The sequence below is a fragment of the Zingiber officinale genome, chromosome 7B (assembly GCF_018446385.1).
Source record: "Zingiber officinale cultivar Zhangliang chromosome 7B, Zo_v1.1, whole genome shotgun sequence".
NCBI classification, from domain to species: Eukaryota; Viridiplantae; Streptophyta; class Magnoliopsida; order Zingiberales; family Zingiberaceae; genus Zingiber; species Zingiber officinale.
In genome coordinates this window covers 57,237,427-57,309,515 of record NC_055999.1, presented here as the reverse complement: position 1 = coordinate 57,309,515, position 72,089 = coordinate 57,237,427, and the positions used below count along the sequence as shown (strand labels likewise).

The 72,089-nt window shown below is 37.5% G+C and overlaps 3 protein-coding genes, 1 long non-coding RNA gene and 1 pseudogene across 4 annotated transcripts; 1 reads left to right on the top strand and 4 right to left on the bottom strand.

The window, feature by feature from the left end:
• Nucleotides 1–19,367: 19,367 nt before the first annotated feature.
• Nucleotides 19,368–20,373, top strand: LOC122004358. Its single transcript, XM_042559260.1, has 2 exons — nucleotides 19,368–19,991; nucleotides 20,070–20,373. The coding sequence occupies exons 1-2, from the start codon at nucleotides 19,642–19,644 to the stop codon at nucleotides 20,371–20,373; spliced, it is 654 nt and encodes a 217-aa protein (XP_042415194.1). The 5' UTR covers nucleotides 19,368–19,641.
• A 16,004-nt stretch (nucleotides 20,374–36,377) lies between these two features.
• On the bottom strand, nucleotides 36,378–39,115 carry LOC122003761. The gene is made up of 3 exons (XR_006118087.1): nucleotides 38,514–39,115; nucleotides 38,361–38,426; nucleotides 36,378–36,399 (listed from the first exon to the last, which is right to left on the bottom strand). It is a non-coding gene; the product is annotated as an uncharacterized LOC122003761 (long non-coding RNA).
• Nucleotides 39,116–39,279: 164 nt separating this feature from the next.
• LOC122004357 (60S acidic ribosomal protein P2B-like) lies at nucleotides 39,280–39,911 on the bottom strand. The gene is made up of 2 exons (XM_042559259.1): nucleotides 39,628–39,911; nucleotides 39,280–39,560 (listed from the first exon to the last, which is right to left on the bottom strand). The coding sequence occupies exons 1-2, from the start codon at nucleotides 39,713–39,715 to the stop codon at nucleotides 39,280–39,282; spliced, it is 369 nt and encodes a 122-aa protein (XP_042415193.1). The 5' UTR covers nucleotides 39,716–39,911.
• Nucleotides 39,825–40,133, bottom strand: LOC122004356 (ethylene-responsive transcription factor 3-like). Its single transcript, XM_042559257.1, has one exon. The coding sequence runs from the start codon at nucleotides 40,131–40,133 to the stop codon at nucleotides 39,825–39,827; it is 309 nt and encodes a 102-aa protein (XP_042415191.1).
• A 21,544-nt stretch (nucleotides 40,134–61,677) lies between these two features.
• Nucleotides 61,678–72,089, bottom strand: part of LOC122004355 — a 23,507-nt pseudogene continuing 13,095 nt past the window's right edge.

The window sequence follows — 72,089 nt, the reverse complement described above, 5'->3', positions numbered from 1 at the left end:
TAAAATCAAAACTTAAACTTTAAATTAAAACTTAAACTTAAAACTATAACTTAAACTTAATCAAATATAAATTCTAAATATTTGATGCATTTGAAAATATTTCAAAAATCATTAAATTAAATTCTTTATCCATCGTTTTAAAAAAAAAAATTAACTCAAACCTTAAGTGTTTAATTTTGATAAACATGATATATATATACTATATTAATGTGAGGTTTAGGGGGAGGATTAATTGTTTTCATACTTAACTTTTTTTTAAAAATAGATTTCAAAAACTTAATTTTGAAAAGGACTTTCATAAACTTATTTCTAAAAACTAGTTTAATTTTACAAACTTATGTTTGAAAATTGATTTTAAAACTATTGGATCGAAAGCGCTAGAGGAGGAGGGGGGGTGAATAGCGCTCGTGACTATTTCGTTCGATTCGTAAAACTCGAGTGTTAAAGCAACGGAAATAAAAAGAACAACACATAGAGACACAGATTATTTACTTGGTTCGGAGCTTGTGGCGACTCCTACTCCAAGGCCCGTGATCGTTGATCGCTTTTGGTGGGCAACAACTATAATATCGTAAATGAGAGTACAACTTTGAAATACAATATTAAAGCTAGAATACAAATTATACCGACGATGAAAATCACTATCTTGAAGCTTCGAGTTGTCGGGGTCTTGCCGTAGCTCAGCCGGATCGTCTTGTTAGCAGCACACAGGAGAAAGAGCTCTAGAGAATTGATTGTTGAAGTGCTGCCTCAACAACCCCTTTTATACACTGCTGAAGGCACCTCCAAGCACGTCTGAGGCGCCTCCAGGCTGCCCGAGTCGCACGCGTGGATCAACACAGAACTGGTCGCACTTATCTGCTTTAAGGCGCCTCCAAGCCTCTTCAAGGCACCTCCAAGCCTCTTCAAGGCGCCTTCAAGCCTTGGTCCAAGGTGCCTCCAGCTTCATTTGAGGCGCCTACAGCACTGCTTCGCAGCCAACTCCCACTTTTGCACCCGAGGCGCCTCCAAGTTCCATGGAGGCACCTCGGACACTGTTCATCCAAGGCTTAGCTTGTTCCTTTCGTACCTGTAAGACACGTTAGTCCCAAAACAACAACATACCCTGCAAGACAAAGTTAGAACAAATATAAATATGATAAATCAAGTAATTTGTTAGAGTGTATACTAAAAGCCTAGCTTTTGTAAACATTTATTTTTGAAATAAAAGAATCACATTGGTCAATATCTACATTTATTTGTTAAATATAATTGCTCAATTAATTTATATAGTAGATAACATGGAGTGTGATGTCACACTCAGAAAATAATGTTGTCGGTTCTCTATAAATTATAAACAGTTGCTCACGACTAAGATAGAAAGGAACAAACTATCAGAATAGTCATAGTGTAATTAAGTATTAGTTTATCTTGACTAATAAATTACACTGATACACTTTAAGTGTATTGAGTAGGACCATTTAGGTAAATTCTTTTTGTACTGACTTAGTAAAAGAACTAAACCTTAGTTATTATGGAAGTATGTGCTCTTAATCCTAATATAATAACAAACATATATATTTAATATTTATTTCTTTGACTTATCAAAGAGTGAGGTTTAGCTCGATAAATCAATATACCCGATAAGTTGGGAAATGATATTACTTATAATGTGTGTTGTTGATTATAGAAGGAATCTGTGTCCTAGTTATCTAGGTTGAGAATATCCCCAAGAAGAGCTCATAAGGATTGCCATGTTAAACCCTGCAGGTGGACTTAGTCTGACATGACAATGAAGTTGAGTGGTACTACTCTTGGAGCTAGATATTAATTAAATGAGTTGTCAGTAACTTACTTAATTAGTGGACATTCGTAATCTTAAACACAGGGAGATTAACACACTCATAATAAGAAGGAGCCCATAATGTAATTTGGGATTGGTGCGGTAGTGCGGTAATAACTCTCTAGTGGAATGAGTTATTATCGATGAACTTAAGTTGTGTGTTCGGGGCGAGCACGGGATACTCAAGCTCATCGGAAGGCCAAAACTAATTTCTCCTCTAGGTCCCTGTCGTAGCCTCATTATAGCCTCAAGTCCATCCAAATGTAAGGCTCTTCTTGGTGTCCAAGAAGTGGGTCGGTCCAATGCTTGGTGACCAAGCAAGGGCCGGCCACATCCTCTTTATAGGGGTCGACCCTTTGCTTGGTGACCAAGCATGAAGGGACCAACCACAATATTCAAACAAGGAGGGTTGTTTTTGAATTTTTAAAATCTTCTCTTTGTAGAAAACTATAAGTTTTAAAAGAGAGATTTTAATTTTTAAAAACTTTCCTTATTTGAATTTGGCCACATGTTTTAATAGAGAGTTTTAAAAGTTTTAAAACTTTCCTTTTTTAACCATCCTCATGGTTTAAGAAAAAAAAAGGAAGATGAGTTTTAAAATTAAAATTTTCTATCATCATGTTAAAAAAGAAAATTTTATAAGAGAAGTTTTAAATTTTAAAATATGATTTTAATTTTTAGAACTTTCCTTTTTTTAACTCCTACTTTAGGAAAGAGAGCTTGTAAATTTTATAAGAGGTTTTCTTCTTGTAAAATTTTATAAAAAATATATTTCCTTATTCCCTTGATGAGGTGGCCGGCCACCTTGCTTGGTGCCCAAGCAAGGGGCCGGCCATAATTAAAAATATAAAATCATCACAAAAATTATTTTTGGTGATTGATTCAATCAAAAGGAAAGAAGAGGAAAAATTAAAAGGGAAAAGGAAAAACTCTTGGATGATTTTATTTTTTTGTAAAAAGTTTTTCCTTATTTGCCTTGGGAAAGTAATATAAAAGAAGGGGTGAGGGGGGCTTCATGAGACACAATTCTTATTCTCTTGCTTGGAGATCATCAAGTGGCCGGCCCTCCCTCTCTTCTCTCTTTTCCCTTTTGCTTTCTTCTCCTTGGTGGTGTTGGTGGCCGGATTTTAGAAGAAGAGGAGGAAGCTTTTGGGTGGTGTTCATCTTGGAGGATCGTCGCCCACACGACGTCCAAGGCGAGGCGAGGAATATGGCAGAAGATCTCCAGGTCATTAGCTTATAAAGAGAAGGTATAACTAGTAGTTTTCTTCCGCATCATACTAGTTATTTTCTTTTTAAGAATTCTAAATACAAGAGTCAATCAGATCTAGTTTATCGAATTTATTTTTTGAGTTTGTGTTTTCTTCTTTTTCAAATTTGTGATTCGATTGTTCTTTTTGGTTAACCTAGAGTTATTTAAGGAAATTAAATATTAGCTTTCCTTAAAAGGCTTTGCCTAGGCGGTGGTGGTTGCTCCCATATCCAAGAAGGCCATGTGCCTCGCCATGCAGTCCTGGAAGCTAATTTTGGAAATTAATATTTAATGAAATTAATAACTTAGGTAGATTTGAATCAATAGTGTTAAGTTCCGCTTGCGATTCAAATCTAAACCATTAAGAACAGATAAGTTAAATTTATAATTAATGATGTTAAGTTCCGTCTGCGATTCCTAATTTAACTTCTAAAGAACACAATAGGTTATTTAAGGAAAGGTTCGATACTTGTACAAAAATTTTTGTACAGTGGAACCGGTATGTTTTCCTAGGATTAACCAACAATTGGTATCAGAGCTAGGGTTTACCTCTGTGTGTTTAGAATTCAAATAGGTTATGCACATATCATACATAATTTAGGCAGGATAATAGTAGGATGTGCTAACTCTTTGGTTGCAGGCTCCAACTATTATGGCTTATTGATGTTGTGTGTGATTGGACCCATGGACATGTCAAGGGCATTATTTGTGTGCATGATTGTATGTATCAAATACAGCAGGAGCTGTATTATTTTTAGAATTTTATTTTTTGTTAGATCTAGAATACATGTACATTCCCTCGTGGAATATAGGATCAATATATGTAAAATTCTATTTTTATCGCGGATCGGATTCTTACGAGGCATGGTACTTTTGGAGCACCAGAGGCGCAGCGGAATAAGAAGCAAGATGGATGCGACGACTCGACCCGATGGTGGTGGCTAAAGATGGCAACAATTAGGATTGGAGCACATGGAGGACAGTAACAGAAAAAGGTCATAATAGTTGGAAAATAATTTCCATATTTATTGCTTTTATTTACTGTGATGTGTGTGTATACATTTGATGTATGCTAGGATAGTTTAAAATTCCTCATTTTAAATAACTAAGTGGGAGAGGGATTTATTTTAATAAATTCCACGATCTCCATTACTGGTTTGTAAGTGATGCAAATAAACTTGCGCGTTGGCTCTGAGTGCCTTCCTCCATATCGGATGAGTTTGTTTGCAGATCACTAGATCAAACTTCCATTTTGGATGACTATATGAAATTAATTAAGAGCGTGTGACCTTCCCCATCGGAAGGGGCACAATCTTATTAATGGACTTAGAGTCTCCGGAATAGTTTAGAGTCTCCGGTTCTTCCTATGAAGGCCCGTCCGGGTTACTTCATAGAATTTCTCGATCGACTTTTTCTCTGGAATAGTTTAGAGTCTCCGGTTCTTCCTATGAAGGCCCGTCCGGGTTACTTCATAGAATTTCCCGATCGACTTTGGTTTATACGAAAGTATAATATTTGGGCTAACCTCATGTTGGCTTGTAATTCCTTGAGGGGAGCTGAATAAGCCTTTAAGATTTCCCCTTATTTTACTGCTTGAAAAATAGAAAGGAGGTTTCTCCTGATGCTTATCAATTTGTATGAACCACATTTATTTCCTGTGTCAATATTTATCTTGCTTGGCTTTCTTCAAAAGAAACAAAGTACATAAACTGCAAGTATCTCAATTCGCCACTGTGAACATATTTAAAGTAGTAGGATCAAATCAGGCTCGATAGGGTTGCAAATGATTAGCGCTCCAAAGGCGTTCCAACATTCTTCCTTCGGCATCTTGGAGATAGTATGAGTCTGACGCGAGCTTTTCTGTTACTTTATAAGGCCCTCCCCATTGTGGTGCCAACTTACTGACATCTCCCACAGGCTTAACTCGTTTCCAAACCAAATCCCCTACTTGGAAGAATCTGGGGATGACTCTTTTGTTATAATTCTGTCTCATCCGTTGTCGATAAGATATAAGACGAGTAGCAGCTTTATCTCTTATTTCCTCGATCAGGTCCAGCTCCATAAGTCGTCGATCTCTATTATCCTCATCATACAATTATCTTCTGTCAGACTCTACTCCTACCTCAATGGGGATTACTGCTTCTCCTCCATAAACTAACTGGAAAGGAGTGATTCCTGTAGCTTCACGAGGTGTAGTACGATATGCCCAGAGAACACTGGGTAATTTGTCTACCCAGCTACCTCCGACATGATCTAGCTTAGTTTTCAGTCCTCTAATAATCTCCCTATTAGTTACTTCTGCTTGACCATTGCTCTGCGGGTAAGCTACAGAGGTGAAGGCCTGGGTAATCCCATAACTTTGATACCAGTCTAGGATTCTATCGCCTTGAAACTGCCTTCCATTATCAGAGACCAACTTATGAGGAATGCCGAACCTGCAGATTATATTTTTCCATAAGAATTTAATGACCGCGTCTTCTGTAATTCTAGCAAGTAGTTCTGCCTCCACCCATTTAGAGAAATAATCCACAGCCACCAACAAGAACCTCCTCTGTGCAGCAGCCATAGGAAATGGACCCACTATGTCCATACCCCACTGATCAAAGGGACACGAGACTATAGAGGTTCTCAATAACTAGGTAGGGTGATGTAATATATTCTGATGCTTTTGACAAGAAATACAAGTTCTTACCAGTTTGGCGGCATCTTCATGTAGAGTAGGCCAGAAATATCCCGCTAAGAGGATTTTACGAGCCAAAGATCTTCCTCATATATGACTACCACAAGAACCTTGATGCACCTCCTGTAAAACAAATTGTGTATCTTCTGTGCCCACACACTTGAGCAAGGGTCTGGAAAAAGCCCTTTTATATAATTGCTCCCCCACCATAGTATATTGAGCAGCTCGTTTCTTGAATACCCTGGCTTGTTCTGTATCTTTCGGAAGAAGACCTTGCTGTAAATATAATATGATTTGAGTTCGCCAATCACCCTGAATTTCTATATCGGTTTGTCTCTCAATACAGGAAATTAACAGAGTTTGTTCCACTGGTCGATCAAGACTCCATGACACTACAGCAGAGGCTAGTTTAGCTAATTCATCTGCCACCTGATTCTCAGATCGAGGAATTTTTTGTATGTTTACGTCTTGGAATTGAGACTTCAACTTATCGAATGCTGCAGCATATAACTTAAGTCTGTCATTATTGATTTCAAAATTACCTGATAATTGTTGAGCTGCTAGCTGAGAATCAGAATATATAAGGACTCGAGCTGCCCCTATATGCCGAGCAGCTTGTAAGCCAACTATTAAAGCTTCATATTCTGCCTCATTGTTGGTAGCTCTATAGTTCAACCTGATGGAAAGTTGGAGTCTATCTTCTTTCGGGGATATAAGGAGAATACCAATTCCACTGCCCTGTCTAGTTGCAGAGCCATCCACATGAACCTTCCAGGTATCTTCTTCTTCTGGGCCCTGAACCTCTATGATGAAATATGCTAGAGCTTGCGCCTTGATGGCTGAGCGGGGTTGATATTGAATGTCATATTCCCCAAGCTCGGTGGTCCATTTAATTAAGTGTCCCGACGCCTCGGGGTTGAGTAATACCCGTCCAAGAGTGCTATTGGTTAAGACAATAATCTCATGTGCTAAGAAATATGGGTGCAACCTCCGAGCAGTCAATATTAGAGCATAAGCTAATTTTTCTAGTGTAGTGTATCTACACTCATCTCCCTTTAATAAATGACTAGAAAAATATACAGGTTATTGCTCTTTTCCTTCCTGCTTGACTAATACAGAACCCACGGCATTTTCATTAGCCGACAAATACACCCACAGAGTTTCTCCTGCTATAGGTTTAGCCAATACAGGGAGGGTAGCCAAATAATCTTTCAATTCTTGGAAAGCCTTATCACATTCTTCATTCCATTGAAACTTATTAGCCTTTCTGAGTATTTTAAAGAAATGGAAACTACGATCGGCTGATCTAGAAATAAATCTAGACAAGGCTGTGATTCGGCCTGTCAATCTTTGAGCTTCCCTCATGTTGCGAGGTGGCTCCATGTTCTGTAGTGCCTTGACTTTGCTCGGGTTGGCTTCTATCCCCCTCTCGGACACCATATATCCCAAGAATTTTCCTCCTTTCGAGCCGAACAAGCATTTGTTTGGATTTAATTTGAGCCCATACTGTCTTAATGTCTTGCAAGTTTCTTCCACATCCCTACACAGATCAGCATCTTGAAGAGACTTAATTAAGATATCATCAACATATACTTCCATATTCCTACCAATCTGCTTCTGAAAGACCCTATTCATAAGCCTCTGATAGGTTGCTCCTGCATTTTTTAGTCCAAAGGGCATAACATTATAACAATAAGTGCCTTCAGGTGTTATAAAACTAACCTTTTCTTGATCTTCTTTGGCCAAGGGGACTTGATGATAACCTTGATACGCATCGAACATAGAGATATATTCGCATCCGGCAGTGGAGTCAACCAGCTGATCGATTCTGGGTAGTGGATAATAGTCCTTTGGGCAAGCTTTGTTGAGATCTCGAAAGTCAATGCACACTCGCCATTTATTCCCGGGTTTAGAGACTAATACCACATTGGCTAGCCAGCTTGGGAATTGAACTTCCCTGATGTATCCGGCCTCCATAAGCTTGGCTATTTCTTCCTTGATAATCTGATTCTGTTCCGCACTAAAACTCCTCTTTCTTTGCATGACTGGGCGGGCATCCGGGAAGACATGCAAGGAATGTTCCATGATAGCAGGAGAAATGCCCGAAACTTCTTTGGGAGTCCAGGCAAACACATCATTGTTCTTCTTCAAACATTGCACCAACTCAGCTTTAAGATCAGGATCAAGGTCGGCTGCAACATAGGTGGTAGCTTCTGGCCGCTCGGTCTGGATCTGAACTTCTTCCTTTTCTTCATAAACCAGGACGGGCTGCTTTTCCCGAATGGCATTAACTTCCATTCTTTGAATTTTCCGGGCGGTGTTAGCCTCAGTCCGAATGATTTCTACATAACATTTCCGGGCTCTCTTTTGATCGCCCCGTACTTCTCCGACCTGATCCTCCATAGGAAACTTAATCTTCTGATAGAAAGTAGAAACGACCGCCCTGAACTCATTCAGGGCAGGCCGACCCAATATCACATTATAAGAAGATGGAGCATCTACCACCATAAAATAAGATCTCCTGGTTCTCACCAGGGGTTCCTCCCCCAGAGAAATGGCCAACTTTATTTGCCCCAGAGGTTGCACTTCATTGCCTGTGAATCCATACAGAGGAGTTGCGATCGGTTGAAGTTCCATTGGATCAATTTGCAGCTGATCAAAAGCCTTTTTGAATATAATGTTGACAGAGATGCCCGTGTCTATGAAGGTACGAGCGATGGCGTAGTTAGCTATCACAGCTTTGATGATTAATGCGTCATCATGAGGTATCTCTACACCCTCTAGATCTTTGGGCCCGAAGCTTATTTCAGGACCGGCCGCTCTTTCCATGCTGCACCCTACTGCATGAATCTCCAATCTTCGGGCATGTGCTTTTCTGGCTCTGTTAGAATCCCCATCAGTGGGTCTGCCCGTAATCATGTTGATATTGCCCCTAGCAGCATTGTTTCTATTCTCTTCCTGACGGGTTATTGTGGTTTCAGAAGGTGCTTTCTCAGATACTTGGCTAGTACCCGCCGGGACCGGTATTGCTTCTTGACGAGTTCCATCCGGGCGATATTCCGGCTTGAGCGGACTCTGCTGCCTAGGGTACGGTTGCCGGTAATAGTTCTGTCTCTGATATTGCTCTTTATTGACTCGTCTATTTTTCAAAACGAAATAGTCATCAGTGTGATGACTGCTAGTTTTATGATAAGTGCACCATCTCCTTGGTGCCTCTGGCTGCATCTCTACACGCTGTACAGCTTGTGAACGATAATCTAGTTGTCGATGAGGTGGATGAGTTATTCTAGGCCCTCTTGGTGGGGGTACTGGGGTCGGAGCTTTCTCCTTAGCGTGAGTAGGAGAAGAGGGAACACCTTCTTTCCTACGAGCAGCTTGGGCTTCTTCTACGTTACTGAACTCAGTAGCCCGCTCAATCAAGGAATCAAAATTAACAGGAGGATTTCTTACCAAATCTTTAAAGAAATCATTATCATTTAGACCCTGAGAGAAAGCACTTACTAATATTTCAGTAGTAGCATTAGGTACATCTATAGCTACCTGATTGAACCTTTTAATATATGCCCGGATGGATTCTTTAGATGTTTGCTTAATTGAGAATAGGCTCCACGGGGTCTTATGATACCTTTTGTTGCTGGAGAAATGATGTAGAAAGACTTTCTTGAAATCTTTAAATTTTTGAATAGACTTTTCAGGTAACCTTTTGAACCAGCGTTGTGCTGCTCCTCCAAGAGTAGTGAGGAACATCCGACATTTCACCCCATCAGAGAATTGTTGCAACAAGGCTACATTCTCAAATTTCAACAAGTGATCTTCCGGATCTGTGGTTCCGGTATATTCTCCAATTTGAAGATTCTGATATCGCTTAGGAAGTGGGTCATCTAATACATTTTGTGAAAATGGGGAGATGACCTTTTCTGGTGAGCTATCACTAGTTATCATTTTGACTTTACGCTTCTCTCTGTCCGGTACCTCGCCAGAGGACTCTTGGAACACAGGCTTCTTACCCCCTGGATCTAAGGGAGTGCGAAGGAAGGCTCGGGGACGCCTGGTTGGAGAAACAATAGCTGGAGGAAAATATAAATGTTCTTCTTCTTCTATCTCCTTTCCTTTCCGAGGTTCAGTAGTTGATATCGCCGGATGATGAGCCGTCGGCAGAGTGGCCCCAGTATGAGCTTGCAGTTGTTGCTGCTGTTGCTGTAGGGCTTTCTGAACATGAGAATTAATGAGGAGATCCAAATCCTCGCGACTGATAGTAAGTAGGTTCGACTTCCCAGTTTCTTCCATCACGTAGTCTCAGATTCAGGTGAATTTCCCACAGACGGTGCCAAATTTGATCCTGTCTGAGAAGCTGACCGTGAAGGAGATCCGGAAGAAGGAAACCCACCGTACTGATGAAGAATAATGCCGGTAGAACCTCGACCCGAGAAACCCAGAGCGGATCGGAAGAAAACCAGAGTCACCGAAGGAAATCTGATAAGTAGGAAGAAATCCCCGTCTAGATAGAAGAAAGTCGAACTCTCAAGCTCCCGAGGCTCCCTGCGCACAAGAGACCAACCAACACTATCGTCAGTGACCTAAGCCGGGGTGGGAATCCCTGGCTAGGCCCTCCGACGCTCAAGTTAGTGATCTCTCTTGATGTCAAGGAGGGAAGAAGAAAGAAGATGAACAGTAGCCAGAAAATTAGGGTTGTGAAAGTACCCAATGATGTGAACTTACCTCGCCAACGGAGAGGATTCCCCCTTTTATACCACTTCATGTGACCTCCGTAGCCATGAAGTGGACCCCGGTTTGTTAGAGTTCGTTATGAGATGACGTCAGCTGTGCACTTGCGGAAGATAATTTTTAAGGAATCTTTTTTGTACCCCAGATGTACCTTCTTTGTCGTTTAGCGCCTGCAAGACAAGCTGAAAGCATATTTCCCGCCAAAATATATATTCTCTATCATGAATTATTCTATTCGATATATTCATGTATGATTCTTCTTCATGTGACTTCTATTTGTATCTTTGTTGTGTCAAAAAATAATATTTTATTCAACATGTTTCTAAGGTATTCATTGAAGGAACTGTGTGGGTTCTTTGCTCGAAAGAACCCTTTTGACCGATATTGGTCTATCTTTGCTCTGGAGTATATATCGGTCGTTGTTGGCTTACCTTCATACGACAGGCATGTATCGACCGATATTGGACTACCTTCGTTCGGCAGGCATGTATCGATCGATATTGGCCTACCTTTGTTCCGAAAGTATGTCTCGGTCGTTATTGGCCTACCTTCATACGGCAAGCATGTATCGACCGATATTGGCCTGCCTACGTTCGGCAGGCATGTATCGGCCGATATTGGTCTATCTTTGTTCTGGAGGTATGTCCCGACCAATATTGGCTTATCTTCATACGGCCAGCATGTATCGACCGATATTGGCCTGCCTACGTTCGGCAGGCATGTATCGGCCGATATTGGTCTATCTTTGTTCTGGAGATATGTCCCGACCAATATTGGCTTACCTTCATACAGCAGGCATGTATCGACCGATATTGGCCTACCTTTGTTTTGAAGGTATGTCCCGACCAATATTGGCTTACCTTCATACGGCAAGCATGTATCGACCGATATTGGCCTACCTTCGTTCGGCAGGCATGTATCGGCCGATATTGTTCTATCTTTGCTCTGGAGTATGTATCGGTCGTTATTGACTTACCTTCATACGGCAAGCATGTATCGACCGATATTGGTCTACCTTTGTTCTGAAAGTATGTTTCGGTCGTTATTGGCCTACCTCCTTTGACTCTTTCTTCCTTTTCTTTCCTCATCTGAAGACCCTTAAAACCTAACCCACATCAATGAACAAAAGAGAGTATACGTTGGCGAAACTTATGACAGAACTATAGGCAGCAGAAGGAATATTTCGTCAAAGTTCTCAGATTCACTATGCTGAAAATGATTTTACTTCTAAGCTGAAAGGCAAGAAGAAGAAGAAACAGGTCTTTTCAACAAAGAGAGTGAATAAACCTCAGGGACAAAAGGCTGGAAAGAAGAAGCCGAAGGGCAAGTGCTTCATCTGCAAGCAGACAGGGCATTGGAAGGCGGACTTTCCTCGTAGGAATCAGAACAATAAAGGTATATCTCATGCTCTAGTAGTTGAAACATATTTAGCGGTGTTATCTACCAGCACCTGGTGTGTAGATACGGGAGCCACTGATCATGTCTGCAATTCTTTGCAAGGGTTCCAGGAAACCCGACGACTATTTGATGGAGAGATAACTGTCTACATGGGCAATGCTACTAAGGTGGCGGCTGTTACAGTGGGAGATGTCTACTTATCATTTGATAGGAATAGAAAATTAGTTTTAAGAAATTGTCTTTATGTACCCAGTTTTAGAAAGAATTTAATTTCAGTTTCTAAACTGTATTTGGATGGATATTCAGTTTCCTTTAGTAACAATGTAGTTATAAAGAGAAATAAAGTGATTATCTGTTCTGGTGTATTGGTTGGCAATTTATATACTTTAAATCCAATTTCTCCCACAAAGCAAAATATGGAAATTAATAACACATCTTCTAACTCTAATAAGAGAAAAGAACCTTCGGAAATGAACCAAACGCATCTTTGACATCTAAGGCTTGGTCATATTAACTTAAGTAGGATTCAGAGGCTTGTAGCCGATGGACTCTTGGGTCCATTAGAGTTGAAAAACTTTCCAACATGTGAATCCTGCTTGGAAGGTAAAATGACCAAGAGACCTTTTAAGGTCAAGGGGTATAGAGCCAAAGAAGCGTTAGAATTGGTTCATTCTGATTTGTGTGGTCCTATGTCTATCCAGGCTAGAGGAGGTTTTGAATATTTTGTCTTTTTTATAGACGATTATTCAAGATATAAATACATTTACCTAATACGGTGCAAGTCTGAGTGCTTTGATAAGTTCAAAGAGTACAAGGTTGATGTGGAGAAACGTCTAGGTAAAAGTATCAAGATACTACGGTCTGATCATGGTGGCGAATATCTCTTAGGAGAGTTTAGGAATTACTTATCAGAGGCTAGGATTCAATCCCAATTGTCCGCACCTGGTACACCCCAACAGAATGGTGTGGCAGAACGAAGGAATAGGACTCTTATGGAGATGGTTAGATCGATGATGAGTTATTCAGAATTACCAAATTCGTTTTGGGGATACACTCTGGAAACAGTAGCACACATTCTGAACTTAGTACCTTCTAAATCAGTATCTTCTACTCCCACAGAATTATGGAATGGGAGAAAGCCCAGTCTAAGACATATTCGGATTTGGGGTAGTCCAGCACATGTGCTGAAACCAGATGCTGATAAGTTAGAATCTCATACAGAAGTTTATGTGTTTGTGGGTTATCCCAAAGAAACGAAAGGTGGTTTATTTTATAGTCCTAAAGACCAGAAGGTCATTGTTAGCACCAATACCCAGTTTTTAGAAGAAGACTATATAATGGATCACAAGCCCAGTAGCAAAATTGTTCTAGAAGAACTTAGAGAGGGCACATCTACTTTAGTACCAACAGTACAAGATGAAATACCACAAGAGACTGCAACACATGTCACACATGATACACAACCATAGACGGTGCCTCGTCGTAGTGGGAGGGTTGTAAGGTAGCCTGAGAGATTCATATTTTTGGGAGAGTCTTCGGACTTGATCCCGGGTAAACATGAACCTGATCCCCGGACATATGATGAAGCACTCCAAGATATAGATGCAATATCTTGGCAAAAGGCAATGAATTCTGAAATAGAGTCTATGTACTCTAATAAGGTCGGAGAGCTAGTAGAACCACCTGATGGTGTAAAAGCCAATTAATTTATTTTTTGAAATACTAAAAGCCTAGCTTTTGTAAATATTTATTTTTGAAATAAAAGAATCACATTGGTCAATATCTACATTTATTTGTTAAATGTAATTGCTCAATTAATTTATATAGTAGATAACATGGAGTGTGGTGTCACACTCAGAAGATAATGTTGTCGGTTCTCTATAAATTATAAACAGTTGCTCACGACTAAGATAGAAAGGAACAAACTATCAGAATAGTCGTAGTGTAATTAAGTATTAGTTTATCTTGACTAATAAATTACACTGATACACTTTAAGTGTATTGAGTAGTACCATTTAGGTAAGTTCTTTTTATACTGACTTAGTAAAAGAACTAAACCTTAGTTATTATGGAAGTGTGTGCTATTAATCCTAATATAATAACAAGCATATATATTTAATATTTATTTCTTTGACTTATCAAAGGGTGAGGTTTAGCTCGATAAATCAATATGCCCGATAAGTTGGGAAATGATATTACTTATAGTGTGTGTTGTTGATTATAGAAGGAATCTGTGTCCTAGTTATCTAGGTTGAGAATGTCCCCAAGAGGAGCTCATAAGGATTGCCATGTTAAACCCTGCAGGTGGGCTTAGTCCGACATGACAATGAAGTTGAGTGGTACTACTCTTGGAGCTAGATATTAATTAAATGAGTTGTCAGTAACTTACTTAATTAGTGGACATTCGTAATCTTAAACACAGGGAGACTAACCCACTCATAATAAGAAGGAGCCCATAAAGTAATTTGGGATTGGTGCGGTAGTGCGGTAATAATTCTCTAGTGGAATGAGTTATTATCGATGAACTTAAGTTGTGTGTTCGGGGCGAGCACGGGATACTCAAGCTCATCGGAAGGCCAAAACCAATTTCTCCTCTAGGTCCCTGTTGTAGCCTCATTATAGCCTCAAGTCCATCCAAATGTAAGGCTCTTCTTGGTGTCCAAGAAGTGGGCCGGTCCAATGCTTGGTGACCAAGCAAGGGCCGGCCACATCCTCTTTATAGGGGTCGGCCCTTTGCTTGGTGACCAAGCATGAAGGGGCCGGCCACAATATTCAAACAAGGAGGGTTGTTTTTAAATTTTTAAAATCTTCTCTTTGTAGAAAACTATAAGTTTTAAAAGAGAGATTTTAATTTTTTAAAACTTTCCTTATTTGAATTTGGCCACATGTTTTAATAGAGAGTTTTAAAAGTTTTAAAACTTTCTTTTTTTAACCATCCTCATGGTTTAAGAAAAAAAAGGAAGATGAGTTTTAAAATTAAAATTTTCTATCATCATGTTAAAAAAAAAAAATTTATAAGAGAAGTTTTAAATTTTAAAACATAGTTTTAATTTTTAGAACTTTCCTTTTTTAACTCCTACTTTAGGAAAGAGAGCTTGTAAATTTTATAAGAGGTTTTCTTCTTGTAAAATTTTATAAAAAAATATATTTCCTTATTCCCTTGATGAGGTGGCCGGCCACCTTGCTTGGTGCCCAAGCAAGGGGCCGTCCATAATTAGAAATATAAAATCATCACAAAAATTATTTTTGGTGATTGATTCAATGAAGAGGAAAGAAAAGGAAAAATTAAAAGGGAAAAGGAAAAACTCTTGGATGATTTTATTTTTTTGTAAAAAGTTTTTCCTTATTTGCCTTGGGCAAGTAATATAAAAGAAGGGGTGAGGGGGGCTTTATGAGACACAATTCTTATTCTCTTGCTTGGAGATCATCAAGTGGCCGGCCCTCCCTCTCTTCTCTCTTTTCCCTTTTTCTCTCTTCTCCTTGGTGGTGTTGGTGGCCGGATTTTAGAAGAAGAGGAGGAAGCTTTTGGGTGGTGTTCATCTTGGAGGATCATCGCCCACACGACGTCCAAGGCGAGGCGAGGAATACGGCAGAAGATCTCCAGGTCATTAGCTTACAAAGAGAAGATATAACTAGTAGTTTTCTTCCGCATCATACTAGTTATTTTCTTTGTAAGAATTCTAAATACAAGAGGCAATTAGATCTAGCTTATTGAATTTATTTTTTGAGTTTGTGTTTTCTTCTTTTTCAAATTTGTGATTCGATTGTTCTTTTTGGTTAACCTAGAGTTATTTAAGGAAATTAAATATTAGCTTTCCTTAAAAGGCTTTGCCTAGGCGGTGGTGGTTGCTCTCATATCCAAGAACGCCATGTGCCTCGCCATGCAGTCCTAGAAGCCAATTTTGGAAATTAATATTTAATGAAATTAATAACTTAGGTAGATTTGAATCAATAGTGTTAAGTTCCGCTTGCGATTCAAATCTAAACACTACAACAAAAATGTTAAACAACAACACCACAAAGACAACGGTTTTAGAAGAAACTGTTGTAAATTTGGTAAAAGACAACGGTTTTATCTAAAACCGTTGTCTTTGAGCTCCCACAAAATACAAAAGACAACAGTTTTATGAAAACTGTTGTCGTTGAGCAATGCTTTTTTAAATCAACAACACATTTTACAACGGTTATCTAAAACCGTTGTCTTTAAGCGCTTTTCTAAGGGCTACGACAATAGTTTATTAAAACTGTTGTCTTTGACTTTAATTTTTCGCTGTTTTTCCCTCTCTCCGAAAAAATTTTGGCGCCGTGTTTTCCCCCTTAGACTTCTTGAACCCTTATCCATTTTTATTTCCATCTCCCCATATGATCTCTTCACGCTCCTGCTGCTGAAACCCTAAGCATCTTCATTCAACCCCTCTATGGCGAACCCCTATCTACGAATTGTTAAGTAGAGAGGAGTTGGAGGAAGGTGATGAGTTTGTTCACTAAAACATGTGCCAGTGACGGGAACTTGCCTGACTTTGTTTGCTAGCTTAACGGCGTCTAGGGCATGGCCGACGCTCTTGGTGGAAGCGTCATCAGGTTCATGTCCCCCTTTGCCTCTTTCCTTTGCTTACTCGTTAGGGTTTCATCTTACTTGCTTCCTCATGAGGATGTTGTGGTCGAGATCTCCGAACATGAACTTGTCATCATTGTGGAGGAGTTTGGTTGCCTTCTGGCCAGGGTGTACTTGAAGCGTGAGGTACCCTAATCGATGAAAAACAAATTAAAATCTGCATCTTTTGGTGTAAACTTTGATGTTTACTGGGATTAAAATGGTGGCTTTGTTTCTCGGCAGTTGTTTCTTGCATACTAGTATGCAACAGAAGGACGACAAAGGTTCGACGTGATCTTGGGGCTCTTCGTCGATTGCCTCAACATCTTTTCCACTCTTGGACATTCCCCTGCCATCAAAATCAGTTACCCTGGTCTGGACATGCAACTACTTTTGAAGTAAGCTTCTTCTTTCTTTTGATTGTGTATCTGTAAAGCTAAATCCACTGCTGCAGAGGTTAGATTGTGAAGGTATGTGTAAATTCATCCAAGCAGTTTGTGTTCTGTCTCTATAAATTCATTGTTTGTTGAATTCTATTGGGTACTCTTGTGATCTCTACATTACTGTGCTAAAAAACGAGTGTTCTTTCTTTGGGTGCAATGTAGTTGGACTCCTCCTTGTTCTTTGCAGGTTGAAGTGTAGTTGTCTGATAAGTATAGTTGTTTGATAAGTTACATTCATTGAATCAACAAGTGAGAAAGAGGAGTTTAATGAAATCCTACATAACATAATAAAGTTGTTGTGTACACTTATTGCTCCATCCGCCATTAATATATGATAACATGGGTTCAAGAGACAAATCTTAGCTTCCTTTTTTTTATAAAAAAAATGTTAACTTCCTTAATTGTTATCATCCTGTTATTTGTTCCTATGACCTTTATTTTCTCTCAAGTGCCGCCTAGTCACCTACGCATGTTATATCGTTTGCATGGTTTTTAATGTTATTCATGTCTTTGATAAGTGATAATAGCTATTTTATATGTGCTAATCAGTCCCAGAGAGAGTGTGAGTACCTTATTGAATTAGCAAAGCCTCACATGCAGAAGTCAACAGTTGTAGATAGTGTGACAGGTTGGAGTAAAGATAGCAGGTTTATATTTCATTTTCCTATCTCTTTTATCACTTGGCTGCTAGTTAATCATCTTAAAGTGTAACAATGTCTTCCAGGGTGCGGACAAGTGCTGACATGTTTCTTAGAAGAGGACAAGACAAAATCATCCGAACAATTGAGAAGAGAATAGCATACTTTTCCTTCATACAGATGGGTGTGTATTTAGTATGTTATATGAACTGAAGAATCATGCCTATTGATTTATAGTATTTCAGGATGTGTTAGATTCTGATTTATACAAAATTATTTTTCTATGTTGCTATCTGTAAACACTGACATATATCAGACCATTGCTCCTCTTAATTTATCCATATTACGTGAATTATAACTAGACTTCAAAAATAACTAATTATCTTGACTATTTATTACAAATTGGTATCTTGGTTCACCTTGACTATGCTTTCATCTGTGTATTTACTAGTTACATAGTATATCTGAATTCACACTTTTTCCTGAACATACTCACAACTTTACTCTCTTAGCTTGATTTTATTTTATTTTTTAAATCTATTTCATCCAGCTTTACTCACAATTTGGTATCTGAATTGTTCATGCTAAATGAGCTATTTGATCTAGCTTCATAGAAAGTATTTGTTATGCAACTTTTTGTCAATCTTTAAAATGTGGATTCTTTCTAAAAGGGTGCTCATTTGAAGACATCAAAGTAATCATTATTAGTATATGAATTCGATATGGTGTTTGCTTTAATGTCTGCCGAGTAAATTCATTCGTGAAGAATTTAGGTTTCTAATGTATGAATGCTATTTGGTAGGAGAGGAAAATGATGCATTTGACATTTACATAGCATTCTATTGATAATAAATGGGAAAAAAAATCAACATGATTTTCTTTTCATTCTGTGGTTATCAAACATTGTTATTTCTAGTTGAGGGGATAATGACTTTGTTTTGGATGTTTTTATCTTCTAATATATGTTTATACTTTGTAGGTTCTATTGACAAAGTTTCCTAGCGTGCCACCAACGTTCCAAGTAACATCAAATGTTGTCAAGAATTTGACAAATACAAGTAAATTCACTCAACAATCTATATTTCTTTATCTATTTTTTTCATAATTAATTAAATGCATTAGTTGAACATAACAGTTAAAATAGACTTATATAGAACATGTTGGTCTTATTTGAAGTAGAAATTCTTATGCGCATGTTGATCCTTGTTACTAGTGTTGTCAAGCACTAACATTGCAAAAATGTGTGACAACTGACAATCAAGACTACATGGAATAGTATCATCCTCAAAGGTACACACACTTGCTGAATAAGGATATGGTCAGTAAAATTATAAAGTTGCAACCATTAGACATATCACTAAAAATTGGCAAGATATCAAAAATTTACATTTCCAACTTCATATAACATTAGTATTATGCATTGAAATTGATAATAAGAAAATATAAGTAGATTAACAGCTAGGGTTGTTTTTCTTTAAATTATTAATTTCCTTGTCCTGAGTCCAATTACTCTCAACTTCCCAAACTAAATCAAGTAAATGACAAGAAGTTCTATTATTTTCTTAATATTGTTTATTTGTCATATGTTAGTAAATTGAGGACTCACAATGTTCTTCATTAATTATTGTTAATGCAAACTAGTATGGTTAACCTAAAATTGGTGCAATAACAAAGAGTGCCTGCAACTCTTCCATCCTTCAACTTGACTGATGTTACCTGTTAATAACAAAGAGTATCTGCATCGAGTACTCTTCCATCCTTCAACTTGACTGATGTTACCTATTAATAACAAAGAGTATCATCTAATTCCTGAAAAAACAAAACGCACACTGCTAAAGAATAAAAACATACATCCCCATTGGTGTCAGAATTAAATCTGATGACTAGTGTGCCCTTGTCTATTTTGACTCCCTTGTTTGCATAATAAGCTTCATAGAAAGCAGCGATATCTGGAGTAAATAGCCTCGGCACTGCACGAAGGAAGAGAGATTAAGGATCCTGTGACACGGTAATTGACAAGTCTCTTATATTTGTTGCTTGGGTAGAATTAACCAAAGATAATTCTTTCGGACCGTGTACTTCTGCATATATGGTGTTAACTTTGATTTTGTTAAAGAGAGATAGGGAGAAGTTAAAGGATATAGGCAATGGACATACTGTATCAGGGTTCAGGATACACCATAGTGACATCAAAGTTGTTAATCTTCATAACGACACTAAGTTCAAGCCCAATGTATCCACCTCCAACAATGACAACCTTCCCGTTCTTCATTGCTTGGATGGCCGCCACAAGCTTGTCAGCATCATCAATTTCCCTCAGATACAATATATTGTTAGCATCAGCTCCAGGAGTACCAAAATCAGAGAGATTTATGACCTACAAATGCCATGTTACAAAATCAATAATAGAACATTGTCAACAATCACCCTATTCTTCAGGTAAGACATATAGATAGACTTTTATTTTTTAAATTTTCTTGTATACCTGTGCTATAGATGTTGTTTTCTTACATGTAGAACTACAATGAACGGAAAGAAAGGTAGCAGTATTCAGATCGACATTTGCTTGCCGCCAAACGCAACACCACAATCAGAAAGCATGAAGAAGTCTACCAAGGATCATAATGGCAAAGTCACGATACCAATGAGGAAATTGATGATGGAAGCGTGGGAGTTTGCCAAAGAGGACACAGACAGGGTGACCTTTTCCCTCAAGGTTGGCTTGGCTTGCCTCCTCGTCTCCCTTCTCATTCTCATCCAACCACCTTATCAAGTCTTCGGCACCAACTTCATATTGGAAAAGGTTGGTATGAAAAAATAAGCAAGTGAGAAAGTGGAGTCCAATGAAATCGTACAAGTTGAAGATTGTGATGGGACTTGGGTTGATAATAATTAAGTGCAACCCTACATGACATGAACCACCATTAAAAGTTTCTAGTCTTTTGGCTATTGTTCATTAGTTGTAAATAGAGTTTATTTGTTTATTTGTATTGGGATAAATTTTATTTGAACATGAGATATGTTTCTTCTTTTGTGATTGTAATTCTTGTATAACTAACATTTTGAATGATATTGATGTGGGGAATATTCTTTCTTGATTATATGATTCTTTATTATATATTTAAATTAAAATCTGATATATTGGTATTAAAAGATAATAATTTAAAAGACAACGGTTTAAAATTGTTATTGTTGTCTATCATCCTCAAAGACAACGGTTAAAAACCGTTGTCGTAGCCCCAAAAACAATTGTAACTGGCAGAAAATGCTCTAAATAACAACGGTTTTAAATCGTTGTCTTTTAATTAAAAGACAACGGTTTAAAACCGTTGCAAAACTGTTGTCTTTTCATTCAAAGACAACGGTTTAAAACCGTTGTCGTAGCCCCCCACTTTTAACAACACTGCCAATTACAACGGTTTTAAAGGCCTACGACAACGGTTTTTAACCGTTGTCTTTTAATATTTTTGTTGTAGTGAAACCATTAAGAACAGATAAGTTAAATTTGGAATTAATGATGTTAAGTTCCGTCTGCGATTCGTAATTTAACTTCTAAAGAACACAATAGGTTATTTAAGGAAAGGTTCGACACTTGTACAAAATTTTTTATACAATGGAACCGGTATGTTTTCCTAGGATTAACCAACATAATTGACAGCCATCGGATTGTCCGGATCTGACTTCAGATTTCCGACTGGAAACCCTAGGTCGACCCGACACCTACTGTTCCCTCTACGGGGAATGTGCCCTCACCTACTCCACTTAGGAGAGTTACCTAATGCCAGTCCGGTCCTCCAAACCGATTGGACTTTCTGCCTAGGGTTACCACCCCCTAGGACCTAGGGTTACCGCCACCTAGGGTTTTTCTCCACCTAGGGTTACCACCCCTAAGACCTAGGGTTACCGCACCCTAGGGTTTTCCTCCACCTAGGGTTACCACCCCCAGGACCTAAGGTTAGGATTTTTCCTTCCCCTAGGGTTACCACGCCCTAGGAGCTAAGGTTATCACCCCTTAGGATTTTCACCTGCCTAACCGCAGTTAGGACTTTCCTGAAACCTCATTCAAGCACGTTAGAAAACAAGTAATCTTAACTTTGAATCCCTTTGCTATTATCAAAACTTAGGTTCGATCGTCGGATGCTTCCCGCACCAACAAAAACTTATTCTTGAAAATGACTTTCAAAAGCTTAGTTTTGAAAATTGACTTGTCTTTGAAAATTGGATTTTACAAACTCAGTTTTGAAAATGGGAAATTGGATTTTGTTGACTTTGAAAATCAGAGTTTGTAAACTTATCTTTTATAATCTATAGATGATTTTTATACAAATATATTTTTGAAAATTTATATAAACATATTTTTGTAAACTTATTTTTGAAAATTAGCCTCTATACAACTTATGTTTGAAAATTGTTTTTAAATTTACCTTATGTTTGCAAGCTTATTTTGAAAGTTAATTTGATTTTCAACCTAAGTTAGCTATTTTTCAAAATTTAGTTATTTTGAAAAACTTAAAAGAAAAATTTTAAGCAAAAATTTTAAAATTTTCTACTTTAAACTCTCCCAAGTCAATATGATTTTAGTTGGAATTCTCTATTGCATTATTTTTTTTATTCGCTTATTTTTATCTATCTTGCATTTTTTTTTGATGAATGTCAAAGGGGGAGGGAGGGTTAAGTGGTTTAAGTTAGTTAGCAACGAAAAATTACCAAAAATAAAATAAGACTAACTTAACCTGGAGGTCTAGAGTACTTAGCCTGGAGGTCTAGAGTTCGAATCTTGGGGAAGACAAAAATCCACTGGCCAGGGGTGGGAAGTCCTAGTGAGTAATAGCACGACTGAGGGTCGTCGGTCGACGACATAAGAGGTGGCCAATTTGGGCCGCTAATTGGGCCGCCCAAGGGACCGCCAAGGGGTCGCCAAATATGCCGCCCAAGGGGCCGGGTCGTTACAATAAAAAGACGCCTTTTTATTGTAACAACCTTGCTCCTCGGCCCCTTGGGCGGCCCAACTAGCGACCCCTTATGTCGTTGACCGATGACCCTCGGCCGTGTCGTTACTCACTAGGTCTTTCCACCCCTAGCCAGTGGATTTTTGCATTCCCCAAGATTCGAACTCTAGACCTCCAGGCTTAAGTACTAGAATTTATGAATCCTGGTAGCCAAGTGAGCGGCACTCGCTCACTTGTCTACCAGGATTCATAAATTCTAGTACTTAAGCCTGGAGGTCTAGAGTTCGAATTCTGGGGAAGGCAAAAATCCAATGGCCAGGGGTGGAAAGACCTAGTGAGTAACGACACGGCCGAGGGTCGTCGATCAACGACATAAGGGGTCGCTAGTTGGGCCGTCAGTTGGGCCGCCCAAGGGATCACCAAGGGGCCGCTAAATGGGCCACCCAAGGGGCCGAGGGGTCGGGTCGTTACAGAGCATTTACTTTGGGCAATCACTATGAGTTCGAAAAATTACAATTTTGAATTACAATAGTAAAGTAATAAAGAAAATTATACCGACGATTTAGAATAGTAAACTTGAAGCTTTTGGTTGTCGAGGTTGAGCTACAGGTTTGTCGGATCAATCTTTGAGCAGCACACGGAAGAATGATTGTCAGATTTCGTTGTTGTCTTGCTGCTGGTCGAACTGGGCTTAAGTAACCCGTTGAGGGTGCCCTCAACCTCATTAAGGGCACCTCCAATCCCCGGGTCAGCCGTGCGTGGATAAACCCTGCTTTGTCGCTGCTTATCCTTTTGAGGGAGCCTCCAAGCTCATAGAGGGCGCCCTCCACCCAGCGTCCAGGGCGCCTCCAGCTAGATGGAGGGTGCTCTCTGCCCTGCTGCGCGGAGGTCTTTTGTAGTGCACTCGAGGCGCCTCCAAGCTCCATGGAGGGCGCCTCGGGTACTGTTCATCCGGGATAAATGTATCCAATTCGCTTCCTGCAAAATATGTTAGTCCTAGAAACTAACCATACCTTGCAAAACAAAGTTAGTACAATATAGACATGATAAATAAAGTATTTGACAGTCTCCAGACTATCCGATTTTGACTTCAAATTTTTATCCGGAAATCCTAGGTCGAACCGATGCCAACTGTTGCCTCACCGAGGAACGCATCCTCACCTACTCCACTTAGAGAGTTTATCTGTTACCAGTTGATCCTCCAGACCAACTGGACTTTTGCTCAGCGCCCGAAGCTTCCAGTCTTCATACTGAACGTCTGCTCCACACCCCGTCCAGTCTTCCACCCAGTTCGCGACACCAGTGTTGGATCAAGATGCGCTAGAGGGGGGTGAATAGCGCTCGTGGCTTTCACAATTTTGGTATTCGTAAGTAGTTCGAGTTAAAACAGCGAAAATGATAAGCGAAATAAGCACACACAAAGGACACCAAGGTTTTACTTGGTTCGGAGCCTAGGGCGACTCCTACTCCAAGACCCGCGATTGTAGATCGCTTTCGGTGGGCAATCACTATCAATCCGAAAAATCTTTTTACAATTATATAATACAAGTATTGAATAATCAACTTATACCGCCAGTACAAAAAGATGTAGAAGCGAGTTGTTGTCCGTCGGAGTGTCGAGACGCTTCGGAGCAGTGCACAGCTTTGGAAGATCACTTAAGTTCTGGTTCGAGAGTTGCTTTAAAGCTTCAGCTCGAAGCACCTTTTATAGCTTTTATGGATTTGATCTAGATCCTCGAAGTTCGAGATCAGCTTTGACCCGATGCGGATCGGTCGACCGATCCCCTGGTTCGGTCGACCGATCAAGCGATCTCCTCCTCATCCGATTCGCTCGCTCCGCTTTGATCTGGTCAAGTCTTATCCCGGGTTCGGTCGACTGATCCCGCCGTTCGGTCGACCGATCTGCTTCTCTGACCCGATCAACCTGGCTTGATCCAATCGTCGCTGATCCTTGGTTCGGTCGACCGATCCCAAGGTTCGGTCGACCAATCCCAAGGTTCGGTCGACCGATCTTCTGGTCTAGCCTGGTCCAATCTCTGGGATTCTGATCTGCTGGCTTGGGGGTTCGGTCGACCAATCCCAAGGTTCGGTCGACCGATCCCGGTCAGTTCTAGCTCTGTACAAAACTGTTAGTTTCCTGCAAAACAGAGTTAGAACAAAACAGAATATATAAGAAGCTCAAGTTTAACAGTCTTCGAACTGTCCGGTTCTGACTTCGGATTTCCGACCGGAAACCTTAGGTCGAATCGACGCCTACTGTTCCCTCTTCCGGGGAACGCGTCCTCACCTAATCCCCTCAGGAGAGATTACCTTTTGCCAATTCGGTCTTCCAGACCGACTGGACTTTTGTTCAGCGTCCGATGCTTTCAATCTTTATGCTGGGTGTCCGGTCCACGACCCGTCCAGACTTCAACCCGGTTTGCGACACCAGGATTTCAACCTAGGGTTACCTCCCCTTAGGATTTTGCCCGAAGCTTCGACCCACTAAGACTTTCCGCCTAGGGTTACCACCCCCTAGGACCTAGGGTTACCACCCCATAGGATTTTTCCTTTGCCTAACCGCAGCTAGGACTTTTGCCTAAGTGACCTTAGGACTTACCTGTAATCTCAATCAACATATCAGATAAAAAAACAACTTAACTTTGAATCCTTTGCTATTATCAAAACTCGGGTTCGATCGTCGGATGCTTCCCGCACCAACAATCTCCCCCTTTTTGATTATGGCAACTGAAATTCAAAGTTAAGCAAAAGAAGGATACCATAAAGAAATGTTACTTAGCATAAGCATAAATTCATAAATTTTGTAAAAAGCTCCCCCTTTAAAGGAAGCTTACAAAACTCCCCCTTAATGAAGGCTCCCCTTGAATTTCAAATCTTAAATTTTCTTTGACTTTCTTTGAATTTTTTATACTCTCCCCCTTTGCTATATATCAAAAAATAAACGAAAGAGTAAAGGATAAGTTCAGTATAAGACTTAGCTTGTTTTGAGAAATAATTTTTATCCATAACAACTTTAAAAGAATAGATGAAAAGTTTAGAAAATAAACTTTTAAATAGAGGGAAAAAACTTTGATAAACGCTTAGCCTTTTAGAACTGATTTTCTTGTAAAATTGCTAAAAAAATTATTAAGAAAAACTATTTTTGACTTTGAAGAGGAACTTAGCTAATTTTGAAATAGTTTTGAAAAATTGCTTAGTGAATTTTGATAGGTTTTTGAAGAGATACTTAGTAAATTTTGAAAAAGTTTTTGAAGAAAAACTTAGTTAAATTCGAAAAAGCCTTTTTGAAAAATTATTTAGTTAAATTTTGAAAGAGCCTTTTTGAAATAATTAGTTAAATTTAAAAGATAACTTTTCTTTAAAAAAATATTGATAAAGGCTTAGTTAAGATTATAAATAGTTTAAAACTTAAAAACTTATTTTTCTGGATAAGAATAATTGGATTTGCTTTAATTTTTCAAAGAGTTTAACTGTTAAATTAAAAACTTGGCTTGATTCCATTCACTCCCCCTTAATTAATGCCAAAATAAATCCCTAGGGTCTTGAGTCCAAGCATGTAAGATATAAAAACATAATAGGTATTTTATATTTTCCTAATCTTCCGTCTCACCCATTTTAGGTTATCAAGCATGTTCAACTTATGAGTGAGTGTAAGATGAAATTATCTTTATTTTAGATTGATATTTAACATACGTTTGAGTATGACTTTCAAATGATTTTTAAAGTGATTTTAAAAATAAAAGTGATTTTAAAATGATTTTTCAAAGAATTTTTAAAGTATTTTTCAAAAACTTTTAAAGTGATTTTTTCAAATAATTTTTAAAGTGATTTTTAAAAGGATTTTTCAAAATGATTTTACAAAGAATTTTTAAAATGATTTTTCAAATAATTTTTAAAGTGATTTTTTAAAATGATTTTCCAAAGAATTTTTAAAGTATTTTTAAAAAAAATTTAAAGTGATTTTTCAAATAATTTTTAAAGTGATTAAAAGGATTTTTCAAATAATTTTTAAATGATTTTACAAAGATTTTTTAAAATGATTTTTCAAATAATTTCTAAAGTGATTTTTTAAAATAATTTTTAACGTGATTTCTCAAATAATTTTTAACGTGATTTTTCAAATAATTTTTAAAGTATTTTTCAATAAATTTTTAAAGGATTTTTCAATAAATTTTTAAAGGATTTTTCAAAGAATTTTTAAAGTGATTTTTAAAGTATTTTTCAATAAATTTTTAAAGGTTTTTTCAAAGAATTTTTAAAGTAATTGATTTTTCAAATAATTTTTAAAGTGATTTTTAAAAGGATTTTTCAAATAATTTTTAAAGTGATTTTTAAAAGGATTTTTCAAATAATATTTAAAATGATTTTACAATAAATTTTTAAGTTTTGATTAATTCATTTGATTATAGAGTTAATTAAGTTTGATTTAAATTTATATTATTTTTAGACTAAGTTCAACCTAGATCCATCTCACCCGATTCTACGTTATCAATTAGGTAATCTTAAGTAATTTGTGTGAGATGATTATCTTTAAGTTATGTTATTTCTAAGGAATAATTTACATTTGAGTTAAACTTAGGTTTTCCAATTAGTCAATTAAATATGTATTTCAAAGATTGGTTCCCAGGTCGTGGCGAGGCACTAGGCCTTCTTGGGTATGAGATCATCCACCACTTCCTAGACAAAGTCGCTCAAAAAAATTATATATTTAATCATCTTTTGTAACTTATACCTGAGTCCTTAAAACTATCCTAATCTCAACATGCTTATTACTGATAAAATAAATAAACAATCATCAAGTAATCTTATCTATTTATTAAAATAGTTTTTCTATTGGCTCCCTCTGGATCATAACCTCGATATGGTCTATCAAGGTAGTAGATCTGATTCTTGGGGCCTAATATAGTCCAAATCCAACTTGATTAACCAAGTTTGACTTGGGGACCCATGCTTGAACTATGTTTCTATTTTTTCTATTTACTAAGGATAAATATGCTTTGTATTTTCTTTTGGTTTTAAACCGAAGTTCGGATTTGTTGAAAACAGCTCACTGTTCTCCAAGAATCAGATCAAGATTCTTGGAACCCAGGGTGAACCGTTCCAACGTGTCCTTGAGTTCTTTAATTTGAATTTTCAAATTAGAATTCTCTTCCTCAAGTTGTTGGACTTGAGTTGAGTTTCCAATTTGAACTGGCTCAGTTAAGGAACTCGAGTCAGTCACTTGCTTAAGGGTCGTTATCTCCTTTAGGAGTGACTTGGCCCGGACGTTGGATTTAGCTAACTTCTTTAATAGATAGGGAACTAAATTCTTTAATTCATCTAATTGAGTTTTGGCGAGTAGAGAACTTACAGTGGGGTTTGGTCCTTCGGAAACGGATGTAGATCCGTGGCTTCGCTCGGACTCGATTTCTGACTCGCTCTCGCTTCCAAACTCGAACTCGGAATCAGTTTCGACGATGTTTGCTTGCACTGGTAACGCGAGGAAGCTTGCCAGTTCTTCTTTGTTTGACTCGGATTTAGCTGACGACTCGGACCAAGTTGCCTTCAATGCTTTCTTTCTTTGTTGCTTCTTATTTGGACAATCTGGCTTGTAGTGCCCTTTCTGGTTACAGCCGTAGCAGGTGACTCCAGTCTTGTCTTTCGTGTTTGTTTGAGTTGTCTTTTTGTTTCTGCATATCTTTCGTACGAGCCTTAATAGCTCGATAACAATCTCGTCGTCGTCCTCTGAGTCCAATTCGTCTTTGGACTTGGGTTTGGTTTTGCACTGTTCTTTGGCTTCCTTGGTTCTGTTTGTACCTACAATCAAAGCTAAACCTTTCTCGGCCGGATGCGAGTTAATCTGTTCATGAAGCTTGAACTCAGCAAACAACTCATCTAATTTAATAGAAGAAAGATCCTTAGAAACCTTGTAGGCATCTACCATGGATGCCCACAAGGTATTCCTCGGAAAGGCGTTCAAGGAATACCTGATGATGTCCCGGTTATTTACCTTCTACCCGATCGCATGAAGCCCGTTGAGTAGATCTTGTATCCGGGTGTGGAGTTGTGTAGCCGTCTCACCATCCTGCAACTTAATGTTATATAATTTATTGAATATTAGGTCCCTTTTACTTACTTTAGTGTCGGATGTTCCTTCATGAAGTTTGATTAGCTTCTCCCACAACTCCTTGGCGCTGGTGAAGGGGCCGACGCGGTTCAGTTCCTCCTTCGATAGACCACACTGGAGGGTGTAAGTTGCTCTGACATTTGCTTCCACTTTCTTGATTAGTGTTGCGTCCTAGTCCTCGTATGGTAGTTGCTTGCCGGCACCGTCAGTTGGTAGTTGGAGCCCGATTTTGACGATCATCCAGACTTCAAAGCGAGTCTGGAGATACGCCTCCATCCGACCCTTCCAGTACCCGAAATCGTCTCCGGTGAAGAGCGGTGGTCGAGCGGTGCTATAACCTTCTTGAAGGGCCATTTTAAAACCTGCACACAAAGAGAAAAAAATCTGTTCCAAGACTTGGTCTTGGATTAGCAGTGCGTATAGAAATAAGAATAAATTGTATTCTCGAGTGGTGTTGCACCGATTTCGAGAAAAATTGATTCGAACGATAAAATTGATCGGAATATAGCAATTATACTAATTCCGATCGACTCCATAAAATTGAAAAAACCACGAAAAAATTGCTTGACTGGTAGTTACACCAAATCGAAGCGACCCCGCTCTGATACCAATTGTTGGATCGAGATGCGCTAGAGGGGGGGTGAATAGCGCTCGTGGCTTTCACAATTTTGATTTTCGTAAGTAGTTCGAGTTAAAGCAGCGGAAATGATAAACGAAATAAGCACACACAAAGGACACCAAGGTTTTACTTGGTTCGGAGCCTAGGGCGACTCCTACTCCAAGGCCCGCGATCATAGATTGCTTTCGGTGGGCAATCACTATCAATCCGAAAAATCTTTTTACAATTATGTAACACAAGTATTGAATATCAACTTATACCGACAGTACAAAAAGATGTAGAAGCGAGTTATTGTTCGTTCGAGTGTCGAGACACTTCGGAGCAGTGCACAGCTTTGGAAGATCACTTGAGTTCTGGTTCGAGAGTTGCTCTGAAGCTTCAACTCGAAACCCCTTTTATAGCTTTTATGGATCTGATCCAGATCCTCGAAGTTCGGGATCAGATTTGACCCGATGTGGATCGGTCGACCGATTCCCTGGTTCGGTCGACCGATCAGGCGATCTCCTCCTCATCCGATCCGCCTGATTCGATCGCTCCGCTTCGATCTGGTCAAGTCTTATCCCGGGTTCGGTCGACTAATCCCGCCGTTCGGTCGACCGATCTGCTTCTCTGACCCCATCAACCTGGCCTAATCCAATCATCACTGATCCTTGGTTCGGTCGACCGATCCCAAGGTTCGGTCGACCGATCCTCTGGTCGAGCCTGGTCCAATTTTTGGGATTCTGATCTGCGGCCTTGGGGGTTCGGTCGACCGATCCCAAGGTTCGGTCGACCGATCCCAAGGTTCGGTCGACCGATCCTGGTCAGTTCTAGCCCTGCACAAAACTGTTAGTTTCCTGCAAAACAGAGTTAGAACAAAACAAAATATATAAGAAGCTCAAGTTTGACAGTCTTCGGACTGTCCGGTTCTGACTTCGGATTTCCTACCGGAAACTCTATGTCGAACCGACGCCTACTGTTCCCTCTTCCGGGGAACACATCATCACCTACTCCCCTTAGGAGAGATTACCTTTTGCCAATTCGGTCCTCCAGACCGACTGGACTTTTGCTCAGCGTCCGATGCTTCCAGTCTTCATGCTGGACGTCCGGTCCACGACCAGCCCAGACTTCAACTCGGTTCGCGACACCAGGATTTCAACCTAGGGTTACCTCCCCTTAGGATTTTGCCCGAAGCTCCGACCCGCTAAAACTTTCCGCCTAGGGTTACCACCCCCTAGAACCTAGGGTTACCGCCCCCTAGGGTTTTTCCTTTGCCTAACCACAACTAGGACTTTTGCGTAAGTGACCTTAGGACTTACCTGCAATCTCAATCAACATATCAGATAACAAAACAACTTAACTTTGAATCCTTTGCCATTATCAAAACTCGGGTTCGATCGTCGGATGCTTCCCGCACCAACAACCAGGATTTCAACCTAGGGTTACCACCCCCTAAGATTTTTCTCGAAGCTCTCGACCCGCTAAGACGTTCCACCTAGGGTTACCACCCCCTAGGACCTAGGGTTACTGCCCCCTAGGATTTTCCCTTTGCCTAATCGCAGCTAGGACTTTTCCTTACCTAGGGTTACCACCCCCTAGGACCTAGTGTTACCACCCCCTAGGGTTTTCCACCTGCCTAACCACAGCTAGGACTTTTGCCTAAGTACACTTAGGACTTTCCTGCAATCCAATTCAAACTCATTAGATAATGAAACAACTTAACTTTAGACCTTTTGACATAATCAACACACAGATTTGACTGTCGGATGCTTCCCGCACCAACAACTCATTGCTTGTGTCTTTAAAATAAGATTTTAAAGTCATTGCCAACGTTATGAGAACCTATTGAGTTACACATAGAGAGCACATTACTTTTGGAGTTTATTTTATTTTAGTATCACTAAAATAAAGTGAGCCTAAGTTTTAAGTCTGACATTAGTTTCAAATCTTAAACTTATTAGATTAATGGGTTAATCTAAGTGGATCTTATTGGATTACTAGGTTAATCTAATTAGATCTTAAACTTATTGGATTAATAGTTAATCTAATATTCGTTTGGGTTTTTTAAACAAGCCCTAACGAATAAAGCCCACATTATTAGATAATTTCTTAATAGATAAAACTTGGCCATGTTATTAGACAATATCTTATTTGATAAGACTTGACCACGTTTTATTCATCTTATTAAATAAGACTTAGTGGTTGCATAGGTTAAGAACACATCTTATCCGATAAGATTGTGATAACCCTAAAAGTTAGGGTTTGATCTCAACTTATATATATGCATGGTAGCTAGCATTTCACATACGATTATGTGAGACTCCAATTATGCTCGTGAGATGGGCGACGACTATGCTCGTGTGGATACCAAAGAGGCTTGAACACTTTGACGTGCTTAGATCGACTTGACTTCCAGATTCACAAAGATGTTGAGCATCTAGAGGTATTTTTCTATACCAATGATTTAATCTGAATTTGTATGGATATCTAGGGTTCCTTTTCCATTGTGTGTTCTTCTTGTTTAAATTTTGCACGGAACCTAACATAAGTTTGTTTGTCCATTTTGAGAGCTTCTTTATTTATTTACAAGTTTGATAAGACTTTTATTGATGAGTATGATTTATAAATTTTATTCCTATATATTATTGATGAATATTGTTCACATATAGTTTATAATTTTTATTCATGAATATTGAGTTGGATGCATATGTATTTAAGTTTGTTTATATGGTTTAATGAGTTGTTCAAGTATGTTTATTTAATTGATCTTGTGTGTATTGAATGAATATAAATAAATTCTTCTAAGTTGAATATCAAGCTAGCTCATGAACATTTGGTTCATTTACAACCAAAATCAATTATTGTGGCCCAAAAGTGTTTGATAGCCTTAAAGGATTCATATTTCTTCCAAATTAACACCATAACACTTATAATAATCCCCTAAATCCATCTATTTTTTTTTAAAAAAAAAGTTTGGAGCCCTTTAGGACGATCAAGTACTTTTTGACCATTTTTGAGCAAAAATATTTGATAGCTTAAAAGAGTTTGGATTTATTTCAAATTTGCATCATTTCACTCCTAGCGATCACTTGAATCCAAACACTTTGTGCCAAAAATACCTGATGACTCTTGGCCAAAGTATTTGATGCCTCTAATGGTCTCAAATTCATGTCAAATGAATACATTTACGCTCCTAGGGACCCTCTAAGTGTCTTCATGTTTTTGATTTTAAATTTTCACCGATGCACTCCTAGTAATTTCCTAAATTTGTTCAATTTTTTTTTTCTAGATTTGTGTCCTTTTAGTGCTATCAAACACTTTTTAGTCATTTTTTAGAAACAGTGTTTGATGCTCTTAAACAGCTTAAATTCGTTCCAAATTTACTCAGGATGGTCCCCCTAAATTCATTCATATTCTTTTTTCTCCATATTTATAACCTTTTTGGGTCATTAAACGATTTTTTATGGTCCTTAATTAAAAGTATGTGGTAGATTTAAAGTAATTGTGTTAAATGAACACAATTACACTCCTAGAGACCCTTGAGTCTATTCATATTTTTTTTTTCAAAATTTCAAATCCTCTGGCCACCTCTTCGACGCTACAATAGTTTATTCCCAATATCAAAAGACAATTGGAGGAGAAAGCATCGTTTAACAACTATAGAATACGATATATCAGATGTAGGAAGGTTTGGTAGCATGAAGACGTGGCAAATTTTGGTTAAAATACCCCATGATTCTACATAAAAAAAAAATGTATCAAGTAAAGAAGGGGAACCTAAATTTTCTAAATCTATTATGTTATAAGAAATATGATGGTAAAATGTGACTATGCTTATTTTCAGCGCTCCCATCAACCCTAGGGTTTATCTCAGCGCCCCTCACCAATTCATCCGAGGATCAACACAGAGGAGGTAAATCACGGATGACTACTGATCTTTGAAATAATGACTGACATATGAGGGAGACACTTACCTCGACTATGCTAAGATTAGAACTCTCGACCTCATACGCTAATCACTAGATCGTTCTGAGGGAATAAAAAATTTATGGCAAAGAGGTAAATGCCTTTGAAACATGCTATGCAAGTAGGAAGCCTGTGAAAGGGCACAAGCTTAGTAGTAATCATGGAATATTGTAATTTGTAATTTAGTTGAGTTTGCAATATGAAAAGTCATAATTATGTTATTTGGATTGATATAATTGTGCTTTTGGATTTATTTGCTAGGTGCATAAGAGAGAAAGTCGTCCATCTCTAAAATTAGTTGAGCCTAAGGCCTAGGCACCGGGATTATTAAAAAAAAAAAAAAAGAAAAAAAAAGGGGTAAGTTTGTGACTTTATTTGACATAATGTGCAAGAAGGGGAAAAACATTTTATCTACATGGACTTTCGACAACATATATATTATTAATTCGGATATTGTATTAATCAATTATGTATACACACATGTTCAGGTAAAATCTTGTTTAAAATTTAAACTGTTAAAATAAAGACATGTAAAAGTTTTGATCAAAACTACTACATGGTCAACTTAAAGAGTTTGACATTCATAAAAGCATGGGTGGACTTTAAAAGCTTCCCATAATACTCAGATTCAACATTAGAGTAGATAAAGCTTATATAGCAGGTTTCGACCAAACTACTATATGAATCCAAACCATCTACAATTGTACAATGTCTTAGTACAATGTTTTCCTTTTCCAATCTTGAACATTTTAGGTCCATATAGTATTATGGACAAAATCGGTACATGGACCTAAATTAATTTAATTTCACAAGCAAGCGTTCTTCTATATTCCCTAAAACCTTTAAACTTATGCAATACATTCCTTTTCAAATTTTGAACCCTTTAAAGATTATATACAAGTTTTATAAAAGGAAATTACTATATGGTCCCACAGTGGGCTAATTTCACAAACAAGTACTTTTCTACGTTCTCTGAACTATTTGGAGTTATTCATTGGCAGCAGAAATACATACAAATGGATATGAAAGTTAATCCTAGAAAGAAAACAAATCCTAAGCCATTTATTTACGTGATTTAGAGACGATGCTTCTATGTTATGACTATTTGTAAGGTGAATAATATCTTAATTCGTCGGTGGATTAGTCATCGAAATTTCGATTAGCTCAATCCTCCTTGTCAGCACTACAACAAAAACCTTCATAGACATCGGTTTTCCACCGGTGTCTATTTCATTTTCGACCGATGTCTATGAAGCCGATGTTAAAAGTCTGTCATTTTAGACATCGGGTTAAAACCGGTGTAGTATCACTTAACGACACTGGTCTTCGAATCGGTTATTAACCGGTGTAATATCACTTAACGACACTGTTTCATCAACGGTGTAAAACCGATGTAATATTGTATGTTAATAACACCAGTTTTGGCAGCGGTAAATGACCGATGTAATATTAGTTAATAACACCGGTTTTACAGCGGTGGAAAACCGATGTAATATGTATATTTTTTTAACAGCACAATTTGATTTCCGAAACAATGAAAAACCGACAATAACAAAAAAAAATACACAAATATTAATAAATTATACAAATATTCTTCATTCAATAATATCCATAAAATACACAAATATTCACAAATTATATAAATAATCTTCTTACAACAATATCCATAAAATACCCAAACATTCTTTTTACATCAAAAGCTAGCTAATAGATATCAAAATCAAGGTAGAACATTCTTTTAACACATCAAGGTAGAACCGCACTTCAAATGTAATCTAGCATGCATTCAGCCCACTCGAACCGCACTTCATCAATTTCAACTCTGGAGTATTTGAGATTTGTAAACTGTAAAAACACATATATCCACCATATGTCAAATAACTAAAACAAATGTGTACATGTATCAAATAAAATAGAATACTGAGTTTTTAAAGGCTGCTGTGGAAGATAACGAATATAACATAGAATCTAAAACTTTCATATATGACACTTAGTATATGCTGCTTAGAATATAACATAGATAATTTGCTCCTTCTAATTCAAGTGTACAGATTGATAAGAACCGACAGCATCATACAACAACTTACTAGGCATGATAATGGTTGAACAAAGAAATATGACTACACAACAAATCCAGTGAAGGAAGCATAGAAGAACAAAGCTACCTCTGATGAAGAGATATACTATTTATTGTACTACCTCTGATGCCATCTTGGTATCCTGAATATCCTGCACTAAGCCCCCTATTTTCTGTGATTTCTGCTACCAACCACAGCAGCAAGGAATGCGGCAAGAAGGCAGCTGCCTCCTTAGTCAGCACCCAAAACAACAAGTTAGAGCTTCCTTTTGAACACTCAAACTAGAACACTCAAACAAGTTAGAGTTGATGTGTATTTATCCTTTTTGTCTTGTCTTTTGATCCAGATATCAGCATCATAGGTGAATTAACTAGAAAACTCTACATGTTTTGCTTCAAATAATCTCTCAACTGTACAACCTTCAGTCATTATTGTCTTTCTCATGTTTTTTTAAGGTCGACTTGGGGAATCCATCCTTTGACATAAGGCATTACATCCAGGTGCCTAATTGCTTGAGATAACAAGTCGATGGCAATAAATACCTACTCCCCAAATGATCATTTGTTCTTTATTGGTTACTACAGTCAGTCATATGGAGCATGGTTCGCATGAGAGCAACGCCCAACTATAAAGGCGCACCTTTAAACACTGCATTTGGAAATATTAGGGTAACTGTAACTCTCTTGTAAGCCACCAAAAGTTCTTTTAACAAACTGGACGTGAAGCTGAGGCATTGATGGGCAAAACTAAGATCAATTGGCCTTTTAACCCCAAGTAAGTAATACCTACAGGAACCCATAGCAGTTAAAAAAAAGTGTAGGCTGACATCTGAAGGATTTGCAATTTAAACTAAGAAAATTAGAAAAATTTCTCACTATCACCCAGCTTAAAACCAGGGATACAGACATCTGTAAAGTCAGCATCTTCTTCCTCAATTAATTTCTTTATTGTTCCAGATGTTGTTTGACATATTAGTGCTTTCCTCATATGCTATATTTATCAACAGCTCAAAGAACAGATGTAAAGATAAAATTGACCTGTTTGATGCAATATGTGACGGCAAGTACAGCCCAGGACATCATACCAAATCGGCAGTTTGTAAAAACCTTGATGTCAAAGTTTTTGCCGAACGAGGATACAGTTCCATGCCCTGCACAAGAAAAAAAAATTGTGCACAAACTGTATAAATTGCAGCTACATTGATAGGAAAAATTAGGCTGAAAAGCATTGCCAAGTAATTCATTTGTTCATTATAGAAGGATATTAATACATGAGATACAACTTGCATAATAACAACACATAGCTAGAAAAACTAGCATGAAGAAAGGCACAAACCAAATGGTTGAGCAAAAGGAAGTCCAACAATATCAACAAGAGGTAAGATCCTCATGTGGTTTTAATGACAATTATTTAAAAGCAAAGAATAACCTATTCCACCTAAGGTTTCCTCTGCCAGGACCTCATATCAGTGAATATACTTCTCCGTGCAAGAACATTGAACAAGCAGTGTGAGGCAAGTGTTTATTGTATAGCCAGAAATCAAACTTTACTGATAAAAAGAGGAGAATTTCAATTCTGTCAAGATGCTCTTTTCCCAACAACTTAACATGAATGGAGCTTTAGAGATTGAAAAGTTCATGGAACTGCAGAACTAGCTTGAAAAGCTTAAATAGAGACCAGGCAGGAAAGTATTCCAATGCGCCATATTCAAATTGACTTGTGACATCCCAATTCATTGGGTATTCCTTATAATGAAAGCTAGAATGTGGTTGCCGAAATCAAAGACATCATATTCTAAGCCATGTTTAAAGAGTTTTTACATGTATGTGATATTATATAAGATCCCATCATCATAGTAAAAATAATCCTATTGTTGCAACAGAAGTACATGCATATGTGTATTATAGTTGGCAGTGAGACCAAGGATGTGAGAGAATTTTTTTTCCATGACGGTGAATATATGGCAACATTGAATATTGGTGGGCAAGTGTTTTAGATTTCTAAATAAATCATTTCATAAGATTTCACATAATGGAAAAAATACTTGAAGGTTTTTTGTGATTCAGTTGGTTCCACAAGTAGATATGGTTAGAAAATATCCTCTGAACTCTTAAGTCAACATATCTTGGATCACGAACAAACACATATAGAGTAGGCAATGAAACATTTGAAAATAAAATACTAATGAAGTCACAAATAAGGTTATTCATTTGTACCAAACATAAATATTTAACTAATTTTTTTTAAGGAAATTGCATTTTCCAATGCAATTTGATCTCATGGTACTCCTTTTACGACTAAAACCCTCAACACCAAAACATGTTATAGCACAATTCCCCATGGAAATATCTAGAGCATTAACTACTAGTCTTGGGTAGTTCTGCTCCCTGGTGTTGGCTAATGATTGAGACTTAACTATTCAGCAAAACAAATCACAAAACAAATCACAGAGTGATTTTCCTGCTTAAGTCTGTGATCAAGAGCATATATTACTTTCTATACTAAAAAAGAAAATGAATGAGGCTACATTGAATTTATGACATTTGACTTTAGCAAATAGACGTGCTTTTTTAATGTTTGTTGAGGATAAACATGCACAGTTAAGAAGCAAAAGAGAATCAATTGGTTAAAGAGACAACCAGAAGAAAGTAAGACTGCTACATATTCTACAAAGTACACTTACATACACAAATATAGTTTAATCTATATGCAGATTGGAGAAATCTCATGTAACCATTAGTACAGAGAATGGAAATGCAAGAATAGAGTGCACCCATGCAAACATAATTGTAATATGTAAAAATAGTGATACATCTGGGAACAAGTAACAGATAAAATCCTTCACTATCAAATATAGCTAATAAAAGTTTAAGCATTGGCACATAACCTGCCATGATTAGGTAACAGTGATTAAAAAATAAATCAACAAATCCATTGTAATATGTTCATTTGTTTTTTTTTTTTTTGAGATATTTGCAAGGCCCTTGCATACTCCATAGTATCTCAAATTATCAATCAGATGCATTTATCTGATTATTTTATGTGCAATCAATCCAGAAAAAAACAATGACACAACAACTCTGCAAATGATGTCTGGTTAAGAAAGCTCACCCAATAAAAATCAATTATGAAGTTCCCTAATGAACCAGAATCCGAAGAAGATGGTGCCAAATGACCCTTTGGAGAAAAACAATCATCTCAAATTAGGAACAAAGGACAGTAATAACCATAGGAAAAGCTAGATTGAAATTTACAGAAGCTCACTTTCAAGTATAACAAAATGCAGAACACTAAGCTTCCCAGAATAAGTGCTGAATAAATTTCTCCCAGGTGATCATACACGACTGCTGGGTTGAAGATTCCAAACCTTCAAAGATAATTCAAGAAGCACTGGTCATAGTTAAAAGTTAGAAGTATGTTAAAATAAAGATAAATACACATGAATTGCCAACCGATGTCAAAAAATGTGCATACATGTAGAGGAAAATAAGAGATGCAACTAGGTGTCTATAAACCACTCATCTAACTCCCTGCAGAGAAACAAAATCCTACGTATGCACAACAATACGAAAAAGTATGAAATTAAACCATTTAATTACATACTTGAGGTATGAGTTAAACATAGGAGATCAACAAATTTAGCAATAACAATGGTAATCATCATGGCGACTTATCATTAATACTAACAAAGATTTCCTTTTTCCCTCCACCCCTTACATCTTCAACTCTAATTAATCCAAATACTTGAGAGTTTATGCACTTTACTAACAATATTCAGTCTTTGTCTGCATGACTTTATGCCTCTGTATATGCTTTGTGAACCTTGATCACAAGATAGGACTTTACCATGTGCTATTAAATTTGGAAAAAGTGGCATACTTGTAGCCGTTTAAGTGATATGATAGTATATAAAATAAAAAAGACTGCCATTACCTTCAAAACTTACAACAAATAGCAATCAAACCAATCTCCATAGCTTGTGTTTTCCAAAAACAGAAATTGGAAACGAGAAAGAAAAAAAACCACAAATTTATGTCGGAAACGAAAATTTGCGGGAGGGAAAGACAGGGAGTTTCACCTCGTCGGATTCCTCCTTCTCCTCCACCTTCTCCTCCTTCTTAGGCTCCTCTGCAGCTGGGGCGCCGCCCGCGCCGCCGCTACCAGGGGCGGCGACCCCGATGGCAGCCACAGAGCCACCGGAGGGCACGGAAGCGAACTTCTCCCGGCCGGCAGCGATGACTTCCGTTATGTCCTTGCCCTTGACTTCCGCGAGGAAGTGGTTGATCCTCTTATCCTCTGCCTCCGCTCCCACTACAAGCAAGAAACAAGGATCACCGAAATGAAACCAAGATAAATATGAGAGGGAAGAGAGTTCGACCTGATTCAAGGATGGATCTGATATCATCGGCGGAGGGGTTGGGGTTGCCGCCGAGGACGGCCAGGAGATAAGCCACCACAACTTTCATCTTCGCTTCGAGATTTGCAGACGACGATGCCGCTGTTGCAAGGTCTCGGACCTCTCGGTGATGAGTGCGTAGAATGAGGTGGGTCGGCTTAATTCCAATTTGTATCTTATCAAAACCCTAGGGTTGGGTCAGCGGAGGGAGGGCAGCGGAATGCAGGAGTAGGGGTGGGAGACGCAGCAGCGGCGGCGGCTAGGGGAAAGTTGGTCTTGGCCTTGGAACCACGGAATGCGCGAGCGGCGGAGTCGTAGGCCAGAGCGGCAGCCTCGGCCGAGTCGAAGGTTCCGAGCCACACCCTGACCTTCTTCCAGGGGTCCCTGATCTCGGCCGCGAACCGCCCCCACGGCTGCTTCCGCACGCCGCGGAACCGCGTCTCCGCTACTGCCGTCGCCGGCTCCACCAGAACTCGGCCTTTCTTCATCTGGCCAACAGATCGACGGAATGAAAAGGAACAAAAGAAGGGGGAAGAGGGAGCGAGAAATGGGATCAAAGGAAGAGGAGTGCTAATTTCTCCATGTCGAATTGTTCAAAATTGGGGAGATAAATTGGCTGGTTGCTTTATCCAAGGCGAGGAGAAACCCAAAAGAAAGGGCGCTAAGAAAGTCCGTCAGAATTTTGGTTCATAGACACCGGTTTTAAAAACCGCGGTTAAAATCGGTGTCTATTAATGAAAAAAAGGCGCTCATAGACATCGGCTAAAAAAACCGATGTCTATGAGCGAAAATCTGCGCTCATAGACACCGGTTTTTGGAAAAACCGGTGTAAAATACTCAAAGACATCGGTTTTTGCTTAAAACTGTTGTTGTTCCACTGATGTCTATGAGGGTTTTTCTTGTAGTGCAGTGGAGAAACCTCACTACAAACTCGATTAAAAACTCTTGGACTGCTTAGAGCTTTGGAGACTCTATTAGGGGTTAACCACCTCTAATTTCATCACCCAAGCCAGTTAATCCGAGTTCCATTATATAGAGATGGAAAGAAACACCCAATTTGTGTTTCTTCCACTAGTTGACTATCATATTTACTAGTCGACTGGTCTCTGTGGAATTCTACCGTTACAATCTAATAGTTCGATTCCACCATGGATCAGTCGATTGGTCTTCATGGCTGACCGAATAGAAGCATTATGTTCACTCTCAGTCGATTGGTAACGTTACTAGTCGACTGATAACCCTAAAACCACAAACCTAGAATTCCATTCTAGGTTCTCAACCACCAGTCAACTGAGACATATACCAGTTGACTGGTAAACCCTGACTTAGGATTTTATCCTCAAGTACAATTACTCATACACTCATCTTCACCCACACAACCTTAATCTTACCTTCTAGCATCCTCCATCAACCTTGCGCCCCTCGGATGTTTCTCTATCCTTCACGTCTTGTCTTAAAGAGCTTCCTTTGGCTTTATCTTTATTGTTGGATTTTCCTTTGCCAGCACAACTTTGACCTTGCCTTCTAACCTCCTTCATCAGCCTTGCATCCCTCGGATGCTTCTCCATCCTTCATGCCTTGCATTCAAGAGTTTCCTTCGGCCTTGTCCTTATTGTCAGGTCTTCCTTTGCCAAATACACTTAGACTTATATGGCCAAGCCTCAAGCTTTGACTTACACTACCAAGACTCTCATGCTTGGACTTCACCTTTGCCAAGATCATACTTGGACTTTCCTTTGCACCTATCACCTACACACTCAATAACACATATCAAATATATATACAAACCATAACTTAAATCCTTTGCCCAAATATCAAAATCTAAGGGTACACCGAATGCTCCAACAATTCAATGTATTTCTTTTTCAATTTTAAAAAATTTAAATTCATGTAGTATTTTTGGCTAAAACTACCATTGGACAATCGACTGAAAATATTAGAGAATTTTAGATGAATTAAAATTACATAAAATCAATTTCAACTTATCTGTTAAGATGACCTAAGAAGATAATCTTAGACTGTCGGCCTTGAAAGTTAGGCCAAGCTGCTAGGTTGTCTGGAAAATGACCGTTTTGTATCACCTAGTCCGAGTCCCAACCGAGTCTGAGTGACAAGTCGAGTCGAGATGCAAGTAGTCCAAGTGGATGCAGAGTGCAGTTAAGTCGGGAAAGGAAGCCACTGAGTGGTTCCTTCAATTGGGAAGTGAAGAATTGAATGCTCCCCTAAGTCAGGAAGAAGAGTCACCGAGTCTAGAATGGAAGAGTTGCCGAGTCTAGAAAGGAAGAGTCGCCGAGTCTTGTGCTCAATGTAGTTTCCTTGAAACAGATTCATCCTACCTATGGATGTGCTTCGAGGTTCTCTTAGGTCGTATATTTCTCAGGATATAGCGGTAGATTATGATCGCCACCAAGCATTGGTGGATCACGATGAATTGAGATTGTACCTGGCTGTTATCACGAATAAATATGCCGAGCAAGTGCATGACAAAGAGGAAGAATAAGGAATAAAGTGGATGAAGTTTCTTTGTTTTTTTTGCATCTCTCCTCTGTTCAAGACCATGGTCTTCTTATATAGGAGTACCATCCCTTATCTATATTGAGCATCGAGTAAAGATCATTCAATGCTCAAGGCTTAATGATAGCCATCGGCCATAAATGATCGACCATTACTATCCGATAGGTTACGAAATAGCTATTAATAATAGTTAATACTTCCGTTACACTATAGAGTAGTAAGCAAAAAGAATTCATACGGCGAAATATTAGTTGTTTCACTTAGAAATTTTTTACCATAAACAGTCCAGTATTCGACATGGGCAGGTCATGCTCGTACATGAGTCAATTTGGTTCAGTGCAATCGGGCTCTAGATTTGTACCCTCCTATGTTAGTATTAACCTTAGTACCAATTTCGAGATGATTGACAAGGACACCTTTTATATCATATTTCACTAATTAATAAAGGGCAAAGTTGGTTATTATATTTACTTCAGTTCAGTGCTGAATGAATAAGTATAATAATATCCTAAAGTAGGAGATTCTAGTCAATAATGTTGGTTGCTACTCGGAAAACCTAGAGGTTCCACTGTACAAAAATTTTGTACAAAGGTCTGAACCTTTTCCTAGCTACCATGTGTTCTTTTAAATTAAATTTTGGATCGCCTGCGGAACTTAACACGTTTGATCCAAAACTTAATCTATTCGTTCTTTTAGGTTTTGACTTGGGTCTCCTGCGGAACTTAACACGTTCTACCCAAATCACCTTAAGTTATTAATTCCATTAAATATTAATTTCCATAATTGGTTCCCAGTACTGACGTGGCGAGGCACATGGCCTTCTTGGATATGGGAGCAACCACCACCGACTAGACAAAACCTTTTATGGAAAGCTAATATTTAATTTCCTAAAATAACTTTAGGTTAACCGAAAAGAACAATCAAATCACAAGGGAAAGAAAAACAAAAGAACACTATATCGAAAACAAATTCGAAACTCTAGAATCGTATGCCTCTTGTATTTAGTATTATTTCCAAAATAACTAGTATGATGCGGGAAGCAAAATTACTAGTTATACCTTTTAGAAAGACCTCTTGATCTTCTACCGTATTCCTCTTCTAACCTCGGACGTTGTGTGGGCAACGATCTTCCGAGATGAGAACCACCAAGCACCTTCTTCTTCCTTACAAGTTTCGGCCATCAAAACTTCTCCTAGGATGAAGAGGTTCGGCCACCACCACCATGCTCCAAGGGATGCTAGAAAAGAGGCTTCTTTTCTCTCCTTCTTCTCCTTCTTAGATCCGGCCACCAAAGCTATCTCCACCATGAGAAGGTTTCGGCCACACAAAGGAGAGGAGAGGAAAGAAAGGGCCACACCCAAGGAGAAAAGAGAGGAAAAATAGAATAGAGTCGTTAGCCTTGAAGCCTCCTCTACCCCCTCTTTTATAATCCTTGGTCTTGACAAATAAGGAAAATTTAATAAAAACTTCCTTAATTCTTTTGCCATTGAAAAGGAAAATTTATTTAATTAAAATAATTTTCTCTTTTCAAATTATAATGGCCGGCCACTCTTCTCCCCAAAACAAGGAGAGTTTTAATTAAAACAAAAATTAAAACTTCCTAATTTGTTTCTAGAAATTTATAAAAATTTCTCCAATAATTTAATCCCTTCATGATTGGTTAATAAAAAGAAATTTTATAAATTAAAATCTTTCTTTTAAACATGTGGATAATTTCCAAAAAGGAAAGTTATCTCTAAAAATTAAAATCTCCTTTCAATCTACAAATAAGGAAAGATATTAAATCTTTTCTTAATCTTTTGTAGAAACTAATAAAAGAGAATTTTTAATTTTTAAACTTTCTTTTAAATCATGAATATAATTAAAAGGAAAATTTTTACCAAAATTAAAATCAACCTTTTAATCTACAAATAAGGAAAGAGATTTTAACTCTTCTCTTAATCTTTTGTAGAATCTTATAAAAGGAAGGATTTAAATTTTTAAACTCTCTTTTAAATTATATTATCTACATAAGAAAAATTTTAAAATTAAAATTCCTTTTTATTTTAATAGGGACGACCACATGAATTCACCCATGAACATACCCATGGTCGGCCCTAGCTTGGTCTCCAAGCTAGCTTGGCCGGCCCCTATAGGATGGGTAAGAAGGTGGGTATAGGTGGGTATAGTACTCTATAATTAAGAGGCTACGATAGGGACCGAGAGGAGGAATTGGTTTTGGTCTCCCGATAAAATTAAGCATCCCGTGTTCGCCCCGAACACACAACTTAATTTTATCAATAATAATTCATTCCACTAGAAAACTATTATTGAACTACCGCACCAATCCCAAATTACATTTTTGGGCTCCTTCTTATTATGAGTGTGTTAGTCTCCCTGTGTTTAAGATATCGAATGTCCACTAATTAAGTGAGTTACTGACAACTCATTTAATTAATATCTAAATCCAAGAGTAGTACCACTCAACCTTATTATCATGTCGGACTAAGTCCACCTGCAGGGTTTAACATGACAATCCTTATGAGCTCCTCTTGAGGACATTATCAACCTAGTATCTCTAGGACACAGTTTCCTTCTATAATCAACAACACACACTATAAGTGATATCATTTCCCAACTTATCGGGCTTGTTGATTCATCGAACTAAATCTCACCCATTGATAAATTAAAGATATAAATATCAAATATATGTGCTTGTTATTATATTAGGATTAAGAGCACACACTTCCATAATAACCGAGGTGTTTGTTCCTTTATAAAGTCAGTATAAAAGAAATGACCTCAAATGGTCCTACTCAATACACTTTGAGTGTACTAGTGTAATTATATAGTCAAGATAAACTAATACCTAATTACACTACGACCTTCTAATGGTTTGTTCCTTTCCATTTTGGTCGTGAGCTACTGTTTATAATTTATAAGTTACTGATAACATCATCTTCTGCATGTGACACCACATACTATGTTATCTACAATATAAATTAAATGAACAACTACAAACAAATGTAGACAATTTGACCAAATGTGATTCTTTATTCATAATAAATATTTATACCAAAAGCTAGGCTTTTAGTATACACTCTAACAAATAACATATCAATTGGTTGAATTAATAGTGGGATATTGTAGATATATAGAATGCTACTCTTAGCTATTCCTAGTCAAGGATTAATATGTAAGGATAATATTAATGCATTGATACTAGCATGTACGTCAAGTGATGACTTAATCCCACAACTCATGGATATGAGATATCAAGTTGACATATGAATATATATTAGAGAATATATGCCGAATTGACCCGCCATGAGAATGTTTCATGAATCGTTATATGAGTGTCATAAACATTCTCATTTGACTATTGGTATGACTAGTCCTTAGACTTAAAGTCACTACAATTTCCTACATAAGGAGTTGTGTACTTTGGTGTCGTCAAACGTCACCTGTAACAAGATAGACTATAAAGTAGATTATTGGGTATGTGATAACCATGATTTTACTGTATTATTTTGACTCATACATGCATGGTTTGATGTTATGCTCATAGATAAAACCTATATTTGCATCATATTTCGTGCATTGTATGTATTCTTGGACTTAATTGTAAATTATTTTATTTTTGTGTTATTTGATGCTAATATTTGATTCTTATTTTGTAGGCGTCAAAGGATCTTAGATTTGGATCTATTCGAACCGAAGTTGTGCTCGAATCAGAGTTTAAACGAGAAGATCAAGCTGCGGAGCATTATGGATCATTCATCAAAGATTGGACAGATCTGAACCATCCATTGAAGATATGGTCCATCCGACCTATGAAGAGTAGATCTAGACTCTTGATCAAGATCAACATCGTCGGAATGGATTTTAGGTAACTTTTCATCGTTGATCAAGTCCTAATCAATCACAGTTGTTCCTTCATATCTGGATCTGATTCAAAAACAGAAGCTACAGTGCTTCACCCATTGTCGATCTCCTTCGCGCAGTTTCGTGTCGCACGGCATTTCCAGTGAGCTTCCGACCTCGTTTCTTCTCCGATCAACTTCTCAAGCTTCGACATTAGTGAGAGAGCTTCACGGCAACTAGTTCCCGATCATCTGGAGTCATCGGAGGGTGTTCCCTCCGGAGGAATTTTGCTCTCGATAATCCCCTGTTCACCTCAGATTCGGCGGTGTTCCTCCAATCTGTGAGTCCATCTTCCATCAGAAACATCTGACGGCGTTCGTCCGGTGTTCCTGAGCTTCATCCGACGACCATCCGTAGTCCACAGCTCTCATCTAGATTTCAAGATCCAGATTTTTCGATTTCAGATTTCGGGCCGGTTATTGGTTTTGGGGTGTTTCCAGCATGTCGGGGGCGTTCCGCCGACGATGTTGAGCATTCCTGGAGCTGATTTGCCACTGAGATTCTTCTCTAATGACCGGAGTTGGCCGTTCTCATCTCCGGCTTCTTTTGTGACGGCAAGAAGTGTTGCTTGGCTAGCTTGATTGTGAGAATGGAACGGTTTACCATTTTATTTCCTTTTATTACTATTTTATAGTTTGGTACAGGTTTCTTTTAATGCTTGTTATGTTTTAGCAAGTAATCTAGTATTTCTTTACCTTGTTGAAGCTTAATTTTTGTTTAATTTATGCTTAGTTAAGTGTTAAGAGTTTAATTCCAAGTTAGGGTTTGAATTGTGCGTTAGATCAGATTTAAATTTGACTTGTCATTTAATTCTCTATTTTATTCAATGCTTTAGGTTAGATTTTAAATGTGTCTTGTTATTTCATTTTTAGTTTAAGTGTGTTAATGATTTAATCACAACGTAGAGTGACAATGTGTTATGGTTTGATTGTTGACACCTAGGTAGATTTTACTTATGCATTAGATTAGTTTCTTATTTGATGTGCTTTCTATTTGTTAGATTTAGATTCAAAGCTAAAACCCCCAATTCCATATTAAAAACCCCAAAAATAGGAATAATATACGATCCTAAGATTACATCCTACCCGTAGTTCCTCGAGAGATCGATCCTGGGCTTGTTATTACAACATCATTGTGTATGTAAGGGGTTTATGGATATCATTTATTAATTTGATTTGCGGGTGTGACAGACTTACGCTCATCAAATTTTAGCGTCGTTGTTGGGGAACAGTGTTCAATAATCTTAGGATTGTTCTTTATTTTGAAAACTTAAAAATATTTTGTTGTTTTGATTGCTTTCATGTTCATATATCCATGAGTTTGATTTTATATGTTCCTGAGTCTTCTGATTTTATTTGCTAGTTGTTAGTGTAAGAACAAGAAATCTATTTTATCATGGATCCATATTATCAGCATTTTGGAGATTAGAGGGAGACTTATTATTATCAGCCTCAGTCTGGGTTCTATCAGCCTGCGTACTACCCACATGTGGAGCAGCAGAATAGGTATGAGTCATTTCCTAATACCTATAATTCTAATAGGGTGGATTTTTCACATTTCAGGTATGAGGATGCACAAGTACAATTTGCAGAGTCAACATGGAAATTCAATGAAATTATGCAACAAATGAGTGAGCATCAAGAGCAACAATTTGCGAGGATACAAAACATACAGATTCAGTTAGATAAAATTGCATCATCCATCAACCAGTTACAAGCACAAAACTCTAGTGGAGAGATGGATAGTAGAGATTCTGTCAGGCCTGACCCTACTCCCATTTCTTCACAAGAATTTTCTAGTTTAATTTGTGATCATGATGTAGTTATTCAAATTTCTAATTCTACTAATAGTGTTATTTTAGATGTTGTTGAAGATGCAGGAATTGAAAATTTACCTGAAGAGAATTTAAGTGTAGGGGAATGCTTATTGGAAGCATTACCTCAAAAATCACCTGTATTTGATGATGATGATGATGATGATGATGAAGAGAGTGTAGGGATTTGTGTTATGGAGCCAAGCACCCAAAAATCACTACATGAAGCTGAACATTCATCAGAACCAGAGATTGAACCATTACTTGATGAGGAAGAGGTAACAATCACCACTCCAGGTACCTTTCAACAGAACAAGGTCAGTATTTCTTGTGATATATTAGAAAATTTAATAGAGGTACCGTTCGTTGATTTTGTTAGATGTGATTCATTGCTTGATAAATTTTCTACCAACACTAATATTCTCCTATTCTTTTCTCATTCCATATGTGAGTGGGAGAGGTTTTCTTTGATTGATATTGTAGGAGAACATAAGCTTCTAGAGTGGATGCTTGAACTGAATCACCTCAGACCTCCAGAAAGAATTTTGAAAGGAAAAATGATTAATAAGAAGAATTTGAGTGTAACCAAAATTACTCCACTTTCGGGGTGACTTCTTCTTTTGAATCTTCTTCAACCACCGGGAATTAAAGGGGAGTTGATCCCAATTTTACTTGCTTTTGCATTTTAATTCATGCATTATGTTTAGTATTTTCTTTAATAAATTCTTTTTGCTTTATACATTTCATTAGTTGCACTTTCTTACATTTGCACTTTGTTTCCATACTTTGAATTTTGTTTAGTATATAGCATGTCATTTTGAATAAAGGTCTCCATGGGACTTTTGTAAGTAATATTTTTAAGATGGTAAAAGTCTCTTAAATTTGATCATCAATTTTAGGTTATTTAACATGATTAGATGCTCTACTCACATGATATTGGTTAGTTTGGTGGTGTATTTCAATTTAATCAATTAAGCTTGATTGCATAAAAATTACCTAGAGAGGACCACTTTAAGCTTATATCTATTATATTTTTGTGTGACATGTACTTACAACAATTGAAACTCTAGAACTTGCTTAGCTTCTTTTCAAAGTCACAATAGCATATGTGTGCATGGAGATGAAGGATATTTTTATCATTCTTGTTCCATCATTATTTCCCATTTCTTTCTCCACAATTATCTTTAAGCATTCGCATCTAGTATTCTAACTTTTGATCACCTTTGCTTGTCATTCTTCTATTGAGAGTTTGGTTGACTTCTTGATGAGTTAGATTGCCAAGATGGATAAAATTTTGAGTGTGGGGGAAGTGTATAGTGTTTTGGAATCTTTGGATTGACATTTCTAATGATAAGACTCGTTTCAGTTTTTGATGAGTGATTTCTGAAGTTGAACATTATGTTCTTGGTGCTATTGGAATTATTTGAAGAGCATAAATGCTATTTGATTGAGTTGAGATTGAATCCTAACCTTGGGGATTTGAATGGCACATGTTACAATTTGGATGATAATTTTGGAAGTGCAATGAGCCAAGATTAATAGTTTCTAATTTTCAATAAAATAGATTGCTATTTTAAGTCTGAATGGTGTTCTATCAATTGCAAGATAATTCTTCATTTAACATATCTGTATTCTATGAAACGACCTATTGATTATTTTACTTGAAATTAAGAAGTCTTAAGCAATGGATTTAAGAAATTAGCTCAAATTTTGGAAATCAGAATTGTTTTTGTGTGAGTTATTTGTGTCAATTGGTGATACTATTTTTGAACAGCAAGGTTTAAAATCCTAACTTTTAATATTGCACTGCCAAATGAAACCATACCTTGAGCTTAATTCTTAATGATGCAAGCTAGAATTGTTTTGAAATTTAGGAATTGTAACTATGAAGTGGAGGCTTAATCTGGGCACAGCATATTTGTTTAGAATTGGGAAACTTAGCTTGATTATGACTCTCAAATGTTAAAATTCAATCCAGCAAGTTGAATCGGCTACTGTTGAGGAAGTGACCTTTGAATCAAATTTTTGAATTCTTGAACTTTCTGGTAGCTTAAATTCTTTAAATTCCTTACAATGAAGGAAGTGAGAAATTAATTTCAGAATTTGAATTCTTGAAGTTTGGAATTTCATTCATTGCTTTAACTTAATGTTTAAGAAATTTGAAGGATTCAGAAATGTAGATGTTTTATTTAAAGTACTACAGAATTTGTTATGTTCAGAATTTGACATAACCTATAAGTTATTGAAATTGCAGTCAAACAAATCCAGATTGGGAAGTTAACTGAGCTAGGAAAGAACTTATACTAAGTACAATCAAAGGAAGTGCAATTGCAAATAAGAATGGAATCACAAGTTTCAATGCATAGGGTTTCATTTTTGCTTGGTGTTGCATGATCGAAATTATGATTTTTCTGGTTTTGAAATGCAAATCTGCCCAAATTCTATTGGGTAAGGAAGCTAATCTGAACTTGGCAAATTTGAGATGATGAAAGGCATTTTATTTTTGATCTGGATGAATTACTATACAAGGAAGCTACAATAAGCTATTTGAAACAGAAGTATCAGTAGCTTTCAGATTAGTTAGGCGAATTCTACACTACACTGCAGTTTTGTTTATCAGCTCTATTCAGAATCTATGTAGAATTGAAGGCAAGCTAGATTGGATTAAATGTTAAATGAGATGGTCTATTGAGATTAAAGCTTCAAGAGAATTCAGTTTGAGAGTTATATCAAGTGGGTATCAATCTTTTATCACTAGCTCTCAAAATGGTGAAGAAAATAAGAGGAGCTCTGGCATTCACAGTAACAAATAGAGTTCATCTATTTCCATGTCTTTTACAAGTGGATGGAATTGATTTATGATTTCTGAAACACTCAAATTTCGGAAAATGAATTCTGCTGGAAGCTGCTGTTTGCTTTTAAATAGTTGAAAATAGTTCTTTTGGGTTGCTTTAATACAACAAAATGAAAGAATCTTATCCTCCAATTAACCAAGGGACAAGTTCTAATTATAAAAGAGGGAAATAGAAAGAAATGCAGTTGGAAGTGAAGCTGAAAACCATAATTCTGAAACTGAATTCTGTTTTCAAGAAAGTTCGGTTTTGTGCCAAAGTTTTCTTGATGTTTCTGATCTGAAATGAATGTAATTCAAAGCCTTCTTGATTCAATATCGAATGAACTATCTTCCAAAGCTTCACATGTTGACAATTTTTGCTGAAATGCCATTGTAGTAGAATCTGGAAACTCAAGGACAGATAAACACAGAAATTGTGTAGAATTTGTGAGGCATTAGAAATTTAATTCTTTTTGTTGTTTTAGACAAGGAATGAATAGAATCAAAGAGCATACAAGGTGTTAACTGAATCTGTAAAAAGGAATTAAGGTCTTGTTGCATTTGCACAAATTTGAGAAGATGTTGCAGGCTATAGGGGAATGTTTACATAAATAAACAGAAATGCAGAATTCTGTAAAATAATGAATGTGGCATTTCTATGCCAAATTGAGAAATGAATTTTAATGAGCTAGAACTACTGAAACCTGGAAAGCTTTTAAGTATGCATTGATAGGAGTCTTAAGAGATAGGACGAAGAAGTATTGAGATTTTTATTGGCTAAACAATGCAAAGTTGATACAAAGTTATGTGGAAAATTCTGAAATCTACACCTTGCTGCTCAGAAAAGGTTTAAAGCTATTTATTCATGGAAAAATTGTAACCCAGCTTTTGTTTTAGTGTTTATAGATGCTGATCTTGCTTCACTAGAGTTTACCTGATTTTTAGACTGAAAATTGAATACAAATTAGACTCATAGTTGGAGTTGGAACTTAACACTCGATTATGCAATCTAGGTTTGGTTACTGAATTGCATTCTTGGGAAGTTCAAATCTTGCTTTCTAAAACTTCTTTAAACTCTTGGAGAGAAGAAATGCAGAATGAAGATCCTTGTTGTGCAGAAAAGGTTTAAAGCTATTTATTCATGGAAAAATTGTAACGCAGCTTTTGTTTTAGTGTTTATAGATGTTGATCTTGCTTCACTAGAGTTTACCTGATTTTTAGACTGAAAATTGAATACAAATCAGACTCATAGTTGGAGCTGGAACTTAGCACTCGATTCTGCAATCTAGGTTTGGTTACTGAATTGCATTCTTGGGAAGTTCAAATCTTGCTTTCTAAAACTTCTTTAAACTCTGGAGAGAAGAAATGCAGAATGAAGATCACTGCTGTGCTGAATTCTGTGGAGTTTGCTGCTGTGCAGGAATGGAAAGCTAATGAAGATCACTGACCTTGTGCAAAATTAATTATTGTTGTGCTGCAAAGGAGTTCATTTAAGTATGAATAATGTTGGAATAATTTTGAAATTTGGGAATGGAGAAATTTTATGAAGTTCTGAATCTGTTTTGAAGTTGCAGAATGCTTGAAAGATTTAGTGTGGAAACCTGGCTTATGTGGAATTGTCTCATGATTAAGAACATGCAACTTCACTGAATTTGATTTCTGTAAGTGCCAACTTAACTGTCCTTTCCAACTTAACAACCTCTTATGATTCAAGAACATGCAAAGGTCCGAACAATGACAATAGAAGCTTCAAAAATCAGATTTAGTCCTGTCAAGAAGATTTTGAAACTCTATTGAACTTGCATCCAAATTTTGATTTCTTGAATGGTATGACTGATAAAACTAAACTGAATATGAAGAAGTGACTAGGAGTTACAGATTATGATGAAATTCAGAATCTAATTGCTGAAATCAGATTATGATGAGGAATTTTGTAAAATCAAAAACTGTGAGTTACAGAAGTGGCTGGGAGCTGAGTTTCAAATCTGTTGTTGGAGTATTAAATCTTGTTTTGATTTCATTACTGGTGTAATATGAATGCAAACTTCGAAATAGAAGTAGGGGATGTTACTTGAATTTTAAGAAAAAAAAATACAGAATTAGTGAATGTAGATTCTGAAAATTGATTAGCTTCACTTATGAGTTGCTATTTCAGTGAAACTGATGTATCAACAAAATTGTAAAGTTTTTATCTCCACAACAATTCAGCTGTGTGACCTTGAAACTGGAACTTTAGTAGCAGATTGTAGGCTGGAACACCTGAAATTGAGCAGCTTTGGGATTTCTGTAGTTTTTGTTTTAGCTGAGTTTCCAAATTGGAATCGATTGTGGTCAAGCTTGAAATGAGGAAATGGTTGAGACAGTTCATTGAAGAATATAAATGATTAAGCTTGGATTTTGAAGGGAGATCAGCAGAGAAATAAACAATGCAGTAATTGTAGTGTGCAGGAAATCAGAAATTGAACTAGAGTGTCTGGTTACTGAATTTGTAGCTAGTGGAGTTCAAATTCGAGTTAAATTTTTTGTTCCATCATTCAGATTTGAAGAGTATTTAAGTGGTATCAATCATGAGCACAAGACTTTGGAGAATAGATGCAGAATTCTTAATTGAATCTTAAATGCAGTGAGGAACATGGTAAACAGAATCCAGATTTGATTTGCTGGTTTTGGGAGCTGTGATTGATTATTGTTGAATTTTGTGACCAAATCTGCTATTGGTGATTAATGTAATTTTATTTGGACTTCCACCATTGCAATAGAGATGCACATCTTTATTGATTCTGCCAAAGACAACAACAGAGGATTGCATTATGTTATTGCTGAAAATAAATTCTGATTCCAGTAACAATTTGTTTTTGGTTTGCATATGTTAAGTTGAAGGAGCTAGTCTTTACAAGCTAGTGTAGAGATTATCTGGTGGAGTTGTAATTCCCAGGGATCGTTTAAACCTCAAGTTCTAAAACGTTAGTTTAACAAGTCAATGGTTCCTGAATTTATGGTGCAAGGAATGAAGTCAATCCCATGATATTGAAATTGAAATTCAGATGCATGTAGTAACTAGACAATTATTGCAGTAGTTGGAGGTTGGAAACCAGAACTCAGCTATTAGATTCAATTTTGAACATCTCTAGCAAGTTTTCTGAACTTAATTTCTGAATATCTAAGATCCTCCAATAGTTTAAATTCTATAAGCTCTATCTGAATATGGTTATTGAATGCACGAGAAGCTGAGCTTAGGTTCTATTCCTGCAGTACTGAAATTCTGAAAGAATCTTGGTTTGTTTCAGTCATGAAGAAGAATAGTGATACAAAGAATATGTATCAAGTTAAAGAGTTAAGAATTGAAACAAATGGTAAAAGATGAATTTGAAAACTTGAAATGCGGAATTCAGAATTGTGTTATGCTATGATGTCAAGTATTGTTTGCTTCTTTAATCTGAATGGTGGTGATGTTTTTATTTCTGGAAAAGTTGGAAAATCTGATTTATGGAAATGGAAGACTGCATGAACAGAAAGGAATAGAATTTATTAATGTCTCAATTGCTAGTAATGCTTCTGATTAGCATTGTTTAGTATTAATGTGAAAATGTGGAATTCCAGGAGGTCCATGTTCTCTGTTGAAACTCTACAACAAGGTTCCAACTTGTAAGCTAGTTCAAGAGGGATTGAAACTAAAATGCTTATACATTCTTTTAGTGGCAAGAATGAAAAGATAATCTTGTTGAAGAAGCAAGATTTGCTGAGTTCTGCACGGGTGAATTCTTGATTGATGTAATTCATGAGTTGATTTGAGATTGTTTTAGCCTCAAAATTCTGGAATTGAAGTGGACGAACAGTGAAGAAAAAAAAAAGAGTATCAAGTGGGAGACAATGTATCAAGAATGGTGGATTGCCATCAAATTGAAGGGGAGGTTAGCTTGAGCTTTTGAATTGGTAACGACAAATGATATTCATCTCTTTAGACATCAAAATGGTCAACTCATCAAGTATATTCCTCCAATACTCTCATCTTCTCACTTTCTTCATTAAATACTTTTCTTTTGCTAATTTCATCCACTTTAATTATTCTTCTTGTTTCCATTTCAATTCTTGATGATAAAATCCTTTTGATTCATGTATGCTATGTTTTATAGTGATGGAAAATTAGAAAATAAGCAAGCTTATGGTAGTGAAATGTTGTGAGTTGCATTATATGAGTTCCACTTATATGCATTTTTGAGTGTGAGCGATAGACTAGGTAAATCCCTTGTGAGATTGCATCTTACTTAATTTTTCAATTGGATTGAAAGTACCATACCTATTGATTATTGTATTCATGATTGTTGTGATCTTTAGATGATCTCAGTTGAAATCCTTTTTACTATCTTCTAGGTATTGCTAGGAAATTTGTATGGAGATGATTTTTAGTCTTCTTTACTTGCACGGGATATTCAAGATTAAGTGTGGGGGATTTGATAACCATGATTTTACTGTATTATTTTGACTCATACATGCATGGTTTGATGTTATGCTCATAGATAAAACCTATATTTGCATCATATTTCGTGCATTGTATATATTCTTGGACTTAATTGCAAATTATTTTATTTTTATGTTATTTGATACTAATATTTGATTCTTATTTTGTAGGCATCAAAGGATCTTGGATTTGGATCTATTCGAACTGAAGTTGTTCTCGAATCGGAGTTTAAACGAGAAGATCAAGCTGCGGAGCATTATGGGCCGTTCATCAAAAATTAGACAGATTTGAACCATCCATTGAAAATCTGATCCATCCGACCTAAGGGAGAGTAGATCTAGACTCTTGATCAAGATCAACATCGTCGGATCAGATTTTAGGCAACTTTTCATCGTTGATCAAGTCCAAATCAATCACAGCCATCCGTTCAGATCTGGATCTGATTCAAAACAGAAGCTACAGTGCTTCACCCGTTGTCGATCTCCTCCGCGCAGTTTCACGTCGCGCGACATTTCCAGCGAGATTCCGACCCCATTTCTTCTCCGATCAACTTCTCAAGCTTCGACATAAGTGAGAGAGCTTCACGACAGCTAGTTCCCGATCATCTGGAGTCATCAGAGGGTGTTCCCTCCGGCGGAATTTTGCTCTCGGCAATCCCCTGTTCACCTCAGATTCGGCGGCGTTCCTCCAATCTGTGAGCCCATCTTCCATCAGAAACATCTGGCGACGTTCCTCTGGTGTTCCTGAGCTTCATCCGATGACCATCCGTAGTCCATAGCTCTCATCCAGATTCTGAGATCTAGATTTCTCGATTTTAGATTTCGAGCCGGTTATTGGTTTTGGGGTGTTTCCAGCATGTCGGGGGCGTTCCGCCGACGATGTTGAGCATTCCTGGAGCTGATTTGTCGCTGAGATTCTTCTCTGATGACCGGAGTTGGGCGTTCTCATCTCCAGCTTCTTGTGTGACGGTAAGAAGTGTTGCTTGGCTAGCTTGATTATGAGAATGGAACGGTTTACCATTTTATTTCCTTTTATTACTGTTTTGTAGTTTGGTACAGGTTTCTTTTAATGCTTGTTATGTTTTATCAAGTAATCTAGTATTTCTTTACCTTGTTGAAGCTTAATTTTTGTTTAATTTATGCTTAGTTGAATGTTAAGAGTTTAATTCCAAGTTAGGGTTTGAATTGTGCTTTAGATTAGATTTAAATTTGACTTGTCATTTAATTCTCTATTTTATTCAATGCTTTAGGTTAGATTTTAAATATGTCTTGTTATTTCATTTTTAGTTTAAGTGTGTTAATGATTTAATCACAACGTAGAGTGACAATGCGTTATGATTTGATTGTTGACACCTAGGTAGATTTTACTTATGCATTAGATTAGTTTCTTATTTGATGTGTTTTCCATTTGTTAGATTTAGATTCAAAGCTAAAACCCCCAATTCCATATTAAAAACCCCAAAATAGGAATAACATACGATACTAAATTACTTCTTACCGGTAGTTCCTCGAGAGATTGATCTTGGGCTCGTTATTACAACATCATTGTGTATGTAAAGGGTTTATGGATATCATTTATTAATTTGATTTACGTGTGTGACAGAGTTGCGCTCATCAGTATGCAATAAGTTATGTGAAGAGATATGAATGATGTAGATGAAATCTATTCCTTCCATATGATGAAAGTGATATGCGTGGACCCCTTGATTAGTAGGACACAAATGAGTCAATATGCGATATTGAGCTTATTTGATTGAGTGTGTCTACTTAGAGGTCAAGAAACACAAAGATTGATAAGAAAATGACACGGTCTATGTTGTATCGATCAATCTAGATATCAAGGATAGAATGATTGAGACATACAAGATAATAGACATGGAAAGGTAAGCCAGATCTTGACATTCTCGCAACTTGGGTAGCAATGATGCATTGCTAGATACCATTCATTGTTTATGTATCTAAAATAGTTTTAGAGACATTGCCAACGTCACACACAAAGGACAAGTTGATTTGGAGATGAATTCATATGATGGATCAATGGATTAAATCTAATCCAAATTAGACTCATTGAGTTAGACTCAATTAGATTCAATTATTGGATTAGGTCCAATTCAAACTAGACTCATTGAATTAATTCGAATTAATAAGATAGTGACTCATTGAATTCGAATTGGATGAAGGAATAGGAATGGTCAAAATTGACCATTCACTCATGAAAAATTCAATTGATGAAGACCAAAAGGCTCTTGTCCTAATGGAGTGTTAATGCTCATTAAGTGTATTTATTAGATGAAGTACAAAAGACCTTTTTCATTTAATTTTTAGTGAGAGCATTATCTTCTTCTCTCTTCTTTTTTTGGTTGAAATCTTCCTTGGGGTTGCTAGCACAACCTTGGTTAGTTTTCTTCTCCACTTCGTGAGTTCGTGAGACGGATGTAAGGCTTATTCGTGTGGATACAAAAAGTGGCACGGACACGTGATTGTGGTGAGATCCTTGCTTTCAGGAGTTTGTGTTTACGTAACAAAAGCCTAACTCCCTTTTAACAAACTTAGTATATGATTTTCTCCTTCTACTACGCTTTGTGCATGTTTGAGGCTCCAGATCCTTACAGTGGTATCAGAGCCACTTGTGAATGCATATACTAAGTTGTAGTTAGATTTTTATATGTGATATAGAAACTGCATGAGATGTTTACTATGATTTACATGATTATGAGTCTTTGTTTTGTTGGGAATGAAACAGTTTGTGTTTAACAAACTAAAGGATATAAGATCTTCATACATGTTATGAACACGTGCTATAGCCGATTTCGTTTGATAGAAATATACTCCTAAGGTCCCATCCAAAGGTTTGTGAACAACAAGATCTCGACCAAAGGTTTGTGAACAGCAAGATCTCGACCAAACTATTGTGAACAACAAGATCTTGGCCAAACTGTTGTGAACTGTTGGGCAGTAGTGCCTCAGGTATGACAGCAACTCATACAATGAGTATGCAAAATAGTTTTACGTCGAGGGCTCTGTTCCCCACCCACGCCGCAAGAGGCGCTGCCCCCTTGACCCCCGCCCGCTAACCAGCTAGTGGGACCGCTGTGGCGTTGCGGCTTATAATTCTTTATTGAAATCATAGTAGATTTTATGTCATAAAGATATTGTGAATGTTATATATAACATGGTATATGGTTATGACCCTTAACCCCAATGTGATTGGATGTGTGTGTATGTTATAATTTATAATACAGCCTACGTGTTGTGCCTCTCATCTTTTTCATTCTTGTTGTAAAAACATTCAACAAGATTTAGCTAATTACATATAAAACAACTAGCTAAACCTAAACCCAAACCAATTAGGAAAAATTGTAATAGAATAATCATTAATTATCCTAATTAATGATTAACTTCAATTACTCTTATCCATGAATCCCTTAATCTTTTCAATCTTAATCTACAATCCATTAATCAATCCAATACAACTTAATCAATTTCTACAATCAACTAACCCATTCTTCAATCCATTGTTTCAACTACAAACATAATGAACCAATAGGATGATAATCAATCACAACTACAATTGGATTTAAGTATCCTTAAGCATTCCATTGACTCAATGGATTAAATAACCCTAATCAATCCACAATCCAAATATACAACTCAATTACCTCTCAGCAATCCTTAACTAACACAATCATCCTTTAACTAACACAATCATCCTTTAGATTTGATCAATTCCAACTTACTACTCATTACCACCATTTAAATCCATAATCAAATTAGATTAACAATCTCAACCATGTCGACAATCAATCTGGATTTAAATTCAGGCATAAATCAACCCAAAACTCACCTAAATCCTTAGCACAGCTACTTGACCCACTATCGGTGAAGGTTGTTGTCGGAAGTAGTGGCCAGAGTAAAGTACAGTCACTGATCTCCACACGAGTACCCTAAAACACAGCTAATCTTAGGATCTTATCATTATTCCCAAAACTTAATCTACCACCATAAACTAAACAACATACCTTCAATCGATCCTTAATTACGAGCCGAAGCCGCAATGTCTGGGAGGTTTAGGTCAGAATCTTCTCGTCGGACCAGGAGATGAGGCCCAACACTAGCCCTGGAGGTAGATGGGGTGGCCAAAGGTGAGAAATTGACCGATCAGAGCCACAACACTCAAGTATGGTGATGGGAATCAAAACTAGGGCTCTGATCCTCTTCCTCTCGGTTGATGGCAGATCAATGGTGCAACGGGGCCGACGATCGGAGCGATCAAGCGGCGCGCGTAGAAGCTTCGCGAGAGGCACTCGGGTGTCGACGATGGTAGATCGGTGGCGCGGTGTAGCGTGATTGATGACATTGGGTTAGGGAGTAAATGTCGGCATAAAGAGCAAGGAGAGGGAGGCTTGCCTACGGTCGGGCAAACGGTGCCAGCACTATCGGCAACGTCGTCAGGCAGCGATGACCAATGATCGGTGGGCACAGTGAAATCGCGAGATGGGAGATAGAGATGGATGCAACATTAGGTGAGAAGAAAGAATCGGGCAAATGAAGTCAGGTGAGAAGTTATGTTTAGATATTTAAACATATGATTTAATTAATCAACTATAAGTTAATTTAATCAATTAATTCCAAACTTAATTGGGATTCCAAACATGCCTCCTCCAAGTCTAATTGTTCTATCCCCTTAACCATATTATACAAACTCCGTTTAATTTCAAAATAATTTCTAAAAATTATGATAAAATCCAATAAGATTATTACTCCAATAACCCTTATTATTAAATTTATAACAGCTACTACACAATTATAACAACTACTACACCATTGTAGCAGCTACTACATCGTTGTAGCAGCTACTGTATTATTATAACAACTACTGTACCGTTATAACAGCTATTGCACAATTATTGTAACACCTACTGTACAGTTGTAGCAACTACTACACCATTATAACCACTACTGCACAATTGAAACAACTACTACATAATAACTGCTACAACATTATAACATGTAACTGTTACAACGTTATAAGATCAATACCATAATGATTGTTGCATGTAATAATATGAGAAAGAAGATAAAATTTTATTTTAATTTAAGAATATGGAAAAAAAACATTATTGCATACAAATGAGGAATTTTAAGAATTAAATTTTAGTCACAGCAAATCACCCATATAGAAAAAACGTTATATATATATAATTAAAAAACTTATTTTAATTTGTTTTTCTCCAATTGATAAAATGAGACTATATACTCATTGTAACTTTATATTTTGATACCCTTATTTATAAAAATAAAAAATGACCTTTAAGAAAATAAAATAGTACTAATAATAATAATAACATTGCAACTAAATACATTTAAAAAAATCATATAAAAAAGAAATTTTCATGGTCCTGATTAATTTGAAATAGTAAAATAAGATTATATTTAAACTTCTCACGCTTGTACATGCCCATCAAATTTTATCTTGCAATTTGGAATGTTTTGATTATCGTATCATTTTGGCTAAATTAATATAATGAACCAAAACAATCTTAATTTATCAAGTTATTTTTCAAGATTTAATAATTAAAAACAAATTCAAAATTTTTTATGTTCTTGCGATTAAATATCTTATTTTTAGATATAATTCCCGAATAATTTTTATCGAAATCATTTGACTGAAGTTCGTAAGGTAAAAAATTGCTCCATAAGTTTTTTTATGGAAAAGAAGTGCAAAGGGCTCTATTAGAAAGGCTGAAATCCAATGCTACCTTCAAGAAATCTACCATTTTTTTTTTTTTTTTTTTTTTGCCTTTTAAATTTCCTATGAACTCATCTTCCATGTAACGTGGATTCATGATCTGCTAACTGATCAGATTTATCAAATTTTATCGGAAAACTTACCCTCTTATTTTGGATAATTCTCTTCCCTTTCATTTTGAGCTGTTGAAACAGAAACGTACCTGAGTAGCTCAAAGTACATGAACTGGTTGATCTTTGTAATGCTTCCTTTTACAGGGACCGAATCCTTTGATCCGTTCTTGGACCGGGACAAAAGGATTGGTGGGAGGCAATGGCCCCCACCTGTTAACAGGTAGGGCTCATTGTCCCCTACCAATGCAAAGGTTGGAGCACACTCGTGTCTTCTACCTACACGTGAATAGTAGATTTCAGAAGCTTTTCCCACAATAAAACACTGCACGATGAATTTATATAAAACTTACCTAATCGAGGGGTGCAAAGAAGAAGAAATACATTCTCGCTATGGCAATGTAAGATCCTTCCTCCACTTCTTGGAAGAATAGGCTGAGAACAAGAGAAGATCATGCAGGGTCTTTAAGGAAATCATAACAATTGAACTGCATGTGCACCGATAAACATCACAGTGAAGCCGATTAGCATATTTGAAACTGTCTTTACTATAAGTTTGGCTATTCATTTTTGTAGCAATAAAAGGAACAGATCATCGATGTCAATCAAAAATTCTTTTGCTGCAACAATTACACGAGAGGCTTCTAAATGCTTATTGTCGTCTTCCCCTTCCCTTCTTGGAAGCTTGCTGTTCCATCTGTTCTTTACTTGGCGCTTCAGAGATGTCAGTTGTCGAAACAAAGTAGATCACAAGTCAGAAAAATCAATGGATGTGGCCTAGGGCAGTTAAGCTAAACAGGAAAGATAATTGCCCGTACCATCACGGCTGCGAACCATCAGAGTGAAGAAGATGTTGAGCTTCTCCATTTTTTTGGCATCCTGGGCCTGGTCTGTTTTAAACTTCAGGCACTGCAAACATCGCCTTGCATATCAATAAGTGGTACCACATCGTAGCCTGGCTATCTCACAGATTTGGATAATTCACCATTGATACACCAAGATATATCGACTAGTTATTTATCAGGAGCATGGGGATCAAAAACTCTAGACATACCAATTAAATAAAGAAAGCAAAGAATATTATGCATCCATATTTAAACATACTGCAGATCTTTGTTATGATAAATTTAATGTTACAATGATTAGAGCTCACTATAATTATACAATAAGGTGCACCAAACTCGGTGATCTATACACTAGGCTAACAGCAAACAATTGCTACTTATTGAAAAGAAAAATGATAGCTATAATCTATATGAGAAAACATAGTAACCAAAGTATATTGTAACTTAAAGAAAAACCAAAAAAAAATAATAGTAATAATAATCATTCAAGAGAAAGTTAGAGTTGAGTCTATTGAGAGAATTTTGAGAGATGCATTCAAGATGGTACACACACGGACTTAAGAGTCTAATAAATGCCCCAGTTAGACGATATGAGACTAACAAATATGCACATTGATAGGGGAAGAGTGTGACAAAAAAAAGCTTGGTTAAAATTAATAAAACATGATAAAATTCAGGTGATCGAGTCCAATAAAATAACGTAAGAAGATCCATATAGCCAACCTCACTTAGTCAACTAAAGGTGACTTTGTTTATTATTGTGGTTGTAAAGAAAAACAAAATACAAAAACATACCTAATTTTTTTTCACTTATCAAATAGTTGCAAAAACACAAAACACAGAAAGATAGCATCACAATCAAATTTCCTATTATCAGTTCCGTAATACTAATAGAATTCACATCACATCTGAATTCTAAGCCATCTAATAAAAGTCAAAATTTTCAAAACTTGCAACTGACTAGTATTAAGCCCTCAGTTGAATTGTCTCCTCTGATGTCAGTTGGTTTAGCTGAACTCAGTCGAGGAAGTTAATGATAATTTCAATTTGAACCTAATTCTTGTAGTAAACTCGTATTGATATAGCTAGGCTTCACTTTGATCACCTTCCTGTATTTCCATTACAAAACTTTCAACAATAGGTCATCATTGCAAATGACAGAAAATACTACTTTATATAATGCAATTAGCTCAGATACATACATATTATTTTGTTTATAATAGCTCTTGTATCACTTCATCCAATGATTGGATCATGTATCTGTCCAGTTTCTTTTATTACTCATCTAGGGTGCAAACGAGTCAAGTTGCTCGTGAGCCGTTCGTGAGCCGCTCAGCTCAAGCTTGATTTTGACTGAGCTCGAGCTGACTTGTTTAATATTCAAGCCGAGTTTGAGCTCCTGTATACCGGCTCGATGGCTTGTTGAGTTTTTTCGAGCCCAGCTCTATATATATATATATACTATATTATTTTTCGAGCTCCTGTAATATTGGCTCAAGTTATGACTCTGGCTCGAGTTCGAGCTCGAAAGCTTGATTTTAATTCATGCTTTTTGAGTCGAGCTCGAACCTTGGATTAAATGATCAAGCCGAGCTCAAGCTCAAATTTACAAGTTTGATCAAGCTTGAGCTCAAGCCGAGCTAACATAAAACGAGTCGAGCCGAGCTCGAGACAAGGCTGGCTCAAGCTCGGCTCGTTTACGGTCCTACTTTCAACTTCCATTTGTTTACTTAATGAATAGTACTATGCTGCCCTCCCATTAAAGGTGAAGCAACACAAAAAATAAACCAGAACCTACACAGAATTGGAACGAAATTGACGATAGACATGGGGAAAAAATCACAAACAGAAATAAACAAACTCACCAAGAGAGCAAATCTTACAAAGAAAATACCAATAGCCAAAATTTGATTTACATGAGAAAAAATGAGTTCCTTCTAAAGGCTCTAAGTCAAACAAAATTAGAAATAAACTAAAAACAAGGAAAAAGAATAATCTTGTACCTAAAAAAACACAATGTCTTAAGTAAATCTAATAATAAATTAGGAAATGAACCAAATTAAATTAAACTTCTACCAAAAAAACTATTCCACACTCCTAATAAGACAATTTTCAATTTAAATCCCATCTTAAATAACTTATTTTCCTAAATAAGATGATCTACCAAATAAACTAAATAAAATCTCAAAACTTTTAAAGCTTAATTTGTTAGTATTTTTTTTTATTTCCCCCCACCAAGGCCTCAACTTCAAGTGAACTCTCAACATCTTCAGAGTATCTTCCCAACAAGTAAGGAATAACAATAACACCATGCACTTTGCTTTTGCTTTAGTGCTTGTGAAATTCAATCTTGATTTATTCTCTTTCTTTCTTGTTGGTTGTCTTTTAATAAAGAAGACAATGTCATAGCCTATTATAGGGTGAGAATTAGATTGTTATAGGGGTAAGGATGATGTCTACATTCTCTGATAGTCACAAGGCATGCAAATGATGATAATTAACACGAATTTGCACAATCCCAATCTGTTACAAATTCAATATATTAGACAGGCGATTGTAATCTTTAAAATTTTGGGGATCTACTAATTTACTAGGAGACATTCAAGCCTCCGTCATTGTATACTATGTCACAGGCTGCACTTCTGTTGATTCATCCTCGAGATTATCATTTCTATGCCCCATGACTACTGAAAAAATATGGACATCATCCTAGTCCCATGATAAGTCTAGAGTTTTTGTTATTCATTAGAACGGTCGATAAAAAGAAAAAGAATTATAGACGAGGCTTAATTTCTCAAGCACTAAAAGAAAAATAAATCAAAATAGATCTTTTCCTCATTCATTGTAAGAGAATTCTAAGGAAGAAAATAATGAAAATATTATCCTCCTTGAAGATGTTATTGTTTATTTGGAAAATGCTAACAACTTACTTGAAAATAAATTCTCAGTGGGGGAGGAGGATAATGCAAATCTATAGGGACTAGAGCACAAAGTTCAACATCAAGCTTGAAGTTCGACTTCCCTGGATAAGATGAACACATTCTCACCTCAAGTTTTCACCACACATACAAATAGATATGAAGGCATACTGTCCAAACGAAGTTAAACATCCAACAGGGTCCTCATTATCAGAAAATGCAAGTGTTAGCTACCATTTGCTCACACCTTGCATCGGTCTGTCCTCATTGACTTAAGAAGCACACTTAACTAAAACAATTATCCACCAAACTAAAGTTAGAACAAGATGAGGAGCACAAATTTTTGGTGGGTAATAGAAAACTACTTCAAGGGATTCGTGTTTGTCCAAGGGTCCACCTACTGCAAGATAAGGAAGGACTCAGGCTAAGTAGAAGAAAAGATCAAGGGAACCAATCTATAAATAATCAACTCGACAAAGCAATATAAATTAGTTAGCAAAACATAAAGAGAATTAGTTAGCCAATAAATTGTAAGTGAATTAAATAAGTTATTGAAAAAACTATAAAAGGAGGGGGAAGCGCTCCTTAGTGATATGATAGAAAAGTGTGAGAAAATAATTCTGATATAATAAGCCTTATCCCCACGTCGTTTTTTTGATAATTCTTTTACTCAGTCTTCCCTATTTGTATGGATCTTTCCTATTTCGTTTCCTATTTTGTTGCATCTCGTAGTATTAATTCTTATCAACTTTTGTGTATAAATACATCACAGATGTACGTAGAAATCAATTCACTGCAAGTTTATTTTTGTGAAGGCACTGCTCTGTGTTTCTCTTTTCTTTCTTCTTTGCTTTGTGCGTGTGTGCGAATCATTGATTCTGAGCCAACAATTGGTATCAGAGCCTTGAATCCACGATTCTACAAAAAATGTCGGGTATCCCACAAGCTGCTGCGAAGGAGAACGGCGGAGTGCCATTTCCTTATCCGATGCTAAACCCTCACAATTACACTGTGTGGGCGATAAAGACAGAGGCGATTCTAGATGCCCAGGGAGTCTGGGAGACGGTGGAGCCAGCAGAAGGAGCCCAGGTAGATGCAAAGAAGGACAAAAAGGCACGTGCATATATCTTGCAGTGTGTCCCCGAAGACATCCTTCTCCAGATCGCAAATAAGAAGACGGCGAAGGAAGTCTGGGATAGCCTCAAGACGAGGTATCTTGGTAGTGATCGGGTGAAGAAGGCACGCGTACAAACATTGAAGAGCGAGTTTGACGCCCTCCGGATGAAGGAGACCGAGACGATTGATGAGTTTGCTGGCAAACTCAGCGCCTTGAGCAGCAAGTTCTCCACCCTTGGTGCCACACTTGAAGATTCCTCTCTGGTAAAGAAGTTGCTCGATTCTGTCCCTGATAAATTCTTCCCTATTGTTGCCGGTATTGAGCAGTTCCACGACCTTGAGACTATGCCTTTTGAGGAGGCTATAGGGCGACTGAAGGCGTACGAGGAACGAACACTACGATTACATGGCAACACCAACAACACTGAAGGTGAGCTCCTACTTACTCATGCCGAATGGCAAATGCGACAGAAAGGGAGCAATGTGGACACTTCATCAAGAGGCAAGGGGCGTGGATCCAGCAATCCCAATCGTGGCAATTGGCGTGGACGTGGGCGAGGGCGCGGACGTGGCCGTGGTACGCAGCGCCAAGACAGTGCAGGAGGCACTAGCAGCAACAACAGTGGCACTCGGGACAAGAAACATATAAAATGTTTCAATTGTGAGAAAATGGGGCACTATGCATCTGAATGCTACAGCAAGCCTCATAGAGATGAGGCTCACCTCACTTGCGTCGCCGATGAAGAACCAACACTGATGATGACAGTGTACCACGAGGAGTCTCACACTAGGCATGAGCGGCAAGATATCATTCTGCTCAACGAAGAACGACTTCTACCAGAGATGTATCGCAACGCTAAGAAAGAAGAAGATCAAGACGTCTGGTATCTTGACAACGGTGCCAGCAACCACATGACTGGCCATCGTGAGAAGTTTCAAGAACTAGATGAAACCATCACCGGGAGGGTGAGGTTTGGCGATGGATCAACCATTGAGATCATGGGCAAGGGGACGGTTGTGTTCGAATGCAAGAACGGTGATCAGAAGGCTATCCACGAGGTATACTACATTCCGAAACTTTGTAGTAATATCATAAGTCTTGGTCAATTGACAGAAATTGGGAACGAGGTGCACATGGAAGGAGATACCATGAAGGTGATTGATAGGAGCGGGAAGCTCTTGATACAGGTAAAGCGAACACAAAATCGCTTGTACAAGATAACCTTGAAGACATTCAAGCAAGTCTGTCTCATAGCAAGCTTAGAAGACCCAACCTGGTTATGGCATGCAAGACTCGGACATGTCAATTTCCAGGACTTGAAGCGTTTGGGGGAGAAGAATTTGGCAGTTGGTGTGCCACTATTGCCCCAGCCAAACAAGCTTTGCGAAGTGTGTGTGATGGCCAAGCATGCAAGGTCATCATTCCCGTACCAAGCAAACTTTAGAGCAGAGAAGCCGTTAGAACTCCTCCATGCTGATATTTGCGGGCCAATCTCACCATGTACACTCGCCGGTAACAAGTATTTATTTTTGATTGTTGATGATTTCACAAGGTGGATGTGGGTGTTTCTATTGGCAGCAAAGAATGATGCATTCCAAGCATTCAAGAAGTTCAAAGTCTTGACGGAGAACAAGACTGGGTACAAGATCAGAACACTTCGAACAGACCGAGGCGGCGAGTTTCTATCCACGGAGTTCACTCGTTTTTGTGGAAATGAAGGAATCGAGCGACACCTCACGGCTCCCTACACACCCCAACAGAATGGTGTTGTGGAGCGCCGTAATCGCACCGTTATGGCCATGGCAAGATCTCTTCTCAAGGGTACGCATATGCCGGCAAGGTTCTGGGGAGAGGCGGTTAGGCATGCTGTCTATCTACTAAACCGTCTCCCAACTAAGGCGCTAGGAGAGCGTACTCCATTTGAAGCTTGGATGGGGAGAAAGCCACATCTCTCCCACTTGAGGGTGTTCGGTTGTGTTGCATATGTGAAAAACACAACCCCTCACCTTAAGAAGCTCGACGACAGAAGTTCACCCATGGTATACTTGGGTGTCGAGGAAGGCTGCAAAGCTCATCGGCTATTTGATCCAAAGCGTGGCAAGCTACAAGTAAGTAGAGATGCCATATTTCAAGAAAATTGTGAATGGACATGGAATGCAGGTGCTAACAATGAAGAAAACTTGCCGGAGTTTATTATGTTGGATGCATCCTATTCCGATGAGCCGATTGTTGCAGCAGATACTGAGGCAGGAGTGGAAGATGTCACACCACCATCAGAAGCCGTGGTGCCCATGACAAGTGTATCAAGTCCATCTACACCATCATCGAACGCCTATGCAGCTACCTCATCTTCGGAATCAAATACACCCGAGTCTTATGAAGGACCAGTCCGTTATAGATCCCTTGCCGATATCTACGCCAACACTGAGGAAATTGTTGGTATTAATGAAGAGGTGATGATGGTGATGTCTGAAGAGCCGACATGTTACCAAGAGGCTGCAACCGAGGCTTGCTGGTACAAAGCAATGGAGGAGGAACTGAAGTCTATCAAGATGAACAAGACTTGGACCCTAACTGAACTCCCATTAGGCCACAAACCTATCGGCCTAAAGTGGGTGTTCAAACTGAAGAAAGATGCAGATGGGAAAGTCATTAAGCATAAAGCAAGGTTAGTGGCGAAAGGCTATGTACAAAGACACGGCATCGACTTTGAAGAGGTATTTGCACCTGTCGCTAGACTTGATACTGTTCGAGTAATTCTTGCGCTTGCAGCAAATCAAAGCTGGGAGGTACACCATCTAGATGTGAAGTCAGCATTTCTCAATGGAGAGTTAGAAGAAGAAATATATGTCAATCAACCGGAAGGATTTGAAGTACCAAATCAGAAAGATAAGGTGTACAGATTGTCCAAAGCTCTCTATGGACTGCGGCAAGCTCCACGAGCCTGGAACATACGACTGAACAGGAGTCTAGAAGAGCTTGGCTTCAAAAAATGTACGCAAGAACATGCAGTATATACAAGGCGTAAAGGAGAAGTAAGTATACTTGTTGGAGTATATGTCGATGATCTCATCGTGACAGGAAGTAGCACAGAAAACATCAACAAGTTCAAACAACAAATGATGGCAGAATTTGATATGAGTGATTTGGGTCTTCTCTCCTACTACTTAGGGATTGAAGTGGAACAACAGAAGAATCGGATTTTACTTAGACAATCAGCTTATGCCAAGAAAATTCTATCTCATTTCAAGATGGCAGATTGCAACGCCACAAAGCATCCAATGGAACCCAAGACACAGCTGCATAAAGACTTGGAAGGGACTCCAATTGACGCCACGGAGTATAGGCGCCTCATTGGTTGCCTGAGATATTTGTTACATACACGGCCGGACCTGTCATATTCTGTCGGAATGGCGAGCAGATACATGGAGAGACCCACAATTATGCACCACAAGGTGGTCAAACAAATTCTCAGGTATTTGAAAGGTACAATCCATTTTGGGCTTGTTTACATAAAAGGACCTCAGGAATTTTGTATATTCGGCTACTCGGATAGTGATTTAGCTGGTGATCTTGATGGAAGGAAAAGTACAAGTGGAATGGCTTTCTATCTTAATGAAAGCTTGGTGTCTTGGAATTCACAGAAGCAGAAGACAGTGGCACTTTCATCTTGTGAGGCAGAGTTCATGGCAGCCACAACTGCAGCCTGTCATGCTTTATGGTTAAAGAGCCTTGCAAGCGAATTAACCGGTGTAGAGCCGAAGCCGGTAACATTATTTGTTGATAATAAATCTGCCATAGCTCTCATGAAGAATCCGGTATTCCATGGTCGAAGCAAACATATAGATACAAAATTTCATTTTATCAGAGAATGTGTTGAAAAGGGACAGATTGAGGTTGAGTTCGTTAATACCGGAGAACAGCGAGCCGATGTATTAACTAAAGCATTGTCAGGAGTGAAGTTAGCTGCGATGCGACAATTACTCGGCGTCCGTGATTTACAACCATGTCAGGATTAGGGGGAGTAATGTGAGAAAATAATCCTGATATAATAAGCCTTATCCCCACGTCGTTTTTTTGATAATTCTTTTACTCAGTCTTCCCTATTTGTATGGATCTTTCCTATTTCGTTTCCTATTTTGTTGCATCTCGTAGTATTAATTCTTATCAACTTTTGTGTATAAATACATCACAGATGTACGTAGAAATCAATTCACTGCAAGTTTATTTTTGTGAAGGCACTGCTCTGTGTTTCTCTTTTCTTTCTTCAGAGAATTAGTTAGCCAATAAATTGTAAGTGAATTAAATAAGTTATTGAAAAAACTATAAAAGGAGGGGGAAGCGCTCCTTAGTGATATGATAGAAAAGTCAATAAAGTTATTTTCTTCTTAATCTCTCCCCCTCGCTGTCTCTCGTCTCTCTAGCTCGGTTATTTAGCTGAGGCACCGATATCCACCTCCCTCGCGGGCAGGGGCGTATTTTAAGTAGGGGTTTGGCTGGGCTCAAGCCCAGCCAAGACCCATAGGTTGCTTTATATTATTATATATATATAATATAGGTATATATATTAGTATATTACAATTCCCTTCTCTGAAAATAAATCGGCACTACTAAAATCCTATTGTCATTCTTTTCTCCCAAAGCAAATCAAGATAACGAAAAAAGAAAGGACGACAAAAAGTGAGAAGCCGAGAAGAGCAGAAAGAGCCAAAGAGGTAAAAAAAAATTCAATCGTTCACTAATTTTCTTCTTATTTTCCTCCTCCCTCCCTCCCTCCCTCCTCCTCCTCCTCCTCCTCCTCCTCCTTCATCACCGAGCTTTGCCTCTGCAACAGCGCTTGCTCCTGCCGAACAGCAAGAGGATCTGCAAAGCAACAAAGGCGATACGTCGACACACCTCCTCTTTTGAAACTCCATCGTGCGGCTGTTGCGCTGTTATTTGTTGATGCTCTCTGCCTTGACCGTGAGTTGATTCATCTTATCGTCTCACTCATCTTTGCAGCTTACAACCCTACACTAATTTATTGGAGTCATTCGGTGAGTTAATTCTTTGAATGGATTCATTTACTGATTTTTATTATTAACTATGGTATTTGATAATTAATATTCCATATTTTGGTTGTGAATTTGTGATTAAAATTTATATTGCTTTTTTACAATTTGTGTTTGTAAGATTTGAAACTTTAATTTGTTCTAGTAGTAAATATTGCTTCATAAATCAAAATCATAATTTAGAATTTATAAATGCATCTTTTATTAAATCCTTTTGATTTTTTATCATTAATATTATGTTTATATGTGAAATAAATGATGAGTTAGAAATTGTCTATTTATAGGTGAATCAAAATGTCAAAAAAAAGTATCACGGATTATTTCATTCAAAAAAACAATGAGCAATTATCAAAAAATTCAAATACTACAGATAATCCTCCTTAGTCAAGTTCAAGATCAACATCAGAAACAAAAAAACTCAAACTTGACAATGAAGTTGCTCTTGATCTGTTAAAAGGAACTAATACATATTATGAGAGAGACCCTGGGAAACGAATTGCAATTTGGGAATATCTACGTGATAAACAAGACGAGGTTCAGAGAGAATATGTTGGCATGGGACCGTATCAACCAATTTATGAATATCCACTTGTTGATTTTAAACATCAAAAGCGCAATTTCCAGTCTTCTTGGTTCGTAAAGTTTCCATGGCTCGAGTTTTCTAAAGTAAAGGAAAGTGCATTTTGTTTTCCATGTTATCTTTTTGATATTCCTTCATCACATCATACAAAATTTACAATTGAAGGATTCAAGAATTGGAAAAGAGTGGATTGCAAAACATGCCCATTGAAAAGACATGAAGGGGATTGCAATTCACTACATAGTACTGCTATGCAAAAATGGGAGGGCTTGAAAAATGTAACTCAACATATTGATAGAAGGATGAATATACAATCCGAAAATATTATTAAACAAAATAGATTGCTTCTAAAGACATCAATTAGAGCTGTGAGGTGACTAGCATTGCAAAGGTGTGCATTTAGAGGACATGATGAAACCGTCGATTCTCATAACCATGGAAATTTTATTGAATTGGTCAAATTTCAAGGAGAATTGTGTAAAGAAATTGGTGATATTATATTAGATAGAGCTGCTAAAAATGCCAAGTATATATCACCATCAATTCAACAGGA

What these genes read in the sequence shown, in the direction of transcription:
- LOC122004358 (XM_042559260.1), top strand. Translation starts at nt 19,642, where the DNA reads ATGGTGTTAACTTTGATTTTGTTAAAGAGAGATAGGGAGAAGTTAAAG. An exon ending in ACAATCACCCTATTCTTCAG is followed by an intron (nt 19,992 to 20,069) that starts GTAAGACATATA and finishes TCTTACATGTAG; the next exon opens with AACTACAATGAACGGAAAGA.
- LOC122004357 (XM_042559259.1), bottom strand. Translation starts at nt 39,715, where the DNA reads ATGAAAGTTGTGGTGGCTTATCTCCTGGCCGTCCTCGGCGGCAACCCC. An exon ending in CAGATCCATCCTTGAATCAG is followed by an intron (nt 39,561 to 39,627) that starts GTCGAACTCTCT and finishes TCTTGCTTGTAG; the next exon opens with TGGGAGCGGAGGCAGAGGAT.
- LOC122004356 (XM_042559257.1), bottom strand. Translation starts at nt 40,133, where the DNA reads ATGAAGAAAGGCCGAGTTCTGGTGGAGCCGGCGACGGCAGTAGCGGAG.